This window comes from Mchenga conophoros, linkage group LG14, assembly GCF_057382185.1.
Source record: "Mchenga conophoros isolate Kocher_MC1m ecotype Shallow Benthic linkage group LG14, M_conophoros_male_GT1.1, whole genome shotgun sequence".
NCBI lineage: Eukaryota > Metazoa > Chordata > Actinopteri > Cichliformes > Cichlidae > Mchenga > Mchenga conophoros.
The window spans coordinates 22061850-22132889 of record NC_140539.1 but is presented as its reverse complement, the minus strand read 5'-3'; the positions used below and the strand labels follow the sequence as shown (position 1 = coordinate 22132889).

The window sequence follows — 71040 nt, the reverse complement described above, 5'->3', positions numbered from 1 at the left end:
AAATAAAACAAAGACAAACAAGGTTAACTTTTTACAAAATGTGGTCCTGCAATCTGTGAAGCTTGAGATCCTGCCACCAGTGTTTGATAGAGAAAAGAAATCTCATGTGACCATTAAATCTGCTCCTCTACCATCATAAACTAGTACTTGTTGGTCTTCTAAACAGGAGGAGTGCAGCCAGTCCCAGAAGAAGGAGGACATTGTGGACATCATGGACATCCCCCTGGATGATCCCGAGGCCAACAGGGCTGCTGCCAAAATTCAGGCTGGCTTTCGTGGCCACATGATTCGTAAGCAGCTGAAGCCAGAGGTCAAAGAAGGAGATAAGGTGAGCAACATTGTGTTCAACATCAGCCAGTTGGACTGAGCTTGGGTATGAGAGATATAAGGCAGTTAATGAGTTGTTTAAGCATAAACCAATTAAACATTTTAGGGAAAATTTTCAGAGTTTAAAAAAATTAATTTGCTAAATAAAAAGTTTGATATTGTCTTTGATGCAAGAGGAAATTTTAAGGGAAAAACTCAGTTTTACAAAAGATAAAGGAGTGTTCTGAGAATTAAAGCAAAAAAAAAATTATAAGTGAAACTAATTATTTTTTCTTCCTCATTCTTCAAACTTGGATCAAGCTCATTGCACCACAGACTTAAGCACAGTCATAGTAAGGACATTTGAAGAGACATTTCCATGAATTGGACAGCCTGTTCAACAGCAAGACGGCAAAGATCCAACTTTAGTACTACTCCTACATTGCAATAGAGAGACCAATATGACCATTGCTTCTTACAGTCTTGCTGCTGTGTTTTATCGAGAGCACTTTTTGAGTCTTGGGTCTGTCTGATGAAATAATGAGGTTTAAGGACAAAAACACAATTTTTCTCTCATTTCTGGAAATATTCATGACTATTCGAGGATTAATTGCACTAATGTGCCATCTTAATAAAACATCTCTTGAGTCCTACCATTAAAGCAACTGAATAATCAGTACATGATAAGCAAACAAATTTTATGCATGGTCTTAGGCAATTTAACATAGTTTGATGTTTTAGGTATGCTCCAAAAACAGTTTTCCATTTACACAGTAGAGAAAAAAAAATCAGTTTAAATGGTATATTCGTCTTCTTCTTCTGGCTATTCTTGTTAGAGCTCACCACAGTGGATCTGTTTCCATCTCACCCCATGGTCAGCATCCTCCTTTATCACAGACCCCCGGCATGTCCTCCTTCACTACATCCATAAATCTTATCTGTGGTCTTCCTCTTTTCCTCCTGTTGGATAGCTCCATAATTAACTTCTTTTGTCCAGTACATCTTGCCTCTGTTCATGTCCTAACCACTCTAACGAGCCTTGCCTCTCTAACTTTGTCTCCAAGCTGCTTTACCTAAGTTGACCTTCTGATATACTCGATTTTATGCTCTCCTTCTGTCACAAATCATCTCTGACACTCATCCCCTCCCACTCCACCCTGCCTGCACTCTTTTCTTCTTAAACTCATATACCTTCGCTACCTCTACTCCTTGCAGCTTCACTTACACCTGTCTCCCTCGTATTCACACATATGTAATCTGTTTTGCTTTCCTTCTCTCTCACTGCCTCCTAACATGCCTTCCGCCTTTACTCTTCATTTGTCTTTGGCTAACAGTAGCACAGTTTCCACCGGCACCCTGTTGGCAAACAGCACCAGAGGCGGTCATTGTTAACCTGGGCCCCAGCTGATCCGGTATGGAAATCTCATTCTTGATGTTTGTTCGATTTGGCAAAGATTTTAAACTGGATGCCCTTTCAGCAACCATCCCCATTAATCTGGGCTTGTGACTAGAAGTACACTGGTTTGAGGTGACAGTGAGCCCAACTGCAGTTATCTAAAGCCGATGAGAAGCTCTGCAAGCACAGTTCACTCGAGTCAAAAAAAGACTGTACAGCATCTATGGTTAACTTTAGAAAATATGGTCCTGCGGTCTGTTAAGCATGAGGTTCTCCCACCAGTGTTTCACACAGCAAAACTTTCTCATATAAGCATGAAATCTGCTCCTCTACCATCATACTTTGTGGTTCTCTTCACAGGAGGAGTGCAGCCGGCCCCAGGAGGAGGACATCATGGACATCCCCTTGGATGATCCTGAGGCCAACAGAGCTGCTGCCAAAATTCAGGCTGGCTTTCGTGACCGCATGAATCGTAAGAAGCTGAAACCAGAGGGCAAAATAGAAGAGGAAAAGGTAAGTAAAATTGAAGATAGCAGCCAGGGGGCCTCAGGTCAGTGGTGTTCAACTTTGGGATAAGACATGTAAGGCGGTTAAAGAGAGCTAATCCTATCAGGTACAACAACTACACTTAGTGAAATAGGTAAGTTATAAGCAAACTGCCACTTACATTCATCCTGTTGTATTTTACACAGAGCACTTTTGAGTTTTCCCAGTTTGCATTTGAGGTTTTATGAAGTAATGAGGTTTATGGACAAAAACACAATCTTTTTTTCTCATAAATTCAAGACTTTAAACCTCATATAAATATTCAAGACCAGCTAAGGAGGCTGAAAGTTTGTAACATAAAAATAGCCATGATGTGCCATCTTAGGAAACAGTCTCTTGGGTCTTGCAGCTAAAGCAATTCAATATTCTATATAAGATAAGAAAACAACTTTTGGCATGCTCTTCAATAATTATTAGCGTAGTTTGATGTTTCAAGGTGGTTCCATTTACTCCATAATGCAGGAACACAGGCCATTTTTTCCCATTTACACTCCAGGAAAATATTTCCTCTAAATGGTATACATAATTAAATACACCTTTTAGAGCCTTTTTGAGGCTAAGTGAGATTAATGAAAGACGTAGCTGACTAATTTAACCACAGGTGATTTAATCTTTCAGGGGTTTTTTCTGGTATATCTGCTTCCAGATATACTTTAAAACTGCTAGTGATAAAACATTTTCATCAGAGCTTTTTCACAGATGTTTGTAAAGGCAGATTGAGTGGCTGCTGTTTTATTTTCTACACCTGTGGAAATGGTGTTGGCTTTTGAAGTGACAAAGAGCCCCATTGCACTTACTTAATAACAAGAATAACCACAATTTGTTTGCTGTCAAAAAAAGCAAAACAAATGTGCAGCTATATGGTTAACTTCACAAAATATGGTGCTGCAATCTGTTAAGCATGAGATTCTTCCTCCAGTGTTTGATGAAGAAACTCGTTCCCATATGAGCATGAAATCTGCTCCTCTAGCATCATAAATTCATACTTGGTGGCTCTACACAGGAGGAGGGCATCCAGCCCCAGAAAGAGGAGGACATTGTGGACATAATGAACATCCCCCTGGATGACCCTGAGGCCAACAGGGCTGCTGCTAAAATTCAGGCTGGCTTTCGTGGCCACATGGATCGTAAGAAGCTGAAACCGGAGGGCAAAATAGAAGAGGAAAAGGTGAGCAACACAGGAAATGTGTTTAACAGCAGCCAAGGGGACTCAAGTCAGTGTTGTTGAACTTTAGGATAAGAGATGTAAGACAGTTAAAGAGGGCTAATCCCATCAGGTGCAACTATACTTAGGGATCTAAGGTAAGTCATGGAGAAAATGGCTATTTAAGCATAAACAGTTTTATTCCTTTTTGGAAAAAACTTTCTGAGATTAAAGTAATAGATTTGAACTGAAAGGTTTGGGGTGATGTTTAAGGGTTACATTTTAGGTGATTTATTGTCCCTTTCTTAAATTAAAAATATATATATCGCCACACGGCTGCCAATCAATATACAAATCAGCACGGCATTTTTCAGAAGATATTAACAATGCTCAATTTCAGCACTCGACGTGATGTCTTTCTTCCAACTAATTATAGGGTTTAAATCATTTGCAAATCAAAGCAGATTGTTTCTGTTCAGCAGCTACTTTCAGTTCACTGTTGCAGACTTTTCTTTGTGTCTGTTTGTTTGTTTTTCAGACTAACACTTCAAAAGAAACAGCAACAGAGGTGACCGTTTCCAAGTGAGTCTCATGTGATGTGCAGTCAGGAGGCGCGAGTGGAAAGGGAGAGGAGGAACGAGAGGGAAAGGACAGAGAGGAGGGATGATGATGAAATACAGCATCGTTTTTTTGCTGCTGAAGTGCTTCTGGAGTCATTTGGTTTAAGGTTTTTTATTGTTTTTTTTGTAGGCACAGTTGTGGTTTTGTGTCGCTGTGGAAAACTAGAAAAGAAAAGTCACGTGACTGCAGTTATCCTCGCAATAAAACTGATATTTTTTTGACATGCACTATAACAGTCTCATGGAAGCTGAACGTTTTTAAAACCAGAAATAATCAGTATTTTAAAATCAATGCTGTAGTGTAAGAAGGTTTGCAATTAATTAATGTTGCTAATGCAGTATTAAGCTTACATTTAGTTCATTCTCTTTATTTAATAGCCACACATCCTATAGAAATTTGGCATTTTCAGGGGATGTTATCAAGAAAAGGGAAAATACATTGTGGAACAAAAGCTTAGAATACCAGAAACTCATCAGCTTAGTAATGGAATCACTGTTAGATTTGCAGTGCCAAGGTTGAGGAGAAAGGGAAGAACTCATCAAAAAAAGACCACCAGCTGCAGGAAGATAAGCATAATTTCCAGATGAGTTTTACAGAGGCATCATTACATGTTCTCTTTTGAAAAGCATTGTTTTGCTCTGTCATTTCATGAGCATTTTAATTACATAAGTTCTATTTTTACTTTTTAGAGAAAAATCATTTGAGTCCCGAATTGAAGACAAATCAAGTCGTTCAGATGAAATCTCGCACCCTAATGTCTCAAAAAAGACTGAAAACACAGACAATGAAGAGTCAGTCTACAGGTTCCGAACAGCAGCTGCACAGTCAGAGGAACCGAGTGGCACAGACAACCAAAGCGATCCAGCAGTAACTGTATTTGATCAAGTTGACAGGGCGGCTAATAAAACTGTTCCAGACCAAAATATACCTCACTTTGAGTTAGAGCCCACTGACTTGTCATCATTCAGAGGGCTGTCAAATGTGGATGTGTGTGCTCTGGAGTTAATAGCATCAGAAGATGAGGAAGTTAACAAACAAGGACCAGCAGTTGCACACGAGGAGCTTGTCGATTCAGGAGAAGAGGAAAATACTGAAGTTGTAGAGCCAGTGGAAGTCATTCAGTATTCTGGCCTAGCTGATGTGGATGTGTGCGCTGCAGAGCTTGAAGGAACAGAGGGAACAATGAAAGGAGCAACTGCTGAGAATGTTACACGTGTTAGTGAAGAAAATCTGAAACACCAGCCGGAGGACATTCTTGTAAAATCGTCAGTAGCTCAAGCTGAAATCACTGAGAACAACCGAGAACAAGCAGAGGATCAGCCAGACAAAGGAAACGAGGAAAGAACAGAGACTGAAGCTTATTCTGGGGAGACTCATGAAAGTGTAGCTCATAGCAGGGGTAGCTTAGATGGTAATGTTATTCCAAAGGAGGATTCTTTGGTTGAAATTAGCTTTGAAGATGTTCCAGAAGCTCAGCAGATTAGTAAGGCTGCGGAGAAACAGCCAGAGGAACAGAGTTCAACAAATGCCTTACAGATGGATGTATTAGAAATGCGAGAGAAGGAAGAGTCAGAGGACACTACTGCAATTCCAACTGGCCACTGTGTTGCTGATACACAAGGCAGCCATAAACATGAAGCTGAAAAGGGAGTTAACAGGGCCAAATGGACAGATGACCTCAATTTAAGTGAAGATGATGATGATGAAAAGGAAAAAGGTGAGGACACCAGCTCATTAAATCAGCATAGCACAGAGGCAGAAAAAGAGAACCAAGAGTATGAAACCAATCCTGCAATTGAAAATAATGAGCAGCTAAGTGAGGCCATATTTCTCAAGAGTGAAGATTCAGAAAAAGAGACAGGCTCAGATGACCCTGATTTCAAAGAAGGCCACATGACAGATGTGGTTGGAGGAGATATCGAAGAAACTCACAAGAAGGTTTACAGCAAGACAAGGGATCAGGAAATTAATGATGGTGGGGCGGAAAATAATTCATCACAAGCAACCCAGTCAAATACATCAATGGCTAGAATGGGGGCAGAGAGAGAAGTCTTTGAGGAGAGAGCGCAACATCCACCGGAGAACGAGGAGAGTCGGATAACACTTGTATGGTCGCAGCCAGAGGACACAGTGGAGGAAAAAGAGGTCACATCAAAGGAAGGAGAGGAACTTGGAGAGGGGATGACTGACTCTGAAATACAAGAGAAAAGTGCCATGATGCATGAGGAGGAGAAAATCACGCTCCCTCACAGTGCAGATTGGGCTGCTGATGTCCACCAAGGAGAAGAAAGGCTACCTGAGGACACCACAGTGCAAGAGAGTACCGACAAGGTAATCTTGATTCTTTTTAACACTGGGTGTTCACTCCTCCCTTTATCGTTAAAATGTGAAAGCTACTTTGCATCTTAAAGGTATTAATTAATAATTGTACACAGTAAAGACATGACCCTATTAAAAAATTAGCAATAAACTGAGTTTAACACGCGCCCTGGCAGCTAACTTCATGGCCTCCACTTTCTGTTAGCCAGCTGAGGATGAATGTTTGACACAGAGATGGCTTTAGCTAGGCTACAGTTTGTTCTGTTTCCATTCCTGTCTCAGGTAGCCTATATAAATAACCTCTGTGAGGACAAGCCTGATCAACAGAGGCCTTCATTTTCTTCTCCCTCGGTGGATCTGGGGGTGGGTGATTGAAAATACCTTCGAAATAGTTCCTTTTCTGGATGACTTATGGTAGTTTGCACTTATACTTTGAATGTCATTATCTCAGCTGAAATCTACAGGAATTTCACATTCAAAGTTAAGCGCAATCAGTCTTTTTTTCACATTTGGGCACGCGGAAGAGGCCGTCGGAGGCCTTCACTCCTGCCGCACTCCTCCTGGGAGCCTCCACTGCCTCCACAGATTGAAGCTTGATTCTCTAATCTGTCATCATAAAAGACCAACTAAACAATTTGTCTTGTGAATTAAGCCTGTAATTTTTTTATTGCTGTCACAGTTAGCCCCGTCTGATTTGTCTGGACCAACAGGACTCCAAACACACACGCGCGCACACACACACGCACACAAAGTAGGAGTGTAGGAAGGGGTACTGACTATGTTACTATGGTAACCCCTCACCATCCTGCTCTCTTCATGTCGTCATGGAATTAATAGGAGATGGTGATGCTGATAGTTGCTAGGCACCCTCTGTATCAGTAATCTACCTTTTAATAACAGTTTTAACCGAGTGATTAAACATCAGTTTCTGTATTTGCCTACCTAGCGATGGATTTGACTTTAGCTGAAACACAGCAAAACTGTGGAGTGTATAAATGTAAATCCAGCTGCTCAAGCAGTAACCTAGCAGCTCTCCCCTGTAATGTTGGACTGTTATGCTTTTAACTGTCTATTTACAACTGCCCACAACGAAATTCCTATACATTAATCATCTCAATACTGTGTTAGATGCACTCATGAAAGCAGGATCGACTTCTTAATTCATTCCAGTGAGTATAAATATAAATACCCAGTTTGAGAAAGTTAGCTGATCGATAAAGCAGGTCAGCCCAGTGAAATTAGGCGTTTGCATAACTTAGCATATTGTCTGAATGTGAATGGCAAGCAAACCAGCAGGAGTGAGTTAATGTCAGAGATATAACTCAGATAAATGGATGTTTTCTGTTTCTCCCTCTCTCTCCGTCTTGTCTCTGAGGCTGGCAGAGGAGTGTGGGCGGCTATACCAGCTGGGATCAGAGGGATGGAGAGGGCTGTTAGCTCACTCTGCCTCTAATAAATTTATAACACCTCCTAGTGTAAAATAGCCCAAGATGCTTACACAGTTTTATTTTCACACTATTTGTAGAATTTTCAAAGTCAGCATTTATTGTTTTATGGCCATCTGGTTTACATAGTAATTCCAAGTTTGTCACTTGTTTTTATTTGGGGAGTTTGTTATTGTAACACTGCAACTTGTGTGAATTTTAATGGTGCTTGGTGCATGTGGTAGTCTTTCCTAGTTTGCATCCAGGATGAATTAAGTTGTGGGAAAAACTGTCAAGCTATAAATTGCTGAGAGAGAAATAGAGCACAGTCCAGCCTGTTTCGTTTACTTCAGTCATCAGGTTGTTCTTAGTGAATGTTAAGCTCTGTTACATGTTTGTAACTGTAAAATGAACACAGTAGGTCAGAAACCCTAATGAGACTGAAAAGATGAACACATGCTGTTATGTTTGTAGGAGGTCTCTCTTTCTCTCCCTCCCTTCCTCTTCCTCTCTCAATCGTTCCCTTGCTGCCGCTCTCCCTCTCTCTCCCTCTCACTGTATGTCTCTCCCTCTCACTCTGTGCGTGAGCGGGTGTTACTGAACATACAGTGATTGTTAGTAAGAGCCAGTGAGACATCTGTATTATACCGGAGACTCGTTTAAAGAGAGCTTTTGCTTGGTCCACATAGAAATTCGGGCACAGAAGTCATAGCAGGTCATCTCACCTGAAGACTGAAATCATCTCTGAGAGTAAGAAATGGACTGTCATAACGTAAGTACGAGCTTCAGATGAACTTTTTCAAAAATATTTTTCGATCTATTTTTAGGCACTGATCAGTTTTCCAGGTGGATGCATGTACAGTTATAGTTTGTTAGTTGCCAAATGTGGTTGTCCTCGGATGCACACCGCTGTGTGTGTTTTTCTTTTTGCCTTGAGTGCAGTATATGGTAACCACTGTGGTTTCATAGTCCTCAAATAATGATATTTTTTTTCCACATAAAGGCTTGTTATAAAACTATTTCGAGCTATTTTCATCACATTAAAAGAGAATTTTCACCAGAATATTTCAAATCAATCTGAGTCAGAATAAATCAAAGAGCCCTCGAGGAACTCAATAACAGTAAGACTGAGAAGGTGTGTTGCCAGAAAAATCCAGTGCAGCAGCAACCCTGCACCTCTGCTGCTGTGAAAGATCTGGATTCGGGCTGCTCAGTGAGCAGTCAGACAGAGAGGCTAATGAATGCTGGCTGAACAGGTGGGTGGTCACACTCCTACACTGGAGGGGTTTCACTGGAGACATGATGCACTGCTTCACTGAGGTAGTGGGATGACAGTGGGATCATTCTGTGGGCTGCCTTTGTGTGAAATGTCAGTCTGTTACCATAAGCGAAGCACGGGGTGTAGCTGATATGCGTTTGCCACACGATTTGAATTGGTGTTTACATAACTCGTCGACAGCTTTGGCACTCTTCCACTGACAGTTTGTGACAAGCCAGAATTTCCACCCACCCTATGTTTCCTTTGGGACAGTGGATTCTGTACTTTTAGTGTCTGAACGAGAGGCTGCTGTGACTGCGACGCTTTCGCTGGGTCATCCTTTTTTTTTTTTTTTTACGCTGAATGCGGCAGAATTACAAGTTTATCTTTTCTTTGAAAGGTGACTTCTAACTTCACTTAAGCTTTGCTTGATGAAACTACAGTTATCCACAAACATTAAACTACCACGCAGTCTTTTTCATCAATTTTGTGCATTGCTTTATGTTTTGTGATATGAGAGATAATGGCTTTTCCAGGCTAAACGATGAAATCAGCAGTATTATATGCTGTATGTGACAAGAGGGGAAAGAGTGAGGAAAAAGCGGGCCATTGACCTCCTAAGAGCCCCAGTGAAGTTGTGTAACAAGAATGAACAAGTTGCTTGCTGTCAAAAAAGACAGTGCAACCTATATGGTTAACTTTACAAAATATGGTCCTGCAATCTGTTATGAACATGAGATTATCCCACCAGTGTTTCATGAAGAAAAACATGAAATCTGTTCACTCATACTTTGTGGTCCTCTACACAGGAGGAGTGCAGCCGGCCCCAGGAGGAGGAGGACATAATGGACATCCCCCTGGATGATCCCGAAGCCAACAGGGCTGCTGCTAAGATTCAGGCTGGCTTTCGTGGCCACATGACTCGCAAGAAGCTGAAGCCAGAGGACAAAACAGAAGGGGAGGAGGTGAGCATCACTGGGGATGTGTTCAACAGGTCAGTGGTGTAGAATCTAGGGATAAGACTTTAAAGGTAGCCAGCCCCAAAAGGAGTGAAATAAGGTAAGAGAACAGGTAAATTTATGAGGAAAAAAATGACAGTACTCGGAAAAACAAGACTTTTTCTTTATCACTTTGCAGATTCGTGTCAAACTTGTCACACCACACACTGCTGTAAATGACCTGATTATGTTATAGCCTAATTTGTAATCGAAATAACGAAATTTTACATTTTTGCTGTGAATTGCACAGCTTGTTCAACGGCAAAATGGCATGATGAAGGGATGAAGCCGGATCTAATCCAGTTTTTTTAATCGATTTTTTTTTTCTTTAATTCAAAACTTTGTCCTCCTCTTTTTTTAGAAGGTATAATCTTGGAAATATTCAATATTATCCAAGGGGAATAAGACCTTGTAACATAACAGTGACACTAAAGTGCCATTTTAGTAAACTGTCTCTTGAGTCTTGCAGTTAAAGCAATTTAATATTCTCCAAATGATAAGCAAGCAAATTTTAGGCTTACTGTTAAATAATTTAGCACAGTTTGATGTTTTAGGGATGTTCCAAATGCTGCATAATGCAGGAACACGAGCCATTTTTTCCCCATTTACACAGCAGGAAAAGAATCCATTTAAATTGTATACATAATTAAATACAACTATTAGAGCCCTTTGAGGCTCAAACCAAGTGTGATTAATGAAATACATATCTGACTCATTTAGCAACAGATGATTGACTCTTTGAATTATTTTTTTCTGCTACATGAATCTCTTTCCAGATTTACCGTGAACGCGCCAGTGATAAAAGACTTTAATCCGAGTTCAGTTTAGTTTCAAAAATGTCAAGCTACATTGTCACAACAGATGCTTTTTTTTTCTTTCTTTTTTTTGTAAGCAACTGGAGAAGTGTGAAGACTTGTTCTGTTTCAGCTCGAGCACACGCTGCATTTAGATGGATTTTCTGCCTTCTGCAAACCAAGATCAAAGATAAAAACAGTAAAAGTTAAACTCCCGAATCTGCACATCTGCGTTCCTTCAAATCATAGTTTGTCTTTTTAAATCTGGACCACTGGAAACTTTTTGAAGATATAAAACTTTTGAATCCTAGCTCTCAAAATGCCACTTTTTTCCCCCTGTGAGACAAAAGAGCTTTTTCTTTGGGGATGAGGTTGACACAAGGTGTCTACGTCAGTGATTCTTCCTAACCCAGTTGCTGGCTGCCTTGTATCCTTATGTAGGAGAAGTATTTATAGCTTCAGGTGCATTAGGTACACTATATGCTTTAAAGGGCCAAGCAGAATTAATGGGCCTGTCGTACTGGAACCAAGCGTCACAAGCACCTCCCACAGGGGCAGACCCCCTTTTTTACAGCTGAAGTGCTCGTCAGTTTTATCGGCCATGATAAGGAATCAAGTTCTAAGCGTTGCATTATCTCTTTAAAATTAAACATATATTTTAATCATATTTGTTATATATATTCATCGTAAGAGTCATATTTCTTGGAAATGAACCGCCCTTAAATAGAAACTCAGTTTAAAGTTTCCTTCAAGTCCTATACGGTGCATAACTGCCATGCCGGTTTCTGTTTTTAGAGACAGGAAGATCGGGGGCAGTAGAGAGAGACGACACATCTGTGCCAGAGCAGTGACACCCCTGTCCCGACCTGGATGAAGAGAAAGAGGCAAAGCAAGGTAGTGAGAGACAGCCGGCATACGCTGGCTAGGCTGGCTTTCAGGCAGACCTTTTTACCCCAGGAGTCTTTTTTCAACACAAATTAGCAGTAGAAAATGAACAGTTTTGAGGGTGTGTTATGTGAATCTTTTTTCCCCTTCTCTTTTTTTTTTTTGTGAACTTTAACACTCCTTCTCTGCTTCTTCAGCAGCCTCATCAGTACGGATGTCTTTGACCCAGAATTTGCAACTCACTGCATGTACTTGTGAAACTTCTGGTAGTGTGCTAGTTTTTAGACGATGATCTGTGAAAGTGAAAATGAATGTCCTCTAAATGCTAAACAGAGCTTTTTTTTTCCTTTCTTTCTTTTTTTTATGGATGGATCACTTCATATGCTCTGTGTGTAAACCTCGTACGCATCACGTTGGGTGATTAGTGGCTTAAAAAGACTTCTTATTTTGCATTGTTTCCTGATGTGCTTGTATCTTGACAGTTCTTGACCTATTTGACTTGCTTACAAGACTGATTAAAACATCAAAAGAAAAGTAGCTATGTATGTTCTATTTGTTTATCCTTTTGGTCACATGGTTAGTGAAATCGTTCTTTCCACATTTCCAAGCATTTTCTATAAATCTGATCTTCCAGAACAGTACGCATGCAGTAATTTACACTCCTCTTTATTTGTTTCTCCAGATGCATTTGGTACAGCTTTAAATAATAACACACTGGTTCAGTATGCTCTGTTGTTGTGTTGGTGGGATTTACTTGTTTGACTTCTGTTAAATCGGGTGTGTAGAAATCCTTTGTCCCTGTATGCAGAGGCTTCATGCTTAAAAAAAAAAAACACAAAAAAACTGAATAGTACCTTGCTGAACTTCGGTGTAGAGACGTGGCATTACACTAATAAATCCACCTTAAATATTCAGTGAGATGTCTGCTTTAAAGTGTCTGTCACCTCAGTCTTTGTCCGTGAATTAAATCCTTGATATTTTTGGTGTTTTTTGTAAACATTACAGGAGCCAAAGCAGCTCATTTTTCTGTGGAACATAAGCAAGGCTGGCAATTAAAAGCAGTTTCAGTGAAGCTGAAATAGTGTTCTAACAACAACTCTAATGAATGATTAACACAAAACTCTTTTGTACTAAAAATGTTTTTTTAGATGTTCAGATCATGTAAATCCACCAGCAGTTGCCTTGTCATAAACACTCTCTGTGTATATCCGTTTTACATTACATGCCAAAATCACAAAAGAATAACACAATTTTGCTTCATCTGCCGAGGCAGTCTTGTTCACTTTATGAGAAACTGGATAGAGCATCTTCAGTCTCCCGGTGCACCCACTCAGAACACCCACACACATCTGAGCCACACAGCGAACTGCACAAACTCAAACGGCACACACGCATTCTCAAACAGGAAAAACACGAGCCGTACTTCATCACGCAGATCCCGTTAAAGTCACTTATTGTCGCTCGCACGTCGCCAGCTGCAGAGGTGGAACAGCCAGCGCCTTTGCTTGCGGCGGTTTTTCGCAAAGGCAGAGCGCAAACACTTCCTTCTCAAGCTGACTTTCCTCCTCTCAGCCGCAAATCTCATGAACATCCTCTACGGGTTTTATATGGACCTGTTCTTTCTTTTCTCCTACTCAGTCCCAGAGGTGCCATGGCCACGTTCTCCTGTCTCTTTAATGACTGTGGGTGAACAATCAATATCCTGCACACCTCCAAACATAGCACAACACCCACTTCGTGCTGTAGATTAAATTCTGAAGGTGATGGAAAAGACAGTTTTACAAAAAAAAAAAAAGAGAGAGACATGAGCTGGAAAATCGTGTGAGGATATTAATACATCATCATGTGAGAGCCAGATTTAAACACACTAAAGAATAATATTTTCTTCTCTTCGCAGCTTGCACTTAGCTAAAGCTGACCCGGACCATTTTAAGAGTAAATCACGAGAAAGATTTGCTTGGTTAGTTCATTTTCTTCCTCAGTCTGTCAGTGTGCAAAGATTTCTGGTCTCCTGGGTGATAATTAGAGAAGAATAAGCCAGGACAAACAGCAGGGGGCGTAATTATCCTCTTTCCAGTGGTTATGACTGCCCTCGCCATCTTAGGAGAGACCATGTTTTCTGAGTAGGATACACAAGTGGGCAGTGTGCAGAAAATATGAGCTTTATTTCTACATCTGCACAAATATCAGCTAATAGGAGATGTTGTTAAATGCAAGAATCCCAGATTTCAAAAGATATGAGTATCATTTGTATCATGTATGCACTGTGTTGCATCTGCATGTGTGGGGATGACATCAGTCTTAATGGGGTCTAAAAGTGACAATAGCTTCTGTTATGACACATTCAGCCAAACTAACTGAGACACACAGGCTCGGTCTGTTTCTAGTCCCCTCTTCGCTCAGCTGACTGGAAATTGTCCCCCTTGATTTAGAGCCTGTAAGAAGATGAGAGGAAATGGGAGGTGTTTCTTTTAGAGAGGGCAGAGGTGGAGGGGAGAGGTTCGACTTTGATGGCTCACTACACAGGAGTACCAGCCCTGTGAGAGTGGTAGTCAACAGCAGCTGTTCCCACAGTCCTGGAAGGTTGTTTTTTTTTTTTTCTTCTTCCTATCAACGCAGGCTTCCTCCTCTGCATAAAACATCCCTTTGTTGTCAAACAAAATGCTCCAAAAAAAACTCCTGACAAAAGACTTTTAGAAGGTGGGAGAGATGATTTATAATGCAACTGACTCATCAGTGCACACAAACAAATAAAGAAAAAAAAACAGAAAACAGACTGATCAAACATACGGGGATTTCACACATGGCAGCGTGTCTGCTGTAATAAAAAGTGACTGCCAAACTTCCCAACTGATATTAGAGCTCCATGCAAACTGGCAGTCAGAGGAAGGATCTAAAGCAACAGAACTATTGAATTTTGACTTTTGTTGCATTGTCACATGTACTTTTTACCTCACATGTAAGATTCCCATTTTGATTTTCACATGCATTTGGATTTATGAAAAGTTTAGCATCACTTCCAATAATTTAGTTATCTTCTCTCTAAGCTTTGCCTCCGGCTCCTGACTTCTTCTCATATGTCACTTTGCTACTCTGGTGCAGTTTTGACTCCACCTAGAGGACAAAGCAGGTACAAAACCTCTCTATACTTGCTCTTCGTTTGCTGCTATTACTATGAATGTCTTGTACATAGCATCGTGCACCTGACACAGTAGTGCGTAAAAACCAGAAGCAAAATACCTAAAAGGCTCCGTGTGATTGGTTTGGTGGTCAAGCAGCAAATTGTGTGTTTACTGTGAGACTCCAGTCCAGAGAGGAGTTTGAACAATGCCACAAAAATAGGCCAAAGAGGGGGGGAAATGAGTTGTTTTTCAAACTCAGACATTTCCGAGCTTTAAGTAGATTCCGGAAGCTCTAAGGAACCTACTTAAAGCTCAGAAATGCTTCTGGCTGAATTAAGTAGTCCTTTCCAGCGTGAATTTCTTTCCAAAGTAGCTGAACTCGACATTGAATTGCTTTTTGTGTAGTTAAAAGAATATAAAAACTTTTAGAAAATAGCAGACGATCTACTAAAAGCAGAGAGTTTCTGTTAACTACTTTTTGAAAGGGAAGAGGGGAGCTCGTCTAAACTATGTGTCATGAACACACACATGCAAACACACACATACACACAGTTGGCTGTTGTTGGCAGTGAGTGGGGTGCTGTGTGGAGAGTGGGGCTCAGTGTGACCAGGCAGAGGCCAGTGTTGCAGGCAGGCAGGCGGTGGATAGTGTTGAGCGGCAGAGACGTGCCCAGGGTGGATAAACCATGCTCACTAAGTGGGAGAAAGACTCTGCCCAGGACACAAGATGAAGGTGGAGAGGAAACCCTCCTCTAGAGACGGCAGTTTCGCTGACATTCCTCCTCTGCTGAAGCTCCTTGGCCTCCTCGTCTTTGTCCTTTCAGGTAAGTCCAAGTCTTTGTTTGACTATTAACAGAAAAAAGAGGGTAATGATCTGCAGGCTGCTTTGCTGAAGGAATGTAAATAGTAAAATGAATGCAAATAACAGCCTGAGTGTGCCAATTCACAATAATTATCATTTAGTTCACATCTTTATTTCAGATTTATATTATTTGATAGCCTTTAAAACCAAGATCCAAGTCTTTCACACCGACTCTTTTTGAAGCAAAGTTAATCCCAGTTAATTTAGACGCTGATGCTTTTATTTTTGTCCTTGCACTTTGTGAGGTTGGCAGCACAATGGATTTGTTCTAGGGTGGTGCTCGTTATTGGGCTCCCATTTAAAGCTCAAAGGAGCATGGAGAGGCGTGCGAGGAGGGGATGTCTAGGTTAAGTGTGATGATAAAGAGTTTTGTGGAGAGCTGTTGAACTGGGCAGGGCCTTCTCCTGAGTGTGTGGGTAGTTTCAGATGAGGAAATGATGACCAAGTGTCAAAAGTTTACAGTACGGTGAGTTTGGTTTTAAAAGGTTTGGATTGATTTCTCAGCTGTACCAGTTTACCCAAAGCAGGCGAGTTTGGTGGAATCACTGAATCCTGTGTCCATCTCCAACTTCACCACTGACAAAGAATTTCTCTCTCTAACCCTCCCTCACTCTTTTCAAGGGAGGAAACTAGTCTCAACAATCATGCCCTTTGTCTTATTGCCTTGGCAACCCCTGTCAGGCAGACCAAATGGTTACCACGGCAATGAGGCGATGCCTTGCTAACTGCCTTTCTGCAAGAATGGTCGCTCTCTCTCTCTCCCTCTTTTCCCCTCTCTCTTCTCTGTTGCTCTCATAGGTTGATCTCTCCATCACTGAGCCAGAACAGTAGGATGCCCCTCATGGGCCCGAAGCCACTGTTCAGACCTGCATGTGTCCAGCTACAGCTGATTTACAGGAACTCCACTGTGGACATAATGGCTTTGCTATGTTTGGTTTCCAAGACAGGGTTTCTTAAAAAAGCTGAAATGTGGCTCACGCTATATTTCCTTATTCCAATGTCCCTGTGGGGGTGGAGGATAGCTGGGGTGCACAAATCAAAATTAGTGTATTACTTGTTCACTCCAGGAGATTATGAGGAATTCTTGAGAAGGAGGGTGGGGTTCACAGAAACAGGGTAGTAATCAAGACATGAACACTGAAGTAAAACCAGCATGTGTGTATTCAGTAAAACTAAAATGTGCCAACCTTTTGATCGTTAAGAGAGAGAAGAAAAAAGTGAAAGTTAAAAAAAAACATGTCAGAAATGTTATTAAAGGATTTATTGCCCACATTTAAGTCATCGGTCATGTAAAAGCGATTCTTTTTCACATAAAAGAGCAAAAAGGGTTTCGACACTCGAGAGAAAAGCACTTGCTATCTCTATTTCAAGGCGGCCTCTGCACATTTAGGTCAAATGCATTTAAATACTTACAATCTCCTCTTGTATTCTAACGGCGTAACACAACTGCAGTGATCACAAAAGTTCCCAGTACAAATAGATGCTCTTAGACACTTTAAACTACTTCACTTTAAGAACTGCAGGTTTTACAATATTTGGCAGATTTGCATTTGCAGGTAAAATTTTAACTCAAATACATATGTATAAAATATCAGGGTGATCCAGTAGGAGAGCAGCTTTGGAGTATACCACATAGGCGCAAATGCCAACAGCTGTGAGTTCTTGGTTTGATTTCTGGCAAAGTGGACATTGCTACATGGCACTCCCTGTAATTTAATAGGTTTTACAGCTTTAGGTACTGATAAAGAGCTTTTCCAAGGTAAATACGTAACATAGTGTGCAAAAACATTTTTACACAGGATTTTTTACAATACGAAAAAAAGGAAAAAGCAGAAATCTTTTATATGACTTAACAAAATCTTTCTGTTTTATACTTCCAGGGTAGTCTGGGGCTCTGGGCAATGAGCTGCCATTACTGTTTCTGTCATTTTGAACATTTATGACTTACTTCAAGCCTCAAATGTGACAGATATCTTTCTTTTACTACAAAAGCATTTCTACATAATGTGGAAAAAGAGCTGTGCTGGTTAAACTGCACTTGTTTTTATAATATTAAAATATTTTATGGATTAAATGTGTAGTTAAATCTTCTTTACAATGACAGAATGAGGAGTTTTGCTGGTCCAGCTGACTTGAGAATAAAGTGATGGTGTATGTGGCCCACAGTGGAGAATAAGTTTCACATCCCTGCTCTAGAGAGGAAGAGGAAGCATTCATCTGTAGCTACATTTGTGATGAATGGTCTAAATTTTCTTTCTTGTTCTTCTTTTGTCGGAAATAATTCCTTGCATCATAATTTATATAAAAGCTGTGGCTTCAGCCTACACCTTTTTGGTTTGTCATTTTTTTCATCATGTATTTCTAGCAATATAAATGAACTGAACAGGGATAAAGATAAAGATTCAAAATGAATCAAAGGAAAACATTTGAGTAAAATACCTGTGTTGCACTGTAACTGTGTATTGCATGTGACTATTTGCATTTGCCTAGTAGTATCATTTAGTGCATTTTTTTTTTCATTTGTTAGCTTGTTTTGCATAATTTCCACATGTATTTCCAATCACTGGCAGAGCATCATTGCCTCACACTGTCTTTACACACCTCTATATTTGCTCATCAGTTTAAGACCTCACCATTGTGTCTTTCCCCCCCTTTTTTTTTTTTTATAACAGGTGAGGTGTCAGGAGTGAATGTCACAAGCCAAACCCAGGTGGTGAGAGGAACGGTGGGCAAAGAAGCCCTTTTGTCAGTCAGCTACTCGAGCAGCAGCACAGACAAGCCTGTTGTTAAGTGGCAGCTAAAGAAGGACAAAGTGAAACCGATCACTGTCGTGCAGTCCATAGGGACGGACATCATTGGAAACCTGAGGCCCGAGTATCGCAACCGCATCCTGGTGTTTGAGAATGGCTCGCTGCTGCTTCACAACCTGCAGCTGTCGGATGAAGGGGTGTACGAAGTGGAAATCTCCATCACAGATGACACCTTCACTGGAGAGCGCTACATTCAGCTCACAGTGGACGGTAAGCAGAGTTACTCTCGTTTCTATAGCCAAGTTTACTCGTGTTTCAAAACATCTGAGCAACAAGAGCAGAGCACTGGAAGATGAGTTAGGACCTATAAAATTTAATACAGGTTGAAAATGAAATTTCCTGTCCAGAGAACGTCATTTCAATCTCATTCACCTCTGTATCTTCTGCCCTGTCCTTCTTCCCAGTTCCTATATCCAAGCCTTACATCCAGATGATGGCATCTTCTGTCCTGGAGTACAGCGAGCACTTCAACCTCCACTGTTCCCACGATAATGGCACAAAGCCTGTCTACAGTTGGCTGAAGGGAGGCAAAGTGCTGACGAATGACTCGCGTCTGCTGCTTTCGCATGACCAAAAGGTGCTGACCATTTCACGGGTTCTGATGTCAGATGATGACATTTACGCCTGCACAGTGGAGAACCCCATCAGCAACACGAAGAGCAGTCCTGTCAGGCTCACTGTCTACAGTAGGTGGCAAGTTACGCTGGTAGGAACTCAAAAGACACGTGTTTACATAAAAGAGAGGGGGGTGGGGATATGGGTGATAACATTTAATAATAGTTGAACAGAGCTGGAAGAAGCATTAAGAAGTATTATCTATGCAGCAGTATGGCAGTGTAAAGATTTTGCATTAAGACACAAGTATATACCGGTACATGCAGTAATGTGCAAAAGTACCATTTCTCTATATTTTGCTAATAGAAGGAGAAATCAACGATTTCTTAAAATATGTCCAAACACAAAAGTGCAGAATATAAGGCAAAAACAGTACATTTCTAATTCTACTGCAACCATCTGCACCACCGTCATACAGGCTGTTGTTGATCATTTGCAGTGCTGTCCTAGTCACAAGCGGATATATTTATTTTATTTATATCACGCACTACTGCACTACACATAGGTTTAAATTTCTCTGTTCCCTAGAGCGTCCTTCATCTTTCTTAAATCTTCTCTACAGTAAATTGAGAGAGAGAGACAGTATTTTGATTCTCCTGTATGTTGTGTACATGTCAAAAATTATTAATAAAAATCTTTGAATCTTGAATGTTTTAATCTTGAAAAAGCTTGGCAGTCAAAATTTGGTATCTTGTCATTTCTTTAATTAGTCTTCAGGAATAGTTCTCCAGGCTTCTTCGTGGACATTCAAAGCTCTTGAATGTTGGCGACCTTCTGTTGAGTTCCCTGTCAAGATGATCCCACAATAACAATAATAACCTCAATAAGATTACTCTAGAAACTCACAGTTGTACCTCTCTGCTGACTCCTTCTGTAGATACTGAGCCAAAGATGTGAAATTTGGCTTCATGACAGCCACCCTTTCCCTGCGACTCATTTCTGATGAGACTTCAGTGAACAGTAGATGGATCAGCTGAAGGGTTAGATGCATCTGTTAGGTCCTGTGTCAGGTCTTTTCTGGATGTTTTTTAATTTCTTAAAGATGTGACTTTCAGATACTGTTCATCTGCTGTAGATTGTTTGTTTGTTCAGCTCATAGCTCTAGGAATTACCTTATTGGTGCAAAAATTTTATTTAATGGCAGTCGGACTGCGTAATCTTTGGTATTTTCATAAATTTGGCAAAAAATATAGGAACAAATGATGTGTTTTTGTGACCGGCTAGTAACCTAAAGTTAGTACCTAAATACCTAAAGATGCACTTTAAAATTGGTTCCTTGCTATGTCGTCTGTTATGTGTATATACAACTGTGGTTGATTGATTGATCGATTGATTCAGAGATCAGTGTTAAGTGGCTTAAAAGAAAAAGAAGAAGAAAATAACATTCAGGCCAGGTCAGAGAATTGGACTAACAGTGAAAAAGCCTGTAAACGTAAATGTAGCCTGTAAAACAAATAGCCTGTAAACTGCATTTATGTTGTAGCTGGTTAAACTGGAATCAGTGTAAATTCTACTTACTGCAGGGCAGCATAATCTTTAAAAATCCTTTAAATTAATTTGAATGATAGCTTTATATGTTAAGGTAACTATGCACAGTAAATTTCTTCTCATTATTCACAAACCCTCCATCTGTAGGAGCTAGCAGGAGCAATTATCATCTCATGCTGACCCATACACAAACATGCTGGCCTCTCAAACAATGTTGTTTACAACAAGTGCAAATCCAGGCTGTGATTGTAACAGAGTTGGCTCAGAGTGCCTGTTACTGGGCGCCAGTGAAGAGCCGCATGTCAGGCTGAGAGGGAGCAAGAGAGGGAGAGGCAGTCTAATCCAATGAATGGACGGTTATTTATGAGGAGGGAGAAGGAAAAAACACAGGCAGGTGGGAGGACGCTGTGCTTCAGTGGACCTCAGTAATCCTGACTTCATTATTGCTGTACTGTGATGTTCTGCACGAGGAGACAGCTTTAGGCTTTCAAACGACTCTGTTTCCTCTGCTTGCATAGTTTCATAGTACAGAGTTTGAAAGGGATAACCGTAATGAGCTACTTCAATGCAACTATTCATGCCAGCACACTCAATCTACACTTTTTGCCATATTCATATTCTTTTTTGTGGTTATATTCGTAAACAATTGTTTTCATTTTGTGGCTTTTTTAGTTGTGACTTCTCTTTGGACGCTGTCGCTTTTTGAGAGAGTGAGAGCGGTGCCACAGCCCAGCATCACAGTGGAGCAGTTGCTGTTGGCAGTTTGAGACGAAGTGGGGCATGGAAATATTGCATACACTTCCTGTATAAATAAGGGAGTTGTTTTTGTTAAGCAACCTGAGTTGGTTAATCAACTCACTCATTTCAATAAATCATGAGCTCATGATTGCTATACCATCCACCTGGATTACATCGTCAGAAGTTCCACCCCTTCTATCTAATGAAGCACTGGCACAGGAGCTTAAGTGCCTCAGATTCAAAACTGTGAGTTTAGGGTGTAGGGACTCCAAACTTAAACGCCTTTAGAATAATTTCAAGATAGTTAGACTTCACTAATGTTTCTTATTTTCAGTTTTTTCGTGTCTGCTTTTCTTCCTTTTCTCAATTGCTAAATTGAGGTGACCTCTTTAAATATAAATTTGGGGGAGGGATGCACAGAATAGAGCTTTGATTACAGAACTTGAAGACAAAAGATGCTAGATTTATTTTTTCTACAAGAAACCCACAGTGATAATTTTATGGAAATAGAGTGGAGTGGAGTTTCTGCTGGGCACAGCAATGTATTTTTAACTATGGAACAAATTTCTGCGAAGGGGTCGGTATTTTATTTTTGGCCCACTTTGGACATACAGCTTTTTGGCAAGTACAGAACATATTAATGGTAGAATTTTACAAGTAAAAGCAGAAATTCAAGGTGTTATCATCATGATCTCTGGAGATCAAAGAAAAATGGGTTTCAATCTCTAATTACACGGTGGGAGGAAGGGAGAGCTCAAATCAAAGATATCTGTCAGCGATACACTTATAGATCTACTGATAACATTAGGAGGGTAATTCAGAAACAGCAACAGGAAGAACAGTGTTTCCAATCAGTCAGTCAGAATAGTCAGCAGGATTTATTGTATCATAAAAAGATGGAATTAAGTTATTTTCTTCAGGAGAGCACTAAAGGGGCTCTAATTCAAGCTCGCTTTACCAAGCTTAAGGACATGGATGTACCAACAACATTCTTTTTCACTTGGAGAGGTCAGCAAGTCACAATGAATCCAGCAGATTCAGTAGAGACTACCGTTGCTGTTTTGTGGAGAACACTGACTCTTTTATGCATCGAATATAAAAAAAATTTCAAAGGTGTTATCTAACAGACTTTTAAGTTCCGGAAGATAAGTCATATTGTGTCCCAGCCAGATCTATGTTAGAAAATGTATTTATTATGAGAGATATATTTAATGTCTGCAAGACATATGACCTAAATGTGGGGATTGTGAAAGCTAGAGTAAATGGTTTTACTTTATTGGTGGGTAAATGGTGTACAGTTGACATTCCAACCCTGCCAGGAAATTTATGCTTGGGAAGGAATGTAATAGGAATGGTGGGGCAGGGATAACTCGGTAGGTAGAGTGGTCCCCCCCATGCTTGGAAGGTCGGTGGTTCGAATCCACTAAATGGCTACCTGAGGTACCCCTGAGCAAGGCACCGTCCCTGTACACTGCTCCCCGGGTGCTGGATTGGTGGCTGCCCACTGCTTCACTGAGTGAATGGGTTTAATGCAGAGATCAATAAAGTTTACATCTTTATTCTTATTAAAGCATTTATAGGTAATGAACATTTTCAGAAACAGAACTGGAACGGGGTGCAGGAGAAAGGTTGTCTAAATGGAAATGACTGCTACTCCGGCTGTCCGACACAGAAAGAGCACTGGTTGCCAACAATCTGGTTGCCTCATCCTTGTGGCACAGGCTTCGTGATGGCCTCACCTGCTGGGCTCACTGAAGATGTCCAGCATCTTATTGTGAATTTCTTCTGTTCTAGGCGGCACTGGCTAAAGGCACCTCTTTACTCTTTCTGTGTCAAAGGAAGGACAAGGACCCCCTTTGACACAAGACTGGCCAAGACTGCTGCATTCAGATTGCAAACTGCTCAGAAGCTTCTTTATGGATGCATTGGAAAGGATGTGCAACGTTACCAACATCAAGTCCGTTAGAATCTTAAAAAGGATTCTGGAAGAAGTCAGGGAGTCCCTTACCTGTGCCGCTGAGAGTGTTTGCTGAAAACCGTGCTCTAGCTGACCAGTGGAATTATGAGTACATATTTCCAAGACTTTCAGTCACCCCAGCTTTTGATAGTTGGTGTGAGGAGTGTGAACCGCTTCTTTCTTTGAGAACACCTGCATCAGGTGTTCTCACTCCATGTGGGAAGAAGTATCTGTATCAAAGTTGTGTAAAGGTGCTGAATATGTGCTCTCTGGCTGGTGTTAGAGAGTCGAGGAAAATGCAGGTTTTTGCTTCAGACCTTACCCCTAAAGGCAGATGGAGGGTCCTGTATAAGCCACCTGTAGAAAAACACGTTGGCGACCTTCGGTGGAGGATGGATCGATAGCTACAAACAGGCTCAGAGCTGCATGACGAGTGAAAGTGGAGCATGCCTTATAGTGTTACTTGTAATTTACAGATGTTTACAGATTTGTGACGTGTTAGAAATGTTTTATGTTCACTGGGGGAAGATCAGGAACTAATGTAGCATTTTTAGATTATATTACTACTCTTTGTATAGTTTTACAAGTGCACAAGGATTTAAGTGTGTGCATGTGTGTTTTAAGCTCTTTCCTTCTTTCCTCTTATTTTCTTTCTGGCTTTCTTCTCTGCCTCTGTATCACCTTGGTTTAGGACGGAGCTCGCTATACATCATCCTGTCCACTGGGGGCATATTCCTCCTGATCACCCTGGTGACAGTGTGTGCCTGCTGGAAACCTTCCAAGTGAGACCTTTTCTTTTTGTTCCCCCCCTCCCAGTCTTTTTTCTTTCCCCTGCTGCTCTGTTTCTTCCTCTCCTTCTTTCTTTCCCCCCCCCCCCCCTCTTTCTCTCATTGGCTTTGATAGTGCACTTGAACATGTGGCTAGAATCTCAAGCAGCTCCACAGTCTCTAGACATTTGGTGGGAAAATAGTACAAAACTGTGATCTGCAGTATATATAAAGGCGTCTTTTAAATCAGTTGATTGTTTTCTTGTTTTGTTTTGTTGATTTATTTTTGCTTTAGGAAGAAGCACAGACCTGTCCCCCAAAGAGCTCCCATGTATGTGGAGCAAAGTGAAAATGGCCATGATGGTGAGCAGCAGTTATAGTTCGCAGTCTATTAATTGTGTACAGCACTTTCATGATGTTTGCATCACACTGTAGGCTAATATTTAAATTGTAACAGTCAGGATTAACATTGCATATTACGAAGTTAAAGCTAAAAAAAACTGGGACTGCATAATAATACTCATACATCTTTTACAGTTGATGTTGTACCCAAACCATCTACACTTGGTCGAAGGAGTCCTATGCCTCTTTACGTTCTCAATGAAGATGTAAGTCCTTCTTTCATCTGGGGAAAAACCTTTCCAGCAGCTCTGCTACTAAACTGTCAGTTGGTTAATAATAATTACAACCTCGTACAGTCACGACTATGAACATAGTCCAGCTGATGTTCTGCTACAAACTATGTCTTGATTACATGAGAATCACCGATGAAAGCCCACAGCTGTCACACATGTGTCATCATCTTATTTCAGGAGAGCCTGGAGCGACTGGAAGAATGCTCTGGCAATGCTATGAGCCAATCAGAAACGAGTCTCCCCGCTACCTACGCTTCAGTCCCGCCTCCTTCCTCCCACAGAACTGATCGACCAATCTGGTCCACCCCACGCAGATACCCTCGCAGCTCCTCTCCACTCGCACAACCACTTCCACAACCCCTTCCAGGTTCCTCCCTACGCCCTGTCCGCTCCCCTGCTCACTCCCCGGGCTCATCTCCACGCAGTTTCAGTCCTGTGAGAAAGGTCCGTCCTCCTGTAGGCATCCCAACCGGCCACCTGCCTGTGGAGGTGGAATGTGCAGACACCAGCGATCAGACTCACACCCCACCACAGCACTGACAGCTACTCATGTTATGTGATGTACATGTATAGTTTGTTGGTTGTGTTCGGCCATGAGAATAATGGATCTGATGCACTAGGGTAATAGATGAGTTCACTTTCAGCTAACTTTCTGTCTTCCATTATTTATCATCTATTTCTCTGTGGCTATGCACAGTGTTTCTCTGGTCCTTTCAAAATATATCCTCTCACAGGAAAAGTTATATCCTGTCCACCAGCATGTAGTATATAATGTATATGATGCTGAGACATTAAAGAGTTTCTGGGTCTGATATATATTTTGCTCCTTGTTGAGTTATTATTGGGAAGTTTAAGATGTGACTGTACAGTTTTTGTTTGTTGTTATTTTTCTTTAGTCAGTTAAAAGCACACCCTGTATCCTTATGCCACATTAGGTCACTGTGTAACTAAGGTAATAAAAATTATTTAAATAATTTGTAGTTTGTCATCAAGCGATCCTTTTATTTCTATCAAAATCATAACTGCTACAGATGTTCACTCTTCTTTTATGTCTTGCCTGATATCTACATAAACACTTTATTGTTATGCTGGCTACACACGGCACAGAAGAAATAAAGACACACCTTCCTCTTTGTCTTTGTAAGGTAGCTGAACTCGATGTACCGTTCTGAATATTAAGTGCAATACTTGTCTGCTCCATTAGGTGTCACTCAAACATTTCCTTGAATACTTGAGTTTTATGCACTCTGGCAGGAAACAATTTAAATAGTACAGATTTACATCTAACTGTATTTTATATGATCTGTTTTTCATGATAGTTTGCTTTTTTTTATCTTTGTGGGTTTTTTGTTTGTTTGTTTGTTTGACAAACTCATGAAGACTATTTTGCCCCTTTGTTTTGCCTAATATTGGCAAGTGCAGGTGGTACAGTGACAGCGGCCTTTGTTTAACCCATAACTATATCTGCTTCAGGTATGAATAATATGAGCTAACTGACTTTAAAATGAGCTATTTCAAAAAGGAACTTTTGATTTATGTAACATAAATCATATTTTCCTTGAACCATTTGTATCATATTTACCCTTTGACTCTCACTTTGAATAGGTGAAGGCTGCATTACAGACAGGCATGCAACATACATGTACAGAATAGCCACGGGAAGCTTCACCAACGCTGTGAGTTCAACAGATGTGATGATGCTTTTAGTTAGATGCACTTTGCAAGATTTACTTATAAAGGTAAAAAGGTCTGAAAGGAGAAAATGAATTTTTGATCCTGGTGATGAGACTCGCACACACAGAATAAGCGGATGTGAGCTTGTGAAAGTGTCTACAAACACATGCAAACAAAGTATCCCGGTTTATCACTATTATCAAGATAATGTGTTCCCTTCAGAGGTCCAGCTGGACATCTTTTGTCATGAAAATCTGCATGATTTTACTGATTGCTTTTGAACTGTACCTTCCCTCACTGAAGGTGTGAGTATTACGGTTGCATAAGCGAATCAGGGGCCGCCTGTTTTGATCTGGGCTTCGTGGTCTTTGTTCTGTTTGAAACACCATTTATCACTTAGCAGGCAGGCTCATGAATACACATGCATCATGGGATTACGCAGCGAGAAGAATACATGTGCATAATCACATGTGTGTTACAGTAAGTGGAAAATGAAATATCCTTTGGTAGTGAGAACAGGCCGTTTTTATTCAGCTGTGTACTTTGATATCACATATTGATTATTAGTAGCACAGTCTGTCCCATCATCTTCCACCTGTTCTCCAGTGGTTACAGAAGAGCTTAGAAGTCAGAGCAGTAATTAACCTCTGGGGAACAGCAACCCGTCTGTGTGCAGAAAGCATGTGTGTGTTTGTATCTGCAGTAACTGAATAGAGAGGATGTGTGAAGTTTTCCCATTTTATTGAACGACCACCTCCTGCTGCCTGACGGAGCCTCTTTTTTTTTAGCACCTTTCTTCACACCAAGCAGTCAGTGTGAAATTCCCTGTGGAGGAAGGTGACATTTTACTATTGGAAAGTTCTTATCCAGCTTTTTTTCTGAATAGGCAAAGATCTAGTGAAGTACTGACTTTGGCTTCAATATACACAACTGTGCAAAATTCAGAAGGTCTTTCAAAGGTTGGACATTGTTTTTTTTTTAGTCAGTTAACACGGACCTATGAATGATTCAAGACACCTTTAAATCTAAAAAAGACATCTAACTCAAGGGACAAAAAAAGAAGCAAAGAATCGATTTTACATTGACATTCTTAAGTGAGGAAGGTTGAAAAGGTTGAGTTTGCCAAATTACAGAAGAACTGGACTGAAAATCAGCAGTTACAGGTCTCATAGCATTTTATAAAATTTTCATTTACACAGTTTGATCCATAATTTCTTGGATAAAGACAGTTTTTATAGTTTTGTGTCTGTACGGGACCACGGTGGATTTTAAATAATAAGCACGGTGGGACTGAAGTGCTCACTTTCAGTTTAAATTTAAGGGGTTTAACACCATTTGATTTTATTTCATTTTCTTGCATTCACTGTTTAGGATTTAAAGTCAGACATGTGACAGCCTGGCGACCTGTCCAGGGTGTACATTGCCTCTCATACTATGGCTGCTGGGCTTCAGCCCCCCCATGACCCTGGATGGATGGATGGATGGATGAATGGATTTAAAGCCATTATACACAGCCCCCCATTTTCAGATGCTCAAAAGTAATCGGACAATTGACTAACAAGCAGTTTTATGCCCAGATGAAGATTATTTTATGACAAATGAAGCAAACATAATGGCTTGGCTTACTTCAGTCCAAGTCCACACAACAGTGGTGCACATTCTTAACTATATTTATTTTGGAGAGGCTCATGAAATATTTTGCTAAAGATTAAGAGAGCGTTTCCCAGCAAATTTAGAAAATAAATCCATACAATCTGTTCTGGCTTCTGTGAACCACTTTCCCCTTTAACATTGCAGAGTTTCTGTGACCCAAAGAGTCCCTGTTATCTAAAAGTATACAAAAAGAGATCAGAAAAGATAAGACAAGAATTTAAAAGATGCGACAGAGCTTTATTTATTTATTTATGTGTCATTCCTCCACTCATAAGCCCTAGAATATATCCTGCAGCTCTTTGGGCCTCAGTAATACTTTTGATACTGCTGGATTAAAATGCATGTTTAACATGTTTGATAATTAATGCATCTGTTCTTCTTTACAACAGAGCCGTTTTGATTTTAACTACTTTGTCCTTCAGGGCTATATCTGCTTCTCTTTCTGAGGTTTTTCACCTTGGAGCATTTGCAGTGAAAATCTACTTATGCAGTATAGATAAACAAACTACAACAACATCAAAACTTAAATCAGAAATGCACTACATGAAATGCATCAAGCCTGGTCAGTCAATCTTTTACATGGCCTAAATGTGTAACAAAAATGTATGAAATCATTGTTTTGTAGTATTTTAGTGTTGCTAAGAAAAATAAATGTGCCTTGAAATCTTCCCAAGTGCCCTTCTGAACTCATCTGACCAAACCCTCTGCAGGACCTGCCATTAAAAATAAAGAAGATGAGCCGACTGAGAGGAGGAACACACACGCTCACACATATTCACTAACACAGCACAAACAAGCTCACTGGCCGACTCAAAGAACAAGGTCATTTGAAAATACACCCCTCCTTTGTTGGACATTTAGTCCCCTTGATAAGATATACTTTTCTAGGATTTTCCACGTAACCCTGAGTCCCTAATCAGAGTGTTGTTTGAGCCCTGTGTGCCTTTTGGCCCAATAACAACCGCTGTTGTTATTGCAACTGTAATGTAATTTTTCAGACAGGAGTGGCATAAATAAATTATCTTCAGTATCTGATGATGCTTTTGTGTTTGTGTTTTCCTATAATTTTCAGGGGATTGGACGTTGTAGATAAGAGGTTCAGGTAAAAGCCCCTAAAAGCTCCACGCCACTTAAGTTCCATGGCAACCAATACAAGTACCAGTTATCTTCATATTACTCCATACCCCTCCAGCTCCCTGACATGTACCCTTCCTCACCAGCTTCGTCGCTCCCAGCCTCTCTCTCCTCCTCGTAGCTTTCCCTTTTGCATGTGCATCGATTGTGTCTGAGCATGTGCGCGTGCATCTGCATGTGAGTCAGCTGCATCCTCAGCACCTGGGTCATTACTTCCAGCCTCCGCACGGGAAGCTTCACTAACGCTGTGAGTTCAAAAGATGTGACGACGCTTTTAGTTATTGCAACTGTTTTAATGTTAAATGTTTCTGTTTTATTGGAAGATAATTTAAGAAACTATTTGACTGTGTGTTCATTTTTGTTTTATACACAATTTTATGTTTTTCATAGTGATATTTTGCATCAGTACTGTTCTGTTGTGACCATTTTTTTTTTGTTTGTTTTGTTTTTTTTGCTGTAAAACTTGTTTTTTGGTAACTATCATGCTTTTATAAGCTCTGCAGAAATACCCTGGTGGTTCCCAGGTTTGTCAGGACTCCAACACAGAATATCTGTGGGTGTGTAAGAGAGGAGAGGGAGGCCAATATGGGTTCCAGCTCTTCCTCCTATGCCCCCAAAACTATTTACCTGGATGTGGATGGAAAGGTGCAGAAGGTGAGTCTAATTTTAAATATTTGCATTATCAATATTACGGATCCATTTTTCATTGGTTTAACTCAAAACCTTTACCCCGTTTCAGTGACTCAGTTTTTTATTATTCTATCGATTTTAGGATAATAATTAGAATTTCATAATAGGTTTAATTGTTAAAACAGCAATCGATAACTATTGCAGTTAAATGATTCCATTTATAATTCACCTCCTAGGCTTTCCTACAAGCAAATTCCCAGTGGATACACTTCAGCTGAGGAGGAGCTAAAATTAGAGAGTGGTGCTCATCAGTTTGCTTCACAGGTGTTAATGACAGACCCAAACACCTGTTTGTGAAGCTCTCACAAACCTTCGTTAATGTTTGATGTTGTACACAGAACACAATATAGATTTACATCTATCTATCTATTCAATTACATTAACATTTCAATAAGCAGGAATTGAGTTAATAATGGAGGGCGATGTAGAAACGGGAAAAAAAAGCACAGATTTTCTTCAGATTCTTAATCATAACAACAGCAGCTGCCATGGCTAATGCTTTCAGTACACACACTGAGATTTGCTGATCTGGTGATGTAGAGTTCTTCTGGCGATGACATGTCTATTCAAAAGCCCCAAACACACAGCCTGAGGCTGTTGTTTGTCTGCTACATCTGCTCACTTGAGATTACATGGATAGATGCACACACTTTTGACCACCAAGTCTCTAAGCAGATTTTATAAACTTGGTGCTTGTATTTTACGCTTAAGTTTCATGAACTTAGCAAATTTATTTCTGCAATTTGAGATCAATAAAACCAAACTTTATCCACCTTTTTAATGAACAAATTATTTTTTTTATTGTTCCCTGGTGTTTTTGACTTATTTAACTATTAAAAATAATTGACTCTTACCTTATGTTCCCAGGTGATGACACAGACACTCTAAAGCCTCAAGCTTCAACTGTTTGTGTGAATGTGTACCTGATACAAAAATGGCAGCACTTTTTTTAATGTTTGCTTTTGAGAAGACTCATTTTACATGACTGTAACTGACAACTAATTTATTTGATCTATATCTGAATATGAGAATAAGATGTGTATCTGAAAAAATAAACCAAAGCAGGAGCTGTGTTTACATCACAGGTGGTGTTCAGCCAGCATTGCAGCCCATGTGACATCAAGGAACTTCTGTGTTCATCATCTAACATTCCCAGGTTTGTTGTTTAGTCTTACTAAAGTTACACAGGTTGAATTCAAAAACAGCTTTATTGCTGAGCTCTCTCAGAACACACTGAAAGTTGCTAAGCAGGAAATAATCCACATTTAATTCAACACAGGGAAAACACACACACACAGGGATACTCAGACAAAATATACACACAGAGGACAACTAGGGAAAAGGCCACAGGCGGGAACACAGCTGACACTAATCAGAGACTAATGAGACCAGAACACAATACAAAGGAGGCAGGAGACTATCAAAATAAAACAGGAAATAACACACACTGAGACCTAGACTGAGATACATGAACTTAACACAGGGACTGGCCCACTGAAAAGTTACCATGAAAGGATAAGGAAACCAGTTAGGAGACAGAGAGACCAGACAGACACTGAAACATAAAAAGCGAAACAAAGGATAATAAAACACGGAGACTAAACAGACTACAGCAGGAGACACTGATGACAAGACGGAGACGAGACCGGCAACAGACTGGACTTGAAAGGGAACTTAATGTAACAAAACAAGAACCACGAACTAGAAATAACAAACTGAGATGCACCAGAGAAAACAAAACTCAAGACTAATGAAGAACTAGAATATTAAAATCTCTTAAATAAACAAGACCAAAATAAATGTAAAAACTGGGTCAAAGACCCAGGAACATGCCTGTCAAATTATGTCACAATTGTGCTTTTTAACAGCAAATAACAGAAATATTAATACAATTAGTATGTGTGTCTTACAAAAGGTTCAAGGTTAAACTTATTTCCACAACTGACACACAAAAATAAATAAATAAATAAATAAAGCTTAATTTTTAAAAGATTTTATACATATACAGTGCTTAGCAAGCTTACAAGAGCTTCACCCAATGTAAGAAGTGACCATTATCAAATTCATTTTTATATTTCTGTAATGCTTAAGCCATCAATATATACCAGACTCTTTAATCTAAATTATATTCATAATGCAAAATTTGATTATTGTTATCCATGAATTTTCAAATGTATTGTTTACAAAAAAGCAGAAAAAAACAGTCTAGAGTGATGGATCAAATTTGGATATAAAAACATGGAATAGGCTTGTTACTTGCCTAATAGATTACATCATTTTGAGATTTAAACATGGTTTTGGCAAATTTTAAAATTGTGTTTCCTTGTTTTATAGCAGGAGGATAATAAACAATTAAGTATGTAAATTATAAAAAGTTAAGGGCAGATGTTTTAACTCTCTCTTTCTTTTCCTCATCTTGCGACAGGAACACTGCCATTATGATGGTGGATCAAGAGGGTGCCTTGGTCTCCATCGATCCAACCATGCCTACCAACTCTCCAAAGTATTGTTAAAGTATTGTTAGGCATTGGGATCAAAGCATTGTTAGACATTGGGATATAATTACTTTCGGGAAAGTAGCAGAGTAATCACGATCATTATCATCATCAGATCTAACTAGCTGCAAAGAAGCTTTCAATAATAACCAGATAACAGTTGCTTCTCAAATTTGCATGAAGCAGTGTTTCTAAAATTGAAAAAGACTTTAAAACCTTGAGGAAAAGAAATAATAATAATTGTACATCTGATTTCCTCACAGCTCTTTGTACAAAGTTGTTCCACTGTCTACTCCTCAGCTCGGAGGTAAAGTGTTTCAACAGCTCGGTGTAATGTACATTGAAACATCACATGTTTTTCAAAGTAATCACTGTAACAGAAAGTAATCAATACCCAAATATGACAACATAATTGCTTATTGAGACTATACTGATGTTTGCAGAGAAGGAGGACATGTTTCAGAACGTGCTGTCCCAAGTCGCTGAGCAGTTCAGCAGGTAATGTCTTCATCTTTTATTCTTTCACACGTACCTAACCAGTGTTGGTCAAGTTACTTGAAAAAAGTAATTACTAATTAATGATTACTGACGGAGTCAAACTCCGTTACTTGAAAAAACTAATCAGATTACTGCCCATACCTAACACACATATCTGACACCGCGGTATTTCACTGACAAATGCTCAGGCCTTAGAGGCAAGTTCAGTCAGTTAGTAAAAAGAAAAATACAGTTTAGTCAGGACCAATATAGTCAAAACAATATTGTCAGTTCCAGTAATTATGCACACAAATCAGCAGCAAGATCCATGGTGCATAACAAAGCAGGCATCGGTGACAGCAGATATCACACTGATAGTCAGAAATTGCATGAGGAGGAAGAAATAGGGTGGAGGCTGGTTGCAAAGCAGATTGTAGATATGCAAACTGTAGGCACACTAAAGCAGCTTAAACAATGTGCTCTATATACTGATTTGCCGACAGGATGCATATATAGGCTGCGTCGTCAGCTGATGTTGGCTTGTTTTCTTTATTTTTTCGTTCGATTGCACCACCTGACATTCTCCATAAAATTCTCATATCGTCATTTGCCTTTCCCTCACAGAGCCTTTCGCATCAATGAGTTAAAGACTGAGGTCACCAACAGGATAGCCATGTTGGAAAAGAGGGTAGAGTGTGAGTGGTCTATTTAATACAACTAGTAATACGTTAATGTTATAGTATCGCTGTATGTATGCTTTTGGCTATGAAATTAAAACGATAAAATGCTTTTATAAGGTGTTGTAAGTACTTAAAGGTAAAATTGCTAGTCAACATGAAGACATTATATCATGTATGATTCAAGTTGTTATGATGTAATTATTATTGTTCTGAAATAAATGTCATATAATGCTTTCAATAGGTGTTTGTGCTTTAGCAGATCATTTTAGCATGTTCCTAGGTGGTTGCTAGGCAACCTGATAAAATCAAAATATCCGACATAGATAAGAACCTTAAGGAGCCTAAGATGTACTCGTGTGCCAAGTTTGGTTGCTCAACTCCTGATCATGTAGGTACTTGACAGTCAAAGGAACAAGTAGACAATCAAGCAAAGATTTTGTGTGTTAAAGGAAGATACAGCTGAGAGGATCTGAAAGGAAACATCATTTGGATTGACTATAACCTGCAATATTCCAGAGGGAACACATTCCTTAAGAAAATATTACTCTTCTTGTTTCAGTGGAGGGCTTGAAAGTAGTGGAGATTGAGAAGTGTAAAAATGAACTGAAGAAGCTTCGAGACGAAATGACTTCAAGAGGTGGTGGCAGGTGAAGTCTGATATAAAGCCTCTACAATTTCAAAAGTTATATCAAAAGTTAGTTAGTAAAAGAAAAAAGGGAATATGTCTCAAATTGTTTTCCTTCTTATCTCAGGGTAAATTGTCCATGTAAGTACAACTTCTCTGATGATGGGAAGAAGGTCACTCCAAGACGAGATGTCCCCAGTTACCCAAAGGTGTCTAATCTATGATAAATGTTTTCTTTGCTGTTGGACAAAGCACCCTTCTTAAGATATAATAGGTCTTTGATGATCTGATGGCTTTACTTGCTTGGCCGTTGCAGTACACGCTCTCTCAGGAGACTATTGAGGCGCTGAAGAAGCCAACGTTCGATGTATGGCACTGGGAACACAACGAGGTTTGTCAGTTTCCTTCAACCATTTTCACTGTGTCATCCAAATGACTGATGTTTGACTTCTTTTCTCTTTTCTTATTGCTGTAGATGCTGAGCTGTTTGGAGTACATGTACCATGACTTGGGACTGGTGAAGGAATTTAACATGAACCCCATCACCCTGAAACGCTGGCTGGTAATAAAGGACAGCAGGGGTATACTGGGTTATACTAAATAATGCAGAGAGTTCAGACACAGATTGAAAAAGAATTTTTAAAGGGCACAACCTATAAAATGCTTTTAATTCAAGACTCTGCAGTGAGCCCAATGAATGAATAATTTTCTGCCTTTCAGCTGGCAGTTCAGGAGAACTACCGTAACAACCCTTTCCACAACTTTCGTCACTGCTTCTGTGTTAGTCAGATGATGTATGGCATGATTCATCTCTGCAATCTGCAGGTATGGTGTAGTTTGCGGGTGTGGATGTGTATACGCGCTCATGCATTTCAAGTGTATAATTTATCTGACTTTTCCAGCATTTATGCCATTTTTGCAAAATAAAGATCCTTTTTATGATAATGATCATTTACATTTTGTAACAAGCTCTTTCATTTACACTGCTGACCAGGAGAAGTTGACGCTCACAGATATGGGCATTTTAATGACAGCTGCAGTGTGTCACGACCTGGACCACCCGGGCTACAACAACACGTAAGATTCGCTATTCTCTCTGTAGGGGGTGTTGATTGATAGAGCTGCACATACCTGTTGACCCCCGGTATATTTTGACATCATCTGCACAACACTTGTTGATGGACTGTGAAACTAGTTCTGCATGGAGAGAACTCGGTTATGTAAACATGGCAATTCATTTTTATCGTATTTGTTTTGGGCTGTGGATTTCAGGCAGGCGAGAATATCTCTTATCAGAGAAACTTCATGAGAATATCCTATCCATCCATCTTGAGTCCATCCATTCAACAATGTCTTCCATCTATCAGGTACCAAATCAATGCACGCACAGAGCTGGCAGTACGCTACAACGACATCTCTCCGCTGGAGAACCATCACTGTGCCGTAGCTTTCCAGATCCTCTCTCTTCCCGAGTGCAATATCTTTGCGAATGTAGATCCCGAAGCATTCAAACAGATCCGAAAGGTTAGACGGGCATTCAAAACTATTACTAGTACAAATATATATTTATGACAAGCATGCCATTTCATTTCAATTCCTACAAACTTGCCACGTATTTTCATGTTTCATGTATAAGCAGATGTCAAGTTTACTTTGACTTTGCTCTTATGCTTCCAGGCAATTATCGCCCTCATTCTGGCCACCGATATGGCTAGACACGGAGAGATACTAGAGGCTTTTAAGCAAAAAGTGGACAACTTTGACTTCACCAATGAAGAGCATGTGACATGCGTACGTAGCCTGTGCATCATGGAGGTCATGTTGCAACTCTGCTTGACATAGGCTGTTTCTTTTACTGTGCTTAACAGATGTGACCTCAGAACAAACAGACTCATCGATTGTGCTGTACTTTGCAGAAGTGAAACTGGTTGTGTTAGTGTAATTGGGAAATTGGTTACAGAAATACAGTGAATGCTGAAAGACAAAAGTTAGCATTTTACTTTTATTCTCAGTTTGTGTGTGTTGTGCATGTGTTTCTACAAGTGTATGTTTGTTTTTTCAGCTGAAGATGCTTTTGATCAAGTGCTGTGATATTTCCAATGAGGTGAGGCCAACTGAGGTTGCTGAACCGTGGGTGGACTGTCTACTTGAGGAGTACTTTATGCAGGTGACGCCAACCAAAGCACTGATGTTCATCAGTAAATCTGTGATCTAATAATGCCAAATTAAAGCAAAGACTGAATACACTGAACTTAATAACAATACTTTGACAAATTTGTTTTCCAGAGTGACAGGGAGAAATCTGAGGGTCTCCCCGTCGCTCCCTTCATGGACAGGGATAAAGTTACCAAACCCACAGCTCAAATTGGATTCATCAAGTTTGTCCTTATTCCAATGTTTGAGACTGTCATGAAGGTATAACTCTGTCTTTCCAACTATGTGCAGATGTACAGTACTGTGCAAAAGTATGATGAGGTTTCATTCAACCGTAGATCAATCAGTTGAGGAACCAGACATATCTCTTAGGTCTTGGCATTCAGATACTATTCATCTTCTGAAGTTTGTTAGGCCTGTCACTTCTTTTGTCCTCCACTTGTCCAGTTTCTATTGCTCAAGATCACTTACAAAAATCGCAAGAAAATTTGGCACCTAGGAAGCAAATTATAAAGAAATAACAGCTGGCTATTTTGCATAGTACTGTAAACAGATTATGTTAAATTTATACTGTGGTATTTTCCACTAGCTTTTCCCTCAGATTGAAGAACTAATGGTTCAGCCTTTGAGAGACTCTCGTGACCACTATGAGGAACTGAAGCAGATTGATGATGCTATGACAGAGGTAAACACCTATTCTATCCCTACTCTTATCTATCTAGCTCTTTCTCTGACCTGACATTAATGTAGCAGCTAGCTAATGTGGCTATTTTGTGTGTTTATCACGATAGTGAATGGAATCAACAGTTTATAACAGTGGGGACAATGAAAGTTGTGGTTTGGGAAAGTAATCTAATTTTCTTTCTAGTTTAAAGTTAGATAGGTAATTAAATGTTCTTCTTTTCAGTAAATTTATTACAGCTAGCATACAGACACAGTTAGCTTGCCTCTGTTAGCTCGTTGCACCTGCCTACCTGAAAGCTCACCTTATACTTTAGAAAACCTTATATGGTTTATTATTTTTGAAACCATACAAAACAATGCCATACTACACTCAGTGGCCACTTTATTAGGTATACTCTGCTAGTACCAGGTTGAGCCTCCTTTGCCTGTAGAACTGCCTTACATTCAACAAGGTACTGGAAACAATTCTTATAACATCTTATGACATTTCTTTTTTTCATGTGCATATTCATGACACACTTCTCAGATACTCAGGCTGGTCTGACACCAACAACAGTGACACATTCAAATTCACATAAATCACCGTTGTTACTTATTGTGATGGTTGGTTTAAACTTCAGAATGTAATTTTCACTGCATCTACATGCCTAAATGTATTGTGTTACAGCCCTCTGATTGGCAGATTAGATATTTGTGGTAATGAGCAGTTGAACAGGTGTACCCACCAAAGTAGCCAGTGTGTGTATTTCTTCATTTCAGCCCTCACAGGCAAGTCAAATCAAATAATTTTTGTCTATATTGTCTATTGTCTGCAGCAGTATTTAGCCTTTGCATTAGTATCTACATGTAGACTGTTGAGGAAATCAACAGAGAAGTTGCTGAGTCTTGTATTGATATCATTTTTTTATAAGCAAAACTTCATATTGTGAGTGCAGCGTGATGCAGCGTGCAAGACTGGGAACATTACCAGTTGAGCATGTACTTGTCAAGCAATTAAAATTAACTAATGTTGCCATAACAAATTAGAGCTGGGGAAATTGGTAGGAATATCAAAATATGAGATATTCCTCTCGCACGAAAAAAATGAAAACTGGTAAACAAATTCATGTTGACGTCCACAGTGCCATTTAAGCTTTCCATGGGAATTACCAATCACTGACAGTTATCAGTTATGCAATGTGTTTCACACGGCTGTTGCCTCAGTTACACACACACACACACAAATGCCTGCAGTAAGCCTACATTCATACACACACTAAAGAACTAAATGCTAACATAAAGGTGTGTCTTTTGTTCAATGAGGCACAGAAGAAAAAAACTGAAAATATGTCATTAGGCGGGAAGAAGAAGTAAGCTCTGCAGTGAGTGAGTACAGTGGTGTGTGTGTGAGTAACCGAGTCCTTGATTGTGCTTTAGTTCAGTGTTAGTTTCATGAGTGCTCTCTGTCTCTGCCTCTCTCCACAACTTGTCTGTAAACTGAACTCGATCTGTAAAAGGTGACCTTTAGAAATGTGCAACATTTTCATCACTTTGGATTCAGCAAGCACTTGATGTGTGAAAAAGTGTGAAGCTCTTGGCTGAACAGTATTAGAACAGATTACAATTTATTTTTAAACTGAGCAGGAAGAAAAACATTTTAAATTAATAAAATAGTCCATTTAAATTTAAGGCTTGCATATAAATATATTTTTCCATGGCTCAGATGATGAAACTAAACTGTTGAAATTGTTGCTCATCTATTTGTTTCTTTCACAGTGACAACAAAGAACAGTTTCTGTTCATGAGCTGAAACTTTAAACTTCTTTTTCTTCATCTCACATTGAGCTTTTTCACAGAAAAAGAACAAAGACTCTGAGTAAGTTTTGACTTTCCACAAAGGGAAGTCAATTTCTCACTCAAAGCTCTAAGACAACTTCTATCCGACTGACTTTTTCTGTGGTGGGTGATTGCTATCCAGAATGAGTTACTAACGAGTTCTTGTTAAAATCTAGTTTTTAGTTTCCATTTTGGCCCTTTAGGTCCATCTGCCTCTCTCTACCTAATTACAGCCATTATTTCATTCCAGGGATCATCTTTTATGATCACATTCAGGACAGACTTAAAAAAGTGTGAGTGAGGCTCCAGTGAAGACATCCAGCACTATGTTCCGAAGATGACAGATCTGCTTCGTTACACTGCTTCGTTACACTCTGGACTAAAATTAGGCATCAAGGTGACATATCTTGAACTTTGACTTCTGCACTGGAGGTTAAAGAGCGGGACCTGCTAATGTTTTTGTATATTTATGGACTTTATGTTGCTGGCCCTAGTCATTTTCATAGTGTCGATCATTTTGAACGTACAATTTCTCCAAAGGCAAGCTTAAAGCATTATTTTAAGATTCATTTTGAAGTAGTTTACCAATAATTTTTTTTTAACCAAAATAAAAATGTTTTCTTTTTTCCCTAAATTCTGGAGTAGGAAAAATAAAAAACACCAAAGTGAAATTTTCTGTGTTTTCCTAACAATTTTAATCAAATAAATTCATATAGGGGTATGAAGTGTCCAGTCTTTTTCCTAATTGTTTACATATATAGCACCAAATCACAACAACAACAACAACAGCAATGCGCTTTTGCATTGTAAGTTAAAAGTGCTTCAATGATACAGAGAAAATCCCAACAATCAGATGACCTCCTAGGAGCAAATATTTTATGATAGTGGGAAGGAAAAACTCAAACTCCCTTTTAACAGGAAGAAACCTGATCCAGGAAGAATCAGGGTCAGGGAGGGGCGGCCATCTGCTTTAATAAGTGTGGGAAGGAAGACAAGATAAGACACACTGTGGAAGAGACCAAGAGATTAATGATAACTAATGATTAATTACAGAGTAAATGTATAAACACAAAGTGAGTGAAAAAGAAACAGTGCATCATGGGAAACCTCCAGCAACCTAACTTCTGCGGTGTAACTAAGAGAGGATTCAGGGTCACCTGATCCAGCTCTAACATATGTTTTATCAAAACAGACATTTTCAGACTGATCTTGAAAGTAGTTAACGTGGTGCTTTGGGTGTCTGCTTCTCAAATCCAAACTGGAAGCTGGTTCCACAGAAGACAGGCCTGAAAGCTGAAGGCTCGGCCCTTTTACTTTTAGATGGCAAAAACAAGCAGTCTACTAACTTTATGTAGATTTTTTTAGAGAAAAGTTTAAAAAAAATAAACCAAATGAGCCTGGTAAGGGCTGTAAAAGTGATCATGAGTTGGATTTTGGTATGAAAGATGTAAAAATATCTGCTATAATACAGTTTTTATTTATCTATTTATTTGCAACATTACTGCACATTAAATACACTTCATGCACAAGGACAGTAACATACTGAATTAAGTTCATATTTCAATAACTATGGTCAAGAATGCAAATCCAAACTTTCTCACAAAGTCAGCTAATGAATAACATGACATGATGACATTTTTCCTAACTTCTAAGTCTGCTTAGTTTTTAAATATTCTCACATCAAAGCACATTAAAGAAGTTATACATAGTTGTAAATCAAAGGCTTCTGCGACACCTATCCCTGAATTATTCCTGTTGTTTCATGAAGCTCTGTGCAGATATTTAAGTTGTCCTCTCTGCCCATCATCCAGATTGAGTGATATTTTATTGCCACATTTTAGACTCTAAAATACAGTCGATGTGTGTTGAAATATGACTAATTGTGGAGTTGTGTACGACCCAAAGGTGCCAATTATCTCAGCCCAATTCACGCCCTCTCGCTCCACAGTTTCCCTTCGAGCCTACTTTTTTTTTTAAACTTTTTTTAGGGTACTATGTTGCCAGTCACTTGATTTTAGGCCTCACCTGCAAGCTTCATTTGACACATACTGAATACCACCTACATAGCTTTGATGAAATCACATAAATAATACAGAGCAACTCACAGCATCACTCACCAAAGAAATTATTCATGCTGCATGTTTTTTAGGTTTGTTTGTGCTGTTTATAAGAAACGTCAGGCTACCAGTGTATACCTGAACTTAATCAATGTCCATTCAGCAATTTACTGACAAGTAATTGGCGAGTGCTTTTTGGATTCATCTAATCTTTCGTGTGCACTCCAAAGGAGCTGATTATCTCAAACAGTTGAACAGATGTAAGTGTTGCTGCTGGGATGAGAGAAAGCAGGTAAATGACTTGGGGATGTGTCTCATTTGAATGGATGTAATTGCCCCTCTACATTCTCCATGTAGCGTGACAGAGTGTATTGACATTAACCGGCAGGAATGCTCAGATCATGAAAGGATTGTGCACTGCACTCTCCTGCGTTGCCTCTGATTGAACCACTGCAAGCAATAAATAAAAGGAGTGACTGTCTGACACGTTGAGACAGTGTGCAATACTTTTTCTATTATTATTGTTATTCTCTCAGTCGCTTCCTTTCTTATAACAACTGAATGCAAACGTTTTGGTTAAATCCCTTATTTTGCCCATACATGACTGACGACATAGTTGAACCTTAACCAAATCTACTAAACTTATCATTCAGTACACTATTAGATGTTTCCATGACTTCAGTGCTAATTAAAGTAACTGATATCTAAAAGCCTTTATACATTTTCTGTGCCTGGAGGCTGGGCGTTACATCGTGTTTAAGTCTCACAGTACTTGAATGGGCCTTTTTGTTGATGTGAAAGTAAATACTGTGTCTTCCTAAAACACCTCGAACGCAATTAAATGAGTAAATGTTTAACTAATCTTAGACTGCACTTGCACAATATTGTTTCCTTTAGTTGTTCCAGCCTTTCCTGCAATATTGATTCTTCTTTTCTTCTTCTTTAGATTTTTCTTCAGGTTCTCATCTTTTCCTCTGATTCTTCTTTTTCAGCTGCTTCTTCTGATTCTGCTTCTTCATTTCTCCTTTTCCAGATTCTTTTGCTTTTGCTTTGCACTTCTTGTTTCTCTGCATCTCCTTTTTTTTTATTCTTCTTTCTTCTTCATCTTCAGCAGATTTTATCTTCAGTCTTTTTTGGATGTTTTGAAGATTATTCATCTTCTTCCATCTCAGCCTTCCTTCTCTAAATTTGGTTTCAAACTCCTCAACCCAAGCTCCTATATACGTACTCATTTCTAACCCTGTCCTTTCTGGTCAATCTGAACAAAACTTTTAGCACCTAGTTCTACCACTTCCCGGACAGCCTTCAATCTTTTTGTCAGCTCGACTGTCTCCAAACCATACGTCATAGCAAGTCTCACTATCAATCTTGCAAACCTTCCCTTTGACTTTCACTGTCTTTCTTTCCTTGGTAGAAAATCTGTACCAGTTTTCAGTGAAATTAGCACAATTTCTGTTTTCTACCTGTTTCTTCACATCAAGGAGTGACTTATCCAGTCAGTTTGTGTTTAAATCCATTTGAGTCAATGTTGATTCTGTCACCTGGGGTGCAAATGGTGCCAAATCTTGGAATACTACACACAGTGGCTTTAATTTTCATTATTTTCATTATCTATGATTTTGTAAATCAGTGCAACCGTATCTAAGACAATGTCAAAAAAGGTTATGAGCTGAAAATTTAGCACTTCCCGCAGCTTTATCTCCAAATCTCCAAATCATGGATCACAGCTGCTCTGGTGGTCTCACAACTCCTGATCTTTTAGCAAAGGGAAAGTTCAGGAGAAACTAAAAGGTAATTTGATCCAGCTCAAGGTTTCGAAGCTAGTTTTAACACCACATATCAGATCAAAGACGATGTGAGAAAAAAGTATACAGGAATGTTGATTAGAATTGATAAAAGATTTATTTTGTGAGGCAGCACAGAGCAGCGTGAAATCACGTCTGTGGTAGCAGGGTTATTGCGCCCTCGGGGTGTTTTTACTGTGTCATTAGCCTGTTTTGACTTGTTAATAATGGAAATAGAAATGGGTGCAGATTGATCAGAAAACTTTGCCTTGTTTATTACTATAAGGGCTTCAAGAGGCTCCAAAAGAGCTCTTTAAGTTGCATGTTTGTTCTGTGAGATACTCATAAAGGAGACAGATTTACAGATGCAGTATGTCATCCTCAGTTTTGTGTCATCCTTTTCTTACTCACTACTTTCCCAAGTCAATACACCGTGGAAAATTCCTCCCAGCTTGCACCCATCCAGGGGTTAAGGTAAGGGCATTTGTGTGTGGATGTGTGTTTGGGAAGCCTTGAAGCAGGAAGTGAATGATCCACCACACAGTTTCATGGAAAACACTAATACATAACTGGATTGCATGGAATTATTTTTTTTAAATGCTACCTGGCTTTTTTCTTTCCTTACTGCCCCATTTATCCATTCTTCACCATGCAGTTCCAGGTTGTCGGGCAGTTTCATAAGAATCTGAAGAAGGTCAGTGTGTGACCAGACAACAAGGCAGCTCAGACTTGTTTTTTGAGCACACACATCAAGACAGTTAAAACATCATGGCTGTCCCATTCTTCTGACTCCCACATTCACAAGAACGCCAAGCTCCTTGCTTGACCACTGGACTAGAGGAGACAAGCTAGATTTACTGAAGACAGTTACATCCCTTCCAATAATGCTATGCAGTCAAAGGTCAGGCGTGACAGTCAGCCTTAAATTCTGGTCCTGCATTTTTGTGTTAGACACTGAACTGTGGGAGAGTAAACAAAGAGCTGTGTCAGTCAGTGTAAATCTGGGCAACAAAAAAACCAAAAACAGCCATGGTTGGAGGGAAATCTGTAAATCTGTTTTTTTATTTAGTTTTCTTGTCTGACGACTTAGGTGTGTTTAAATACAGCACGATGTAATGTATTGCATAAAAACCTAAATAAATATCTACCAATGTTTTCCTTTTTTGTAATGCAAGATGAAAATGACTGCTTTTACATGTGTGTTATGATTTACAGATCATGGTGGCTCTTTAAAGGCATGAAATCTACGCATGCAAAACTATACAACAACATTTTACTACTTTATGATTCACACATCTTTATTCCCACGCCTGTGTGGAGAAGCTGGCATCACCAGTATGGGAGAAACAATGATTTTTTTTTTTCATTATTGAAAAACTCCTCTGCTATTTTCTCTCGAGCCATCCAGCGCTCTGATTAGATCTTCTGGCATGCAGGCTCATGGCCCGGGGGAGTTAAAGGAATAACTTGATCCAAAACCTCACAGGTTAGCTTCTTTTACAAGCTACGACCTCACACATTCAGCCAGAGGCCTCTGAGACACCTGCACTACATCCTGATAAAACAAGTCTTAAATGTAACTTTTCCATGAAGTGTTGTCTTCAGAAACTGAAAAAATAAAGAGTTGTTATTATTATTAATTTGCAGTTGCTGCATTACCAAAATGATTTCGAACTTGCGACTTGAGCAACAAAAGCAGACGTTATTGGCATGTTACTCCGTTTTTATTGGCTGGTAAAATAAAAATTGCAAATTATATAGAATGTGTAAAAAGATGGGATTATAGTACTAGAGGTCAGAAGACATACTTTTAACCAGCTGCTCTCCATTGGAGCTGCTTTCTCATGTGTCGCTGGGTCATTCATCATAATTTCACTTGTCAACGCCACTCCATGCAATTTATCTCTTTTAGGTCACTCCAGACTTTAACTATCAAAGGCAGCTTTAGCTTGAGTAAATATTGGAAGATCTAATTTCCAAAAAGCTGTGCACATAGAGGCTATCTCAACTCAAGTATCGATTTCCTTCATACCAGCATCGTTTGGTTTGCAGTCCTGGCTTTCTGGGCTCCCACATGCAGGCATAACCTCACTGTTTAGCACAGAGTTCTTCTGTCTTGATACATGTTGTCAGAGATTGCATGGATTGCTTGTCTGTGTTTTTTTTTTTTTTTTTTTTTTTGGTTTTTTTGGTCAGTGTTATGTAAGAATGTGAACTTTATACAGACTTTGGACCTTTGCATAGTTGCAAAGGTCATATGTGCAGAGCGTCTACAAAATAAATACAGAGAATACAAAGAAATATTGCAGTCAGCATTTCATATGCATTACTGACAGAAGAGCAGTTGTTTTGAATTTCCAGACTTTCTGTACTTTAATTAAAAGCTGGATGCAAAAAAAAAAAAAAAAGACATTGGAGTCATAAAAAACGGCTTTCATGTATTCTCACATTTACAATTTACAGTCCTCAAAAAATAGACATTTTACTGCCTGGTTGTTCTTCTTGGGAGGAGCACTTAAATTAATAGTTTCTCCCGGCAATTACAGCCCCAGACAAACACAAATGAAAGGCATGAATTCGAAAGCGCCAAGCAAAATAAACTGGTGTGATAATGTAATCATATTCATTGTTATTGAATAATTGGAAAAAAAAAAAAAACCAGATCCATTTATCAGCTGAAGTGGAACTGATTGGACAGGATTTTGTATTTTTGTTCATGTCCCACACACAGTTTGTCAGTAAGTAGTAAGACCAGTTGACATTTGGAAACGCTGATCCCAGCAAATGAAAGAGTCTGACAGTTCTCTAAGGGAGAGAACTGGTGGGGGTACCAGTTTGTTTACAGCGCGATAATCTGGAGCAGGCATCTTGATTGTGTGCTGGCAGAACATCAGCGGCCGTGCCGTGACTGCGGGAGCACGCAGCGATTACACTGGCCTCTTATCTGTATGAATAGCAGGCCTGTTACAGCAGAAAGCAGGCTTAATGAGAGATGAACATATGGAGTACGGTGACAAAAAAGGCCACCAGCCGGAAGTATCTTAAACTCCTGCATCAATAATCTGAGCCTGTGGCTATGGAAGTGGGTTAGGGCTTGGTTTAATTCTAATCACTATTAAAAAGATGATTTTCTACTTGTGTAAAGATATTGTTCCAAAATATAGTCTGGTTCTTGATAGGCCTGTATCACAGAAAACGATGCCATATTCCACACTTCGCAAAACTTCGCAAAAACAAAAGTTTGCTTTGTGTTTGCCCTCAACTGCTTAATTTCCTTGGTTACATGGGGACAGATACAGAACAGTATCTATTATGAATCTATAATAAACAATACGATTGAGTATGGATACTCCATTTAGCCTAATTTTGAACTTTTCGAGAATTTAACTTCAGAGCTGTATGTGAGAACACACATTTCATGTTTGCGATTGGACATTAAATGCACTTTCATGTACCCACATGAGGACAGAGCAGGAAATTCACACAACTCAGTATGTCCCCCATGTGTCCACCCTCCCATGCATTAGTATTTCCAGTAGTGAGGACCCATCTGTCTCCTGTTTGTTGCAATACATGTGAGAAGTGTGTGCAGCTTTTGGACTGTGTACCAACTTTGTTTTAATGACAATGCCTAAAGACTCTAGTCTTTTGGAAGCTGGTATCTTTCAAAAGCAGTATTATTGATATACTGAGACTGCACCAAAACAGTAAAGCTGGAAACAACAATGCTGAAAGGCACCACAACACAGGACTGCCTGAGCTGAGCAAAGCACTGCCTCACTGATCAAATGCTCAAGTTTCTGTTGACTTCAGCTTTCAGTCAGTTTATGTTAGTTCTAAACCCACATTTGTTTCATGTTTCTCACACAGCCTTTATGCTCTCATTCACATAATACTCAGTGTGACTTGCAGCCCACGATGTAGCTCAGTTCCTTTCCTTGATTAGCAATGCTGGCTTAACTATCCTTTCTTTCAAAACTTTTAATAACCTTGGAAACACTGACAGGAGCTTCAGTAAAGAGAGCTTTAACCCTCTGACTGTTGATGAAAATATAAAGTTACTGCATGCTGGAGAATCTATGGCACTAAGTGACAGTGATTGATGCTTGTGTTTGATGTGCGTGTGGCGTGATAATTGCGTTGCATGTCACGATTAGCAAGTTGGATTTTACTGAGTGGGCTCATTCAGAGTAGATTTATATGCCAATTTTACTTTCTAGAAGAGATCCATCCAGCAAAATGGGTGATGCATTGCCTCAATTTTTAGAGTATCAGGCATCAGAGTCAAATATTACAGGACTGAGTTTCTTCAGTGCTTTGCTGGTAGTATCTGTTGATACAATTCTAAGCCACATTTAGCAGTTCAGATACAGCCAAATGAAGACGAAGGTAGTGGTGTGCAGTCAAACTGATTTTCAATATGGTATTAATCTGATACCCAGAAACACATACCGAACGCAGATTATGTAATGAAGATCAATGTGTTTCAGCAATGAATCATCATCATCTTGCAAATTCTGAACACATTTTAATGACAGCTTAATCAATGTGATTTGCACTTTTTATGATAATGAGTTATAAATAGATTCAGGCATTTCCATTGTCCATGTTTCAGGTATACTATATATTCTCATTAACAAAAAAAAGGGAGGAAAATAGAAGGTGCATCAAAAGATCTAAGGTGATATTATGTTCATATTGATACAGTTGCATTTTTTGCTATATAGACTGCAAACCATTGCCACACTTTTACCTAGTGTGGCAACATTTGCATAAAATTATGTTTAATTGCTCAGGAAACTGGGTTTACTGATTCATGCCACTGCAAGCTTATTAAATACACCCCATTGTGAAGTTTTGCTTCCACACTGAAGGCCATACGTTTAATGATTTAAATATTGAAGAGATCTTTGTTGCATCCTGAACAGATGTTCTCTGACTCATGTGAGCTGATGTGGGCTTTGACCAAATATCATCCACCATGAGGTTTCCCACCAACAACATACACAGCTCTAAATTTTACAACTTTGCCTATAAGTTTCCTTAAAGTTAACTTTCAGCATGGCATCTGATGTCTAACATTTGCTTATGTCAACCCTTTATTACTATATGATGATTACAGAAGGAGAAACAAATCTGAACAAGGTTTGGATCCATGGTTTAGCAAACCCACTGTTGCCGTAAGGTTAATTCCGTATAAAGTTGGTTGCTTTTCTGTTTGTAATTGTTCACCAGATGTGTACACAGATGTTAGAACGAAACACATTTCCTCCCCGGTTAACTAGGAGTGCATACAGTAGAGGCTCAAAGTATTTGTATTTGAATTTTCTGGAAACACAAAGAGCGGTAGCTCCACCTTTGCTGTTAGATCATAACAGCTTTAACCTGCCACAATGGGGAACGATAAATGATACGTTCCTACGCCTGTGTTTAAAGTGGGATTGTCTTTCATCTCCTGCTGGGACTCTGCCAGGAAAGATTCTCACTGTGAGGTTTAATGCTCCGAGCTATAAGCCCAAACATGTTTATTTATTTTTACAATTCAAAAGACCCTTCTCCCCCTCACCCCTGCAGTATCGCTCTCCTACCCCACCCGCCACCCCCTCTGTCATTAACTTTATGGGAATTTCCATGGAATTCTTTCTGAATATACAGTGAGTGATTGTGTGGGGATAAGGAACCGCATGCAAGGGTGTAATATCCTTCTCAGTAAGGCATGGGTTATGGGCCCCTGCTGATGATGACACGGGAACATCTGGATACCGGTGTGAGTGTGTAATGCTAAATAATGCAGCAGAATTAAACACCATCCAAACATTTATGTACTCAAGATTATGTAACATTAAATGTAATCACATAATGAAATCAACTAATGTCTGTGCAAATTAACTTACTAACAAACTCTCTCTTCTTCAAGTGTTTTTAAGTAGCATGTCGCTGAACCTTTACATACGGTTTATGCTTCATGCTTCGGCCAAGAAGGCTGACATTGATAAATGGAAGATTAATCCTTAACTAATGTTTCAGACAGCAGTGAGAGTGGATGTTTTCAGGTTTTATAACACTCTTTTTTTGGAAGACATGAAAACATAACAGGGACAAAGATTTAAATACAGTTTGGTGAAAGTGAAAATGGCACGAACATTGTGGAGCTGTTGGAATTTATTATATGACCACATATAATTATTACACCCATTAAACACTGTCTTCACTGTGATTTAAATCGTTGCTTAAAATCCTTATAACTACATTTATAATTATTGATAGTACTTGCTTATTGCAAACTGGTTTGTGCATATAAAACAATGTGTGTGGGACTTTCATGTGTGTTTCCCACACTCACTGAAATGGCAGGTCAGGTGCCTTTGTAATCTTATGGCCCTCCAGCCCCTCTTATGATCTTTTTTAATCTCAGTCAGTTTAATCTCAGAATAAATGGAGTCTAATTTTGTTTATTTTCATACAAACTGCAGGTTTTTGCGTCTGCGTCAAAGCACCCTCTGACCTCTTTATGACCTCATTTCTTTATATACAGGGTATATGATCACTCTTGTGTGTTTTACTATTTCACTGTTTTGAGATTCCCCCATTATCCTTCAAACACCAGCATGTGTCTGCATGAAACCGGGAAAAATCTGGTAGGAACACATATAGTTCTACCAGCATCAAGAAATAAACACATAAAAAATACGCACATACATGGCATACACAAGTTTCACGACTCCCTAAAATGACTACCAGTATGCATTAGTTGATACTGGTGTTTGATCTAATATGACGCGGTAAAACATCCGAAATAGTATATTAGTAAAGCAGAAGTAATTATCATTGGAAATGGAAAATTAAAACACAAGCACCACAAATTTCTCCTACAATACTTGAGCGTATGACTGGCAACAACGGCAGACTTAGTGCCACAAAGGCTCAAAAACAAAAGATAAACTTTTTTTTTCCAAGCTGGAAACAAAAATCCAAACAAGGAGAGTAAACTGAAACCAGAAACACAAAGACTCAGAAGTGGAGACAGATTCGAAGACTGCAGCGGACAGACTGGCAAACAGGACTGTACGTACACGGCACACTGACTGGGGAACAGGACACAGGTGAGGGCAGCACGCAGGAGGAAACAATTAAAAGCAGGTGGTAACAATCAGGGGAAGGCAAAAAAAAGCAAATAAAAGCCCAAGAGACACAAAGAAAAGTAATTACCAAAATAAAGATACACATAGACGCACAAACACATAAACGAGACAGAGGGAATACAGACACACACCGTTTCTCATTTCCCAAATTACACATCCTGTCCTCAGCACCTCTGGTTTCTAAGTTATGAGTGGACAAAACAAGGAAGCAATACAAAAACAGAGTCCAGGCTTCCTCGCTTTGAGTCGACTGCATCATAAATTACTTTTCTGTGATGTACATAACAAAGTCATTACAAAGCAATGTGAGATTTTGAATCCATATATATCATTTCCTATATGTTGTCAATTCAATCGATGACAGTAGGAATTATAGTCACAGCTCTATGTAGCATCATTATCACTTTTTAAGATTAATCTATTGGTCTTGAAGGAGAGGTCAGAGGTCAAATGTCACATTGTATTTAATATGGTATTTTCTATATGTTGCCGATACACATCACACTAACAATCATGGTTTCAAAGTTATAAGTATTTTTAATCAGTTTTAACCAGTAGATTATTAAGTTGAGCTTGCCAAAAACATAACCTACTTGGTGAAAAATGACGAAATTAATATCATCTAGGAAATTCTACTATTTTCTGCTATTTCTGAATACTTGATGTGATGACAGACTATAATCGAATACGTGTATATTTGAATAAATGGATAAATAATCAAACTTGCAATGTGTTACCCACGTCAAAACAGAGAATGCAATAGATCTGATCATCATACAACATAAAAAGGACATGTTGTTGTCCTCCTCTCGCACAGGATATATTTAAGCTTTGTGCTGCTCCTTTTTATACAATGAATTTTTAAAACCTCTAAAGAATACACCTGCGCATCCTCGATTATAGCTCCTCTGGCAAGCCTCCTCTCTCTTCTCTCAATATGAGGAATGGAAGACATGCGTAGCCAGAGAAATTGGGACAGCCTAGGGAAACACCAGGGAAAATGTATCCAAACATCAACCAAAAACTAAACAATGGCACATAAACTGAAAGTCATTCCACTATAAATGAGATCAAGAACTCAAAATAAGAAGAATCCAAAAAGCATAACCAAACCTTGAGACCACAACATGTGATGCAGATTCTTTGTAACTGAATACATCTATTTATGAATTTGTTGCCAGCTACCATCACTATTATTAGCATAGTTTCTCTTCTTCTTTCCCCTTTCTTCTTTTCTTTTTTACACAGAGCTCATTAAATTTCCCTTGTGTATAAAATGTGTTATATATAAAGCTCCGCTCTGCTTGCCTTTAGTTACATGTCTCCCCACCATTATCCAGCTCTTCTCTTCTCTCTGTTCCTCCATGCATGCCTGTGCTCCAAAAAGGGTTACTGTGGCCCCAGAGCCCCACATGTGTAAGGAGATATCTTCAGCCAGCCTACAGCACTGAGCTCGCCGAGCGACTGGTTGCTCCTCCAACACACAAAGCAGTGAGCGAGGGAGAGGGAAAAGAGAGAAGAAGGGAAGCAAAAATATGAAAATATCATCAGAGGACTGGGAAGCAGCTTCAGCTCCTGCAATCCTTGTGCAAATACAACACACTCTCATGAACACAAACACACATGCATACGCACAAACACTTCTGGCATCTGTCTCGGGGAGAGATCAAGTAGAGATCAACCACAGAGCTTGGCTCTCCCCCACCGGCTGTCCTCATTCTGCTACACTACAGAGGGGAAACATCACCAGCTTGTTGGTCTGGGAGGCTTTCTGATTACCTCTGAATCCTTTGGTTGAGCAAGCCATAAATATTGTGCTATTAGGAGCATAACTGCAAACCTGCATGGCAATCAACCAACAATTATAAAAAAGTGTCCACCAGGAGTGTTTTTAACCTTTACTGTGAGTAATAAACTTCTATTCTAAGCCAATACATTTATTAAAATGACAAATCTAATCAGTTGCAGAAGGATCGGCCCTCTTGTTATGCTCAGTTCAGTGGCAAAAATTGCTGTTTTGGTTAAAGGTGCAGTCTGGGTGGCACAAATCCCTCATCAAATGCCACCATTTCAAACCAACTTTGTGCAAGTCCATGCACGTGCAAACACATAAATGCACACACGCACGACTGGAGTGCAGTATTAGCACCTTGGGTCAAAGCTGAATACCTTACAAATAAGCACAACTGGAGCTCATCAAAGAGTGGAAAGGCGGAAGAGCCAGTGTTGGTGGTTATTTATGATTCTACATTTTACGGCTCAGCGCAGCTTACTAAATCAGAGGTTTCCTTATTCCTTATTATTCCTTATTGCACATATTTTGATTAATTTGTGATCTGTTTTTCACTTATTGAGGCGAGATATCAAGATTGCGTGAAACTCCACGGCTCTGTTGCTGGAAAGAAAAAAGCACACACATGCACGTTACATGCACATGCTTTTTCCTACATGCACGTTACGAGGTGTGCATGTAGACTTGCACAAACGAACATCAAGACATGTGAGGTAAACATTGTTTTAAGATGTGTAAGTGTAATGCACACATACAAGTCCAATCACATTTTTTCAAGTGCTTTTCACTTTCGTTTATCTCTTCCCTTTACAGTAAATTAACCAAACAAAAGTAGCTCTCCTCTCAGTCGTTGCATGACAGCAACAGTGCTCATGTAATTAACCGTAAACTGCTCGTTGTGACAGTGAATTATCACGGGGCAACGAAATTGCTGGTTAATCATAAACACTCTCTGTACACAGTCGTGTTTATCTGCCTCTGCTCTAGCTTTAACCTCAAAGCTTTATTGTACTTTGGACAACTGCGTGTGCGTATGTGTGTGCAAATATGACGTGCAAGCACATGATTTTTAAACAGAACCCCAGAATTACTTTTCCTCTTAATTATTAAGTAAGAAGGGTGGAGGAAGCTTTACATGTTTGCTGACAGTGTAGTCGGGCAATCCCTACATCCCATTGTTTTCCATTAGCTTAAGCTAGCATGTGTTTGGACGCTCTAACTAAGATGTAGCAGGAGAATACTCTAGAACTAACCTCCATCACAAAGGGGGGTGTTTGCCTGACCTCCCGTCCTCGACTCTGTGAGGGCCCAGGGCCCAGTTTGGTCTCTCCAGGCAAACCTAACAATGTTTGCTCTGCTTAATGGCTTCTCTGTTTGTTTTCCTCTTCACTGGAGCGACCATCTCTTGGTCACAGCAGCTTTAGTGTGCTGCCACGTTTGGGGTCACCAAACCGGGGCCTAGCCCACCCAGAATGCAGTGCAGCAGCCAATGGAGATATGAAAATTACTGCATGGCTGTCAAACTTAAATCTGCAACACACACACACACACACACACATAGTGTTAATCTACCATTTCATGTGGAGCTGCGATCTTGCTTCAGATAGGCGACTTTTATCTGTTTGTCAGCTCTCACCTCGGGTTTGTCAAGCTTTCTCTCGAGGGCATCGTAAAATGAAAAAACACATAATAAGAATAAAGGAGTGACTGTCTTTTTTCCCTGCAACTGAAACCTGTGACTCAACTATATGTTGTCATCAAAGGCAGTGATTATCTCCAGATTTATTTTAGATGCTAGAGCCACTGGAGTCATAAATACATAAATACAAACGTCTCAGGGAGATTAGGCGGATGCATAAACACCTGAAAAACAAGAAAGTGAGCTGCAAAAACTATAACCATAGTGCTTATCCTGTGTATTGCGATGGATTCATGCAAGAACTAAAATTTATATTCTACGGAAGTTACATAAAAATTGGAGACTGACAACAAAATATCTGTTTTCCTCATTCTTGGGGATAATTTTCAAAGATGTTTTAGAGCAGGGATGTCAAACTCATTTTGCACTGTGGATCACAGAGCTAGCTGTAAACAGCTTTAACTACAAATGTACTCCCCAGGATACTTTAATAAAAAAAAAAAGAAGTGTAATTTCAATGGCGTGTCTCAGTTTTTCTACATCATAATGAAACACTGTAGTAAATGAAAGAAGTCTGTCAGAGTGACTCTTTGGCCATAAATTGTAAGAAATAAATGTGTAAAATGACAGAAAAAGTTCTGATTGTGCACGAGGTCCAGTGAGTGTAAAACGAAAACATTTCTGTCAGCTGACAGAATATGTCCTTTAGGGCTCCACTCACACCCAGTGTTGAGGAAGTGCGTTGATGTGTTTTGTGGCGCGATGTGTTCAGTTGATGTGAGAAGAAGAATAAAGCAGGAGTGAGAACTAATAGCTCTGTGTCGTCTGTTTACCAGAGGTGGGACCAAGTCATTGTTTTGCAAGTCTCAAGTAAGTCTCAAGTCTTTATCCTCAAGTCTCAAGTCAAGTCTCAAGTAATGTCAGGCAAGTCAGAGTCAAGTCTCAGGTCACTGGTGTAAAAGTCCAAGTAAAGTCACAAGTCTGAAATTTTGAATTTCAAGTCCTTTCGAGTCTTTAAAAAAAAAAAACGAAAAAAAGCATGTTGCAGTTATGCTAAATGTAAATATTAGACCATGTAATTTTAAAATCTGTGTTTTTCTCAACACATGACAAAATAGTGAACTTAGAAAATATACACAAATTGTGAAATTGCACCTCTTTAAAATGCAGCTCAATTAAACCTAGCTCCAAGAATAATTTTCACCGACAGTTCTGAGATAAGCTGCATGTTATTCTTGGATGCGGTTGTAGGACCGGCTTTAAAATCGCATGACAAAAATATCATACATAAATAAATGATATTTTTTTTAAAATATAATTTAAAAAAAAAACTGCATCACCAACGTAGCCTGGAAAACATTTGCTAGTTAGATGAAGTCAGCTATCTCATCCTAGCATATTTATATGCATATTTATAATCATACGGTTCTTGGAGTGAGTGCATACACTCATGAAGTTTAGTAACTTCCGGTCACTGCAACAAGTCCAGGTACAGTTTACCGACGGATGGGTACAGGACCTTGAAATGCACCGTGTAGAACGAAAGACCATCGTACGTATCATAAGTTTACCAGTCTCACAAATTGTCGTCATAAATACACATTCCTTAACCGTTTATTAATAGGACCTTTGAGCTCAATGGTAATTAATTAGCAGTGGAAATAATTTCTGGTAGCATCACAGAAATGTAGCAGTGACAATAATATTGTATGCTGTAATCGTACTGGACAATTAGTGATACAAAACAACTGTTTTATCCTGTGAATAAAAGTATATGTTTTTGTCAATGTACCATAATAACAGAAGCGAAACGCAATATTGTGTCAGGACAATTCACTATTTATGCACAATAAACAAAGGAGCATAGCGCGACAATTTCTGTTCAGCGCCAGACTTGCTTGTAACCTATATCACCAATTATGTTAAGAAAAATGACGTATTAACTACAACAGCAGACTGACCTTTGTGGAAATGCTTGGAGCAGACTAACCTGTGAGCTGGAGTGTTCTGGGACGTTATATTTGATCTTTGAATGGCTGCAATCCAGGCCATCCGTCGCCTCTTTGTTACTTCGGAAACATGGCTCGAACAATTTCTCTTCAACGACGTAATCCGATAACAACCGATCTCTTTACCCGTCGGCTTCCCGTGGCTGTCATGCGACCGGCTATTGCAGTTAATAATACAACAGCTTCTTGACATTTTTGTGTTTCTTTTTATCGCTGTATAACTGATTTTAATTGAAAGCCTGCGTGCGCTAGTACCGCTTGCCACGAGTTCCCAGAATCCTTTGCGGTTCTACCCGTGAATGACGTCACATTTTCAATCTCTATATAATATGCATGTTAAATTTTATATTTGGGGTAAAATATCAAGTCTTTTCAAGTAAACCGGTTCAAGTCCAATTCAAGTCCCAAGTCATTGGTGTAAAAGTCCAAGTCAAGTCACAAGTCTTAGAACATTTTTTCAAGTCAAGTCTAAAGTCATAAAATTAATGACTCGAGTCTGACTCGAGTCCAAGTCATGTGACTCGAGTCCACACCTCTGCTGTTTACCTCCACAGTGTCCTTTATTTCCTTTATTGACTGATTGATTGATTTTTTTTTTCTTTTACGTGAACCGACTGTAAAAAATCAAATTTCTATAGAAGATTTTAAAAAATGTAGTGAAGGAAAAACACAAACTACCGCTTTTTTACTTTGGTGCTGTATGAATGGCCATGGAGAGGCCATTAAGGGGAAGTCTTTATCAGTAGGAGAGGCTGCAAAAACTTGTGAAAATACAGTTTAAAACCAAAAATTTACATGCTCCTTCACAGTCTCCAAAGCTGCTCAGTGGACCAGTTTGAAATCTTTGGCTGACCGATTTTGGCCCCCTGGCCTTATGTTTGACATCCCTGTTTTGGCGCATTTAATCCAATATTACCTCCACAAGATAGCACATCCGCGCGCATCCTATTAACTCACATCACAGGGCTTTTAAACTTAAGATAATATCTTCTATGTTTCCAACATTTTTACCTGCTTGGTTATTGTTTGCTTTACGACCACCGCCAGCTGCACGGTATAGTTTGCTCATGCATTTTAATCATCCCTACATGCCGTGAGCAACACGCACGGAGCTGTGATTTACAAATCCCCCTACAAACACCTTTTTTTTTCTAATTGCTGGGGTGGAGGAGGGGGGTATTTGCTGTGGAGTGCAGGAGGATCACATGAGGCCTTTAGGGGGATGGGCAGACTTTTCTGAGGGTGGTATGGCTTTAAGAGTTTACTACCATCAGTGCGCTATTTCACTCACACGCCGCAGAAAGTTTGGAGGCCAGGCGAGCAGCGGGATACCGACGGATAGGAAGTGACGGGACTGAGTGAGAGTCAGAAGGAGGTAAGAAAAGAGAGAGAGAGAGAGAAGACGTGAACATCAACACAAAGCAGAGTGAGAAGCAGCGTGCAGTCATCGGACTCTTGACTGTGGTGCGGGAGGGAGCTGAAGTGCGCATGATCTTATCAACAACACCGGAGCGACACACTTTCAATGGAAGGGAACTGGTCCCAGAAGTGAAAGGGAGAGATTGCAGTGAGGACGTGTGTTTGTCGCCTGATTCCTATGAATGTGCCCGTAATTGTGGAAAGTACTGACGCACGGCGGGGGGACCGCATGAAAGAGTGACCCACCAAACTTTGATCATGAGGGAAAAGACTTGACGAGACAACACGGCACAAGAGAAGAACACAGCTGGGATATGAGCGGAGACCTCTGGATTTCGCCTCGATTTTTTGCTCTCTCGGGTACGGTTTTGCGTCTTCGGGGATGTTTGCGAGTTGCATCTCCGCGGCTCCAGGTCGGATACTGACTCGTTTCTGCGCCCTTGTGCTGCTCGTGGCTGTGGGACTCGCTGCGGAGCTGCGGGTCCGAGTCCGGCTCTCTGACGGACTGGTGACCGAGGAGGTTTTGGAGGCGGACAGCGAGAAAGACTCGATATCACTCGAGTTCAAGCAGGGAGATGGGACGCTCATCACTTTTGTGGTGGACTTCAAACGGGTAAGAGGTTGTCCTGCTTACCGCTGAACATGAGGCGGATACTTCCCCCTGGCTCATTTGAATTTTAGGTTATTGAATAACTGCAATTTCCCCTCCAGAATCAGAACTAATTAACAAAGAACTTAATTTCATGCTTCCCATTTTATACCTGCAGACTCATAACACTCCCTCGGTGGTCCTGGAAGTCACTATAGGAAGTCCCCACTTAAAAATAAGAAATTGTGTCTTGTCACTAATCCTTAAAGTCAGTCCAAATCTAACTAAAAGGCACTACTGCTGTGCCCCTCCACCCCCTTACTTTGGTATAATACACCCATCCACCCCTACAACCCCCCAAAAATCTGATCAAGGATCTGCACCGTTCACATAATCAGAACCCCCAATTCTCCCCAAATCTGTGTATCCCTTAGGTGTTGAAATCCGCAACAATGGCTTCTTGGTTCAAGCTACTTTGTTAAATTTTAATTCAGGGTCACAGATCTGAATCTTAAACAAAATCACACCTAAAGCCTTTTTTTTTTTTTAAATAAAGGGGAAAAATCTGAGCAGTTACTGTAGCCCATATTTAAGCTGAAGTATAAAGTTTCATTCATCCCTTTCCATCACAGCTGAGTTTCACCGAGGTCAAGACAGCTGCTGCTCCTTAGATGTGACGCCCCCAAGACCCTAATGGCCTTCGAAACCCCTGCAGCTCAAGGGTCCCGTTCAGAGCTGATCATAAGTGGCCATATTTAGCATTCTTCTAAAATATAGACAAACAGCTCAAGTGTCCAACGCCAACCAGTTGTAACATTTTGGAAAGATGACACTGTTTTGCTTTTGTCAATGGCTATCCGGAGACTCGTGAAATTGTCAGTCTTGCAAAATAAAAAAACAACTGCTTTGCATAAGAGGGGCGTGTGTGGTGGGGGGGGTGCACAGAGCAAAGGCATGTGTCTGTGATGGTTGCTGTCACACAGAAGCTGACAGGCTGGCGAGATGTGAAGGGGGAGATTTACCAGGATTAAGTGGGCATGTCTGACCTTTTTGATCTGCACGTCTGGTTCACTAACCAAAACAGCTAATTTAGAGTTGAAAGAGAAGAGGCTGTCACCCCTCAATCGCTGGTGACACCCACAGAAAGAGACGTACAGTGATCTGAGAGCAGGGAGCCCTTTTCCTGACCGTGCAGGGTTGCTGTACCCCGTTACGCATGCACACACTCCAGCGCACATCACATCTGCACATATGGTTTGGTTTATTTGAACCTCTTAGATCGCTTTACTTTTCCGCTGCCTGGTTTATCTGTACAGTTGTAGGTCAGCCTCTTGCTGCTCCCCCCTACCTCTCCCCTCTTTCTGTCTCACCCCCCCCCTTGTCTCCTGCCCCCGCCTTGTTTCTTCTGCATGTGGTTTTCATTCAAGTCTTGTGCAGTATCTCCCAAGATTTATGGAAAGTTGGATGAGCTGTCACTTCCAGCTGCCATGAATATATAGTTCAGACGAGCGCCTGTGGGAAGCGGAGTGTTTTAAGAGGGATGTTAAACACTGAGTTCTAATGATGAGACACAAAAAATATGGATGGCTCGATAGATAATGTCACATTTTGAAGAGCAAGTCTCGTTCACTGAGATTTAAAAAAAGAACTGAAATGTAGTCACGGGACAGCAGCCTCATTACTATTTGCTGCTTTGTGAATACGTGGCAAAATGTGATGGTAGATGTTATAGCCATTAGACACTGGTGAAGTGGTCTGCTGAATGTGAGAGGGAAGTTTAGTCAACCTTATCCAAGCAATGAATCACAGTGTATGAGCCGTGCAGCGATTTCAGGAAGGTTCTCTGATGGTCTGTAAGCATATGGAAAAGATGAAAAGGTGGTTTTAGCTTGCTCATGACACCTCTGTGTCATGTTGACTGAATCTCAACATGTGGACACCGCTGTCTGTTAACTTCAAAGCAACAGATTTATGATAGTGCGGTTTGCTTTTTTTATGAAGCACAGGCGTTATGGGGTTGGATGGAGTTGATTATCTGCCACTTATTCTGTAATTGCATTTGAAGGTTACACTCTTTTTTTTCTTTTCTTTTTTCTTTTTTCAGCGTGCAGTAAAGGAGCTTTTCATTCCCGTCTGGGGTCTCCATGAAGTATTTACAGCTGAATCGACTCTAAATTATGTAAAATTGCAGCAATCTGTCTGCAGCTCAGAAATATCCTGATGAAATGTTTCACGTCGATCTGCAGATTTTTTTTTTTTTTTTTTTCCCCCACTGTGAGACAAATCTCAGCACAGATGTCGCTCTGAATAGAGAAGGTAGCTGCCAATTTGGTATCCCCCCCCTTTCCACCCCATTAAATTCTGCAATTTATGGTTCAACACAGGCTAGTACCCTGAGCTTAACATAAACCGTTGTCTTAAGGTCAATGCGAGGGAAATGACCCTCATCTTTCAGGGCTTGTTTTGGGTCTTTCCAGATTTGGTGTTTGTGTGTCTTGTCTTTTCTGTCCATCAATGCAGGAATGTGAATGACTTCACGGGGATCTGGGATGCAGTGGTGCACGTCATCGTACATCTATAGTTACAGGCACCTTGGCCTGCAACTGTAAAGCCTTTTTATTATCTGGATACGATTTCAGGGTTTTAAATTTCGGGGCCTATTTCGATTTATAGACTTTTTAGGTCTTCTTTTATTCCTAGATGTTTGATTCGATTCCTTCTTGACGCAAACCTCCACGCTTATCAGGGCTTGGGACTCTTATTAGAAGTACACCGTGGGGCGCACTGCAGTTACAATTTAATGTTAGGCGGCCAGTAGCAAGTGCATTGCTGTCATTTCCATGATGTCAAATAACTAGGTGTCCTTTGATACATCTAAGGTGTGCTTTAAATAATGTAGCAAGTTTGTCACTCTTAAGTGACTGCATGTGAATGCTTGTAAAGGATTCCTTTGCCCTTTAAGTGCAATGTCAGGTGGCATGTTTAAACCCAACCGCAATCCCTCTTGTTCTCTTAACTATGGGTTTGTTTTTTTTAATGCCTAATCCTAACCAGCAAGAAAAGTCAAAAGTGATTTAAAAGCATCTGAAACAAAATGCAGACAGTCTCCTGTCACCCCTTTAGCCACCTAATATGGTCGTTAAAGCTCAGAGGATCTTTTTTTTTCTTTCTGCACTTTAAAACTAGAACTGCATAGTTTGAGATAGTAGGAATAAACAGCTGATACCATCAGTTAGAAGGAAATTTGAAAGGCTTCCGCTCACGCTAGCGTTTTTACTACTTTGGGTGACAAAGCTTTAGGAGTTTGCTGTTCTTACCAAAACCTCAGTTATTGGAACAATTTTGAAAATAGGGGTGTGGGAGAACAAAGAAACTGCTGATCCAAAAAAATCACCAACTATATTTGAGGTTCAGAGTTTTTCGATGGGGATGATCATCTGCAACTTACACCATCCCGTTAACTGGGTCAGGATCTTGTGAATGATGGCACTGATGAGCACGTCGGTGTCCGTTTTCTTTTTTTTCTCCCTGAACCTTGCAAACTGGATCGGCTTTCACTGCGGAGGCCTGCGTTACCGTCAGCTCAGCTCATTGTGATGGTCTTCAAAGCACAGAGGCTTTATGCACACGCCCAGAAATAAGCTTGCCGTAAGAATGGATTGGAGTTTTTTTTTTTTCCACACACCCTCATGTGCTGTGTCAGACACAGAAGGAAAGTTGAGGGTGGGGAGTTAGGTTGGTTAGCTTTTCTGTGTGCCCTCCCATTGGGTTGCAGAGTGTGACCCAGTTAGGCAGGTGCTCATTCAGAGTTCTCTTCGAGCCTTCGTATGCTGTATGCGCCATTAGAATTGTTTAACTGCATTATCTGTCAGACAAACTCTTTTTCTTTTCTTTTTTTTCCTGCGTGGGAGGCTGATGACAGTCCACTTTGTTCTTTTTCTTGTTAGTGTAAAACGCAGAGGTTTGCCAAGAGTCACAACTGGCTGTTGTGTTTTTTTCCCATGTTACAGGTACTTCACATTAGTACAGTACCGTAGCAACCTTTTTTTTTTTCTTTACTTTTGGCTGCCACACCTTGCCTCTTACTCAACCTTGAAACACCATCCCTCTTTGTCACTTGTACAAACTTGTAAAGTCCTTTTTATGGGTGAGTGTCACCTGTTCCAGGAAGTGTTGTTGTTGCTTCAGGTACGTTCAGTACGTTATAAGGCACACAGGTTTTCACACTCCAAACGGTGACTGTGAGCAATCTGTGAGTCACAGAAATCCATGTGGCAAATTGTTTACTCAAGGGATGAACTTTGAAGACCTCGCCTCCTACTCTGCTTTCCTTTTGTATGTTTTTTGCGTGGGAAAATGACTCTGTTCAGAGAAGTTACTGCCTAGTTCTGCTTTCTTGTCTTAAATCTTTGAGGTGGCATTCTTGAACGCTTACTTTTCGTTTTAGTACATTAAGATCTTGTAAGGTTACTCTGTGCTGGAGGAAGAGTTCAGCTAACTTTGAAGTATTTAAAAGTGAACTTTTTGTTTGTTTGTTTACCCATGGCCATAATTTTCCCTGCTTTTTTTCCCCCCCCTAAAAATCAAAAACAAAACACCAAAACAAGCTTCTTCTGTGGTCTTGTTGTTGCCATTCGGGTCTCCTCATGATCCCCCTTTGGCCTCTGGTGGCCCCTTTGCGCCTGTTGGTGTCTTTATCCTTTTCCCCTCCTCCTCTCGCCAGAAGGCCAGATGTTCACATTTAATACTGCTGATAAAGAGCTTCCCATTTTCACAGTCTCTGCTTCCAGGGAGAGACCAGAGCAGAGAGATGACTATCATCTAGCTTTTTAAAAAAAATTCTTACTGATCAGGACAGGGACCGCACGGTGCTGTGGTAGCAGCCTTTGACGGACATGAAGACGGCAGTTGTGGCTTGCAGTGTACATAGTTGTAATTTTTGTCTAACTACAGATGGTTTAAGATGAAGAAGATTGGCAATGACACTGACAAAGAATTGAAGCGTGCCAGATCTTTCTGTCTCCTGAAATATTCTTTTTGTCAAATTCATGGCTGTGTCCGTTTGGGTAGCGCCACTTCGCAAACTTCGGACTTATTTATTTTATTTTTAGGTCAGTGATAGTTCAGGCAGTTAAGTCATAGGGGTCCACACCTGGGAAGGCATTACAACACCCTTTTCCTTGTCAACAATCTGTCGTGTCACCTTTCCTGTCATAAAACAGATTCTGTTTTTTAAGAAAAAGGCTCATAAAGGATATGTTGTTACATAAAACCTATTATCAATATGTATAGTTTGAATAATACCATTATTTTTGTGGTTCCTGAAACCGGATATGAAAGATGTGCAACAACAGTTGGAGGCTGAATGGGACTGTGGCCATCTCTATTGTTTATGCCTCATCTATCTGCCTCATTTCCTTCCCTGTTAGCACTCACTGCTTGCCTCTTTCTCATTTCCTGGATGCAGAGTCCCCCATAAACTGTTTGTGTGTCTACTTAATTGTATCCAGATTCTGCATGAATGAATAAAATGATGTTGTGGGCTGTGCAGAGTTAGTCTTTTTAAAAAGAATTTCGGTTGTATTTTTGTGCTCATGTGTAACACCTAAACATTAACCCCTCATGCACTGGGAAAGGTAAGCTCCTTTTGCATTCTTGTCAGGAGAATAGCCAACAGGAAAACCTTTCTTTTCATGGCTTCCAGTGTTTTGATTGTCCATTCATTGCCAGTGTTTACTAATTGGTTAGCTCTTTGGACAGCCAGGTGTGACCAGACCTAAATGTGGCTCCACATTCCTGCCTTTGGGGCGTCTGTAATTAACTTCAGCTCAAAGCATGTCTTAGCTCAGTGGCTTTTCTCCCGTTCCTTTTGTCTGTGTGCGTCTTTCCCTCTGTCTCCCAAAAATGATCTTTAATCCCTGCCAAAAACCTGTGCTTTTTTTTTTTTGCTGCTGCTTTGAATGGCTTCCCTCACACACTAAAGCAAATACCCTGTCCCGTCACCAAACATTTAAAATCCATACGTGTTTTCAAAAGGCAGTCGGAGCCATTTACGTAGGTTCGGGATTTTAAAAGTAAACACAAGGTTTCATCACTCGAGACAAGCGAATAAACTGGAAGGCTGCACGGTGCTGAATTTTATGTAAAGATTACATTGCCCTTTTTTTTTTTTTTTTACTTTTGATAGTATACAAGCTTGACTTTAATCTTATTTGTTCATTTTTTTAAAGTATTACATAAACTTTTTGGTCCTATGTCAGGCAAATATCCACACAGACCCACACTGATCCCAAATGACTCATCATAGCGTGGCTTACCAGCAGTCCTCCACAGCCAGCCATCAGCCTTATCAACAGACAGGGTCTTAGGGGGGATTTGAAAACAGGAAGAACCCCCTGCACAGGGAACACATACTGCTGTACTGTTTGTGTGCGTGTGTGTGGGTGCACTTGTGCGTGAATATCCATCCTTGCATCGAGTGTGAATCGGTTCAGCCAGAATGGCACTCAAACTGAGATACATATATCTCTTGCAAGTGCAGGTGCAATGTTCCCATGAGCGTTTGGACTGCTTTTCATTGCTGGGCTCCTATTTTAACAGCCTGTAAACCAGGTATATACTCTGCAAGGAGACGGAGTTTGTCTTGCTGGGTTACAGTGTCTGAGAATGTTCACTGTAAATGGCACCCTTTGAGTGTCTGAATGGGCTTTTGTGCACCTCTTAAATAATCTGACCCACCAAAGGTAACCACCAATGAAACGAGCCCCTACCCTCTCTCCTGATTAACAGGTCTTCGTTTGACCCACCAGTCATGTTGCATGAATACAGACTTGTTTGGCTGTTGGCCAGTGGTAGTTTGTCTGCAAATGGACTAAGTCCTATGTGTAAGCGAGCAATGTTAAGGAATTTGCACTTGTGTGGATTATTTATAGCCACCCTGACATTTACGCTGCTCTGCTAGAGTAAAAAAAACTCAAGGATACGCTGCCCTTTGATTATGGTATCGCCAGTCTTTTTAAAGATGGGAATAAGGTTGCCTTTTTAATTCGTAATGTCCGAAGGTGGTTATTTTCTGTAATGTTGGTCAGCAAGTTATTACTCTAATTTTTTTTTTTCTAGGTGTAAACACTCTTTAAGGGGGGTGACTCATTTTCCAAATGTGGGCACCTCCTCTTTAGGGAGTATTTTGAAATTAAGGGGTGCTTTCAAGCTCTAGCAAGTCTACTCGATTCCAGCATTACTGTTTTTCTTGCCATATGCATCCCAGGCAATTATTGTGTCTACTTTTTGGCAGTGTGGTGTATTTTATCAGGAACTGACGAAATCTTTCTCTATAATCCATCACACGAATGAAGCAGGTTTTGTTACAACAGGAAGGGATTACCCCATACTGTGACCACAGAAGCGCCTTTCCTCCCCGTCTCATATTTGTTTGATCTTCTGTCAGTCCTCTGTTTGCATAATTCGGCGACTTTAAAAACACCTTCCCGCTTGGGAGATTGTAAAAAGAGATAGCTGTTGTTTGATCAGTAAGACGAGTGCGCACTCTCTCCTAGTGATATTGCCTGTCATCATAACAACAGGTGTAAACCTTACTTTAATCACTTCATGTTTCACTCCTTTATTGTGTTTTCTTTATCACGCTTTGGAGTGCATCTGCACACATCCCAAACGGTGGTGGTTTTTTCTGGCGGGCAGCAAAGATGATATAACTATTTTACTCTGTTTGCTGTCAGAATGTCAGTGAAATTTTACTCGAGCGTGACCTGAGCTGACATGTCCTCAGCACTGGTTTGGTGTTGTCATTCAAAGGTCGTAATTAAATTTTAACTACTCTCACTACATGACTGCGCACAAAATATACCAATGCTGCCAGCTGAATATGAAGACTACAAAACATCTTGGCCTGTCAGAAGATAAAGATAAAAGAAATATCACCATCCAGAAACTGTAAAAGTTCAATTCAGTGCAGTTCAGTTTTTCATATAGCAGCAAATCACAACAACAGTCACCTCGAGGCGCTTTAAATTGTAAGGTAAAGTTGCTACAAATATGTAGAATAAAGCAGAAAACCCCAACAATCAGATGGCTCCCAATTAGCAAGCACTTTGGTGACAGTGGGGAGGAAAAACTCTTCTAACAGGAAGAAACCTCCAGTAGAACTAGGTTGAGGGAGGGCCAGCCGTTATACACTTATGGACAAGTTATATCCTCTAAACACTAAAATGCTAAGACAAATATATATTTATGAGGGGCAATGGTTAGCATCGTCCAGGTCATAGCAAGAAAGTGTCCGGTTTGAATCCACAGACCAGCTGGAGCGGTTCTTTGTGCAATGAAAAAGTTCTAAAGCAGGTATGCAGGTGAAAGTATCTCTTTGGTTAATATTTGCAGGTATGGTTTTATATTCAACTTCTGATCTTCAGGGTTTTAATTTCTATATTTTAACTCAAATTGTGTAACACGGATAAATGGAAATCTATAGACTACTGTAAACTCTTAAGTACCACCAGCCAGGTAGTCTACTGGCAAAATGCCAGAACTAGAGTAATTTTCTGTAGTTTGAATGGTGGGTGTGGTACACACAAACTCTGCTCTCACATCTGGTGCAGCCATTTTTTTTGGAGTTTACCTGAAGCATAATGCTGCCACATCCTAGAATAGTCTGCGCTACCCCAGTAATACATCATGAGCGTGCTTTATGTTTGTTGTGCAGCTTTGCTCTGTCCTTGGCATGGCTTCAAATCATTTCAGGAGCTCTTCAGAAGTGAAGCATTTAATCTCCAGGAGGAGGGTTGTTTTTTGGGGGGGGTTTGTATGTTTTGTTTTTTTTGTTTTTTTTCTATAATTAAGGGGATTTTCCTGCCATCCTGACCTTCTCATTTGCTCTGCACAGCTTGACATGTCTTAGGTCAAAACTGATCCGATGCTAATTCTAGCTACGTGTAGCCAGAAGCTGCTTCTGGGGAAATTATTTTCTGGAACCTGATCGCTGCCTGTTTGCTTCCTAATTAGGTAATGTAAGTCCAAAAACTTAGCCAAAACAATAAAACTAGGCAGTAAAACACATACCTTTTGGTATTTCATCATTATTGTTTGTTTACTTTGCCATAATGAGACATAACAATGGGAATGGATGTTACCCTTAGTACCCCCTGTAATATTTCACCCTGTCGACTTGCCACAGCTCCCAATCTGTGCTCCCAATTTTTCAACACCATGACTGTCAAACTGTGCCCGTAAGACTTTCCATGGTGTGCAGATGATGTCATTTTGATACAAAATTGCATCAATAAAAATCGTTGCCACAGTAAGCACTGTTAAACTACCTTTGCCCTTTTGGCCTAGACGCAGAGTAGAAATTAGACAATCATTAATCACGAGACATAATGACACAACAGGAGGGGATCAGTGTCTTCGCTTTGCTGTTGAGTCGCTTCCAGAGAAGCAGAGCTAGTGGAACTGCCATGCTGCTCTGTAATTACCCAGAGAGCCCTGGGGCAAATCCATGTGGCTGACACGAATACCTTCCTCTTCTTTCTGTCCCTCCCTCCCTCTCTTCTCCCCACCCGGTGTCCCAGCGTAGCACTATGTGTCTGCAGCATGGGAGGTCTTGAAGTCATGGCCTCTGCTTACTCCTGCACTCTGGGGCAAATGGCCCTCTTGTCCTTCTCGCTGTAGGCATTGTACTCACTCTTTTCGCTGTGATATCTCTTCCTCCGCTCTTTGACATTATCTTATTGTTTTGTGTCTGCAGGAAAAAGCTGAGGCATATAATTTCCACTGGCTCATTTCTGTGTTCCTCTGAGTACCATGTGAACAGCTCATAAAGCTATATAATCAATATTTGCTTAGTAATTTTCTTTCCAGGGGTCAAACAGGATTGCCTTGTGTAATACCCGTGCTGCTATTGTACCCTTGCCAGTGTCTCTTTTCACAGACAAAAGTGGCTGTTGGAGTGAAGATCCAAGCAGTCTGTAAAGGACTGCAGAGCGTAAACACTTGTGAGGCAGAATGCATTGCCTTCTTGCCAGGGTGTACTCTTCTCCATACAGGAAGTGGAAGAACTCAGTGGGGTTATCTCGGAGCTGTTTATCTATTCCAGAGTTCCTCCTGCTCAGGGAGTGAAAGCCTTCAAACTGTTACTCCTCAGCTGCCTGTTTGCTTCAGACGGGTGTGTGAAAAGCGGAGGAGGGGTATTTAGGACTGTGTGTGTCTGTGTTGGAGCTGAAGCCAAGGAGGAGGGGGTTTGGAGTGGGGTTCTAATGAATAGGAGGACAGGTCTACTGCTCTGCTCTCCAAACTCTCGAAGCTTCCCATCATGCTTTGCCTTGCCCCTCACCAAACTCTTTATGGCCTTTTGGTTTGGTGCCAGATCGCTCGCACATTTGCCAACGTGTGTGTGAGTGTGTGTGTGAGTGAAAATTCTCACTATTGACATTTTGCTAGTAGTACAGTTCTACTTTAAACAGCATGCTAAATTGAGTCTGACATTTCTGGCATGTGAGAAATTCTAGTAGGTCTGACAAGAAACAGGCTGGAAAGGTTTAATTTGACACAGCAGAATACTACAGTATTATAGGAGCCTCATTGCACAGGTCTGCAGACAAAAAGTATCAACAAGCTGTCATGTGAGCCTTTATGGGTGAGGTGAATATAAACCCTTTGTTTCTTTGAGTAGACAGCTGTTTGGACATCATTGAACTGCTTTAAGTACCGTAATGGAAACAGTATGTGTTCTAATTTGGATGATTCTCCTCATATAAACAACAACTTATCATAACCTTGCCTCGACTACTATTCCCGATACTTTCCGGGAGTCATCTGTTCAGCTTTTTCATTTCTCATCCCTTTGGCTTTTTCAGGATGTGAAAATATTCCGAGCGCTGATCCTGGGCGAGCTGGAACGAGGGCAGAACCAGTACCAAGCCCTGTGCTTCGTGTCCCGCCTCAACCGCAATGAGATCATCCCCAGCGAGTCCATGGCCCGTCTCAGGCAGGTATGACACGGTGGAGATTGTGCTATGGAAATTTTTCAGCTGATTATATACTGTGGAGAATCTGAGGATATTACGTCTTTCCCAGAAAAATCCCCAGGCCATTCGTTTGGCAGAGGAGCGGAGAGGCCTGGAGCAGCTGACTATGAGCGCAGCGGTCAATCTAAGTCGGGCCTGGCACCTCAGCGCCCACATCCACAACATGTGTAGCGAGGCTCGCGAGGCCATCTACACCAGTGAGGCAGATGTGAAATACTGGCTGGAAAAAGGTCAGCGGCCATCTGATTTTTGTTTATTATTGAACCTCACATAAACTCTGCTGGTGTTTTTGTACCCCCCCCCCCCCCCCCCCTTTTCTTTCTCCTCTCCTGATTGTCTCTCTAATTCTGCATACGTCTCTGAACTGATTCTCCTAATCTCCTCAACACTATCTTCCCTGTTTCTCTCTTCAAGACACCTCTTTCCACTTAATTCTAGTGATATGACTTCAAGTATTATCTTGTGGGGTTTCAATGATAAGACTGTGTGACTGTGCATGTTATCTAGGTTCCTCTCCTCTTTCGCTCTTTGCTCTCCAAACTGCCTTCTTGCACACTATGAAATAGGGTGAAACGGCATGTGTGTGCATGCAGATTAATTTTGTTTATCGGAGAGGTTCAGCCCATTATTTAACCATTTGTTTTCAAAAAAGCAGTTTGCAGCGAGATGCAGATTCTTTATAGCAGCGAAATCCAAATTATTCGAGCTGAGGAGAATTCATACGACAGCACTATTGTCAGCTGACAGCTTTGTTATTAAGAAAACAATGTTGATGGTCACGGTTCACCGAGCGCTCTGCGCCGTTATCTGCACAGGGACCTATCGTAGCGTCTCCTTAGCATAACAAAGCTGCCCTTTCACTGCAGCATCTCGCCTGTTTTATGCCACTTTGTTTGCGCTCTCTAGATCACAGCCGCATTTAATTGAGCGGAATCAGAAAAGGGAGCGATCGGCGCAGACGCGCGACTGCTTGCTTTTTGTTTTTAACTGCCACATGCTTCAATATCTGTTTGTTTTACAGGAGTGGACGGCTCCATATTTGAGGTTCTGCCCCAAGCAACAGAGCTACCCAGCTTTCAGGCCTGTCATGCTACTAAAGACTTGTGGCAGCCATGTCTCTGCACGTACACCCTGCGGCTGGAGTGGTACCCGTGTCTGCTGAAGTACTGCCGCAGCCGGGACGCAACAGGCAAGGGCTCCACCTACAAGTGTGGCATCAAGAGCTGCAGCAAAGGATACCATTTCACGTACTATGTTCCCCAAAAACAGCTCTGCCTCTGGGACGAGGAGACCTAGAGTTTTGTTGTGGATGTTTAAGAAACGAGAAGACTTCTTTTTCTTTTTTGCCAGCCCAGCCAATGCTTCTCCACCCATGCTAACCACAGCAACACTGGACCTTGGTTTATATCATGTGAAGTGAAGCTGTGTCAGGTGGGGAGGGCCGACATCCAGACATTCACGTTGAAGTAGAAATAAATTCAGGTTCCAGATGAGACCAAAAGCTTTTAAGGGAGATGCAGCAAAGTCACTAATTTTTCACTAATGTTTCTGGGGAAAAATGACCTCTTGCTGTCAGTCTTAACGAGAGATATATAATTTTTTTTTTTTTTTTTTTTTGCCAAGAAGCTGTCACTTTTGTGCCTTTTTGGGGAAAGTGAGTGGGGCAAATTAAACAAAACCTCTCAAACAAGCTATGGTATGCACAAAAGATGGACAGTCATACACCGGCAGAGGAACAACACTGTTCCACTCTCAGTCAAAAGGAGGTAGACAAACAAATTCTTCCATCCTGGTGAAGGAAAATTTGAATGTTGGAATTATCTGTCTTATAAAGTTCTGTGAAAACAGTTTATTACCAGCTAAATGCTGTTTTTTACCATGTAAGCATGCTTACAAAGAAAAAACAAAACCTCTCCAATGCTATCTTTATTTATTTTGGTTGCAAAGTGAAATTATGGAGGACTATCATTAAAAAAAAATCTTTTTAATATAATAACCTCATCTGTTTGCTTCCCTGTAGGCATTAAGTTTAAGTTAGTTTCTGAAGTTCATCTTAAACCACAGAGCCTCAGTAACACAAAGTATTCGAACATATTTCAGGTTAACCTCTTGGCTGTTGTTTCTCATCCATATCCTGTTTTGCTTATATACTGCCTGTTTTCATTCTTGTATAGACGGTGTAGAAAAACAGGCATATTATCCTATTTAATAGTGAAGATTTATCCCGAGTTGCCCTGTCATTACCCATGGGGACACCTCCTGCCCACAACTCGCACCCCTCTCAGTCTGTTTAAAAAGTGTCAAACCAAAGTCAAAGAAATGCTGTGAAAGGAGCCGTTTAAAGTTTCAGTTTCTGGACACAAGCTCTTCGGTATGGTGGTGGTTTTTTTTGTTTTGTTTTTCCTCCCCAATGTGAGGATCCATTCAAGCAACAGGCGCTTTAATGATCCACACTGCCATCTTCTGGTTAACCAGCATTTTTAGACTTTTATGCGCGCTGCCAGAATTCTGGTTCTTGGTTTCCGGCTTTGCCTGCTATAATTTATACATCTCATATCTGCCCCCGATAATTTACGTGTAATTCAAGGAGCACTTCTTAAATTTGTGGGACCAAATTTAACTTGTCTGTCTGTTCTTTATAGTACTAGGTTAAAGAAAAGACTGCTTTTCCTCAATAACTTCAGCCTTTTTACTGCCATAACGCAAAAAAAAAAAAAGGGAGAAAAAAGAGGAAAAAAGAGTTTTTAGTGTGCTGGTATGTCCTGCTAACTGAAGAACCAAATGAGTGAAACACACCTATTTGTGGC

General features: G+C 40.3%; 4 protein-coding genes across 8 annotated transcripts in view; all 4 read left to right on the top strand.

The window, feature by feature from the left end:
• The window catches only part of nrgnb (neurogranin (protein kinase C substrate, RC3) b), a 14044-nt gene extending 1439 nt beyond the window's left edge, over nt 1-12605 (top strand). The window contains exons 3-9 of one of the 3 annotated variants that reach the window (XM_085243393.1): nt 167-328; nt 2063-2215; nt 3252-3416; nt 3931-3974; nt 4703-6344; nt 9824-9979; nt 11602-12605. In XM_085243393.1, the coding sequence (XP_085099519.1) occupies nt 167-328; nt 2063-2215; nt 3252-3416; nt 3931-3974; nt 4703-6344; nt 9824-9979; nt 11602-11625 (2346 nt within the window). In that variant the 3' untranslated portion in view covers nt 11626-12605. Of the gene's footprint in view, nt 1-166; nt 329-2062; nt 2216-3251; nt 3417-3930; nt 3975-4702; nt 8517-9823; nt 9980-11601 lie in introns of those variants that run through there. The other 2 variants (XM_085243391.1, XM_085243392.1) reach the window with 2 other exon arrangements.
• Nucleotides 12606-15118: 2513 nt separating this feature from the next.
• On the top strand, nt 15119-25659 carry hepacama (hepatic and glial cell adhesion molecule a). Its single transcript, XM_085243395.1, has 7 exons — nt 15119-15637; nt 18348-18695; nt 18890-19171; nt 23975-24065; nt 24346-24413; nt 24588-24658; nt 24863-25659. Exons 1-7 carry the CDS (start codon nt 15541-15543, stop codon nt 25223-25225), a joined length of 1320 nt encoding a protein of 439 aa, XP_085099521.1. The 5' UTR covers nt 15119-15540; the 3' UTR covers nt 25226-25659.
• Nucleotides 25660-29372: 3713 nt separating this feature from the next.
• Nucleotides 29373-39453, top strand: pde9ac (phosphodiesterase 9ac). 3 transcript variants are annotated; one of them, XM_085243386.1, is made up of 19 exons: nt 29373-29393; nt 29642-29800; nt 30922-30992; nt 32262-32339; nt 32595-32638; nt 32775-32829; nt 33433-33503; nt 34048-34135; nt 34241-34322; nt 34430-34504; nt 34589-34675; nt 34834-34938; nt 35108-35190; nt 35481-35637; nt 35791-35904; nt 36176-36280; nt 36400-36528; nt 36857-36952; nt 39017-39453. In XM_085243386.1, the coding sequence occupies exons 2-19, from the start codon at nt 29732-29734 to the stop codon at nt 39065-39067; spliced, it is 1560 nt and encodes a 519-aa protein (XP_085099512.1). In that variant the 5' UTR covers nt 29373-29393; nt 29642-29731; the 3' UTR covers nt 39068-39453. The 3 variants fall into 3 exon arrangements, with proteins under 3 accessions (XP_085099512.1, XP_085099510.1, XP_085099509.1); XM_085243384.1 differs by having other exon boundaries at nt 38254-39453; XM_085243383.1 differs by lacking the exon at nt 39017-39453 and having other exon boundaries at nt 36857-38221.
• Nucleotides 39454-56465: 17012 nt separating this feature from the next.
• oafa (OAF homolog a (Drosophila)) overlaps nt 56466-71040 on the top strand; it is a 14793-nt gene continuing 218 nt past the window's right edge. Inside the window, exons 1-4 of the mRNA XM_085243382.1 lie at nt 56466-57221; nt 68063-68197; nt 68283-68463; nt 69255-71040. The exon at nt 69255-71040 is cut by the window's right edge and continues 218 nt beyond it. Of these exons, the coding sequence (XP_085099508.1) occupies nt 56991-57221; nt 68063-68197; nt 68283-68463; nt 69255-69529 (822 nt within the window). The 5' untranslated portion in view covers nt 56466-56990 and the 3' untranslated portion in view covers nt 69530-71040. The remainder of the gene's footprint in view (nt 57222-68062; nt 68198-68282; nt 68464-69254) is intronic.

Coding starts and splice junctions, on each gene's coding strand:
- hepacama (XM_085243395.1), top strand. CDS start 15,541: ATGAAGGTGGAGAGGAAACCCTCCTCTAGAGACGGCAGTTTCGCTGAC. Junction 18,696..18,889: donor CATTCAGCTCACAGTGGACG/GTAAGCAGAGTT, acceptor CCTTCTTCCCAG/TTCCTATATCCAAGCCTTAC. Junction 24,414..24,587: donor AAGTGAAAATGGCCATGATG/GTGAGCAGCAGT, acceptor CATCTTTTACAG/TTGATGTTGTACCCAAACCA.
- pde9ac (XM_085243383.1), top strand. CDS start 29,732: ATGGGTTCCAGCTCTTCCTCCTATGCCCCCAAAACTATTTACCTGGAT. Junction 34,136..34,240: donor ACTTCAAGAGGTGGTGGCAG/GTGAAGTCTGAT, acceptor TTCTTATCTCAG/GGTAAATTGTCCATGTAAGT. Junction 36,281..36,399: donor TTGAGGAGTACTTTATGCAG/GTGACGCCAACC, acceptor TTTGTTTTCCAG/AGTGACAGGGAGAAATCTGA.